The sequence below is a fragment of the Oryctolagus cuniculus genome, chromosome 11 (genome assembly GCF_051225735.1).
Source record: "Oryctolagus cuniculus isolate XC-2025 breed Fujian yellow rabbit chromosome 11, ASM5122573v1, whole genome shotgun sequence".
In the NCBI taxonomy this organism is placed as follows: domain Eukaryota; kingdom Metazoa; phylum Chordata; class Mammalia; order Lagomorpha; family Leporidae; genus Oryctolagus; species Oryctolagus cuniculus.
In genome coordinates, this window is record NC_142877.1 from 51,481,086 (window position 1) to 51,553,174 (window position 72,089).

The window sequence follows — 72,089 nt, forward strand, 5'->3', positions numbered from 1 at the left end:
ATTTAGGTAGGCTTTATGTGTCCTAGAATCTATCCATTTCCTCTAGGTTTCCCAGCTTGTTCGCACACAGCTCTTTTTAGTAATTTCTGATGATTATTTTTATTTCTGTAGTGTCTTATTGTTAAATTTTCTTTTTCATCTCTAATTTTATTGATTTGGGTTGTCTCTCCCCTTTTTATGGTTATTTTGGCCAATGGTGTATCAATTTTTCTTTTTTTTCCCAAAAAGCCAGCTCTTCTTGCTGATCTTTTTATTTCTTTTTTGTTTCAATTTTGTTGATTTCTTCTCTAATTTTAATTATTTGATTTCTTCTACTAGTTTTGGGTTTGGTTTGCTGTTATTTTTCTAGATCTTTGAGGTGCATAGGTAGTTCATTTATTTGGTGCCTTTCCAGTTTCTTGATGTAGGCACCTATTACTATAAACTTTCCTCAACACTGTTTTTTGCTATATCCCACAAATTTTGGTAATGTTGTATGTCATCTTCATTTGTTTCCAAAAACTTTTTGTTTTCTCTTTTGATTTTTTTCTATGACACACTGTTCATTAAGAAACATGTTGTTCATTCTCCATGTGTTTGTATATGAGTAGAGCTTCTTGAGTTGCTGATTTCCAGCTTTGTTACATTGTGGCCTGAGAAGATGCATGGTATGATTTTGATTTTTTTTTTAAATTTGCTAAGACTCACTTTAGGGCCTAGCACATGGTCAATCTTAGAGAAAGTTCCATGCACTGGAGAAAAAAATGTGTACTCTGTGGCTCTAGCATGGAAGTTTCGGTAGATATCTTCTAGGTCTATTTGATAAATGGTGTCAATTAACTCTGTTGTTTCCTTGTTGAATTTTTTGTCTGGTTGATCTGTCTATTGTTAAAGTGGGTTATTGAAGCCCCCCATTACTATTGTATTTTAGTCTATATCTCCCTTTAAATCCCATGGCAATTCTTTTAAATAGCCAGGTGCTCTGTAATTAGGTGCATATACTTTCATTATAGTCACAACTTCCTGTTGAATTGATCTTTAATCATTATATAGTGTCTTTCTTTGTCTCTTTTAATTAGGATTATAGATACTTGATTCTCAAACTGGGAGAATTTATTTCATCAAATTTCTAACCTACCAACCAGGCACACTCATCAGGCCAAAGAAATTAGCAGTTTGAGAAAGCAGACATGCCTCTACACCACAGACAGGAGCAAAAAGCAGAAAAAGTAGGGCATGGGGAGCTCCCAAATGATAGTCCCTTTCACCCATAATTTATTTTTCCAGGATTTATCCTTATCTAGATACTGTTTTCCAAGACCTCAAAAGTCTTGACTCCAATGCCTCAATGGCAAACCTCTTCTTAAATGGAGAACAGGATAAAAAGAAGGTGAAAACTAAAATGGTTCTGGTGTTTGCTATAAGTAAAATATGCTATTTTTCTTTTTTGATGTGTCTACTGATGTGGTACTGATCCTTTTGTATCCCCATAACTCTGCCTGCTATATATTTTCTTTTTTATTTTCATTTTTTTTCAGACAGAGGAAGAGAGAGAAATTTTCCATCCACTGGTTAACTTCCCACATGGTTGCAATGGCCGGAGCTAGGCAGATATTAAGTCAGAGCCAGGAGCCTCTTCTAGGTCCTCCACATGGTTACAGTGGCCCAAGGGCTTGGACCATTTCTGCTGCTTTCTCAGGCATCTAAGTAGGAAGCTGGATAAGAAGTTGAGCAGCGGCCAGCGCCATGGCTCACTAGGCTAATCCTCTGCCTTGCGGCGCCAGCACACCGGGTTCTAGTCCCGATCAGTGCACTGGATTCTGTCCCAGTTGCCCCTCTTCCAGGCCAGCTCTCTGCTGTGGCCAGGGAGTGCAGTGGAGGATGGCACAAGTACTTGGGCCCTGCACCCCATGGGAGACCAGGATAAGTACCTGGCTCCTGCCATCGGATCAGCACGGTGCGCCGGCTGCAGCACACCGGCCGCGGCGGCCATTGGAGGGTGAACCAATGGCAAAAGGAAGACCTTTCTCTCTGTCTCTCTCTTTCACTGTCCTCTCTGCCTGTCAAAAAAAAAAAAGAAGTGGAGCAGCAAGGTCATGAACTGGCTCCCATGTGGGATGCTAATGCCACATACCGTGACTTTACCTACTATATCACAGAGCTGTCCCTCAATATGTTACTTTTCTAAAGACAGTCCCCAGGAAAAGCAATCACAAGAAATGAACCCAGGGTCTGACATTGAGCCACAGTGGGTTGAGACACAGCCTACAGTGCCAACATCTCATGGGTACGAGTTTGTGTCCTGACTAACCCACTTCTTATTTAGCTCCCTGCTAATGTACCTGGGAAGGTAGTGGATGATCGTCTAAATATTTGAGCTCCTTCCATCCATGTGAGAAACCAATATGGAGTAACTGGCTCTTGGCTTTGACATGGCCCAGTCCCAGCTCTTGTGGCCTTTACAGGAGTGAACCAGTGGAAGAAATACTCTCTCTCTCTCTCTCCCTCTCTCTCTCTCCCTCTCCCCCCTCCACTCCCTCCCTCTCCCTCTTTCCCTCTCCATCCCCCTCACTCCTTTCTTTCTGTGTCTTTCAACTGTGTCTTTCAAATAAACAAATATAAATAAAAAAGAAAGCACTAAAAAAGAAAATGAGCCTAGTTTTCTTTGGATGGGTCTTTTCTGTGCTGTCTCTTAAGTACCCAATGCTGAGACTCTCTTGATGCCTGCCACCTTGTTTACTAAGGAAGCAGCTCCCATGGCAATAGGTTTATGCATCCTAATGGTATATCCTTGAAGGACAGTCATAGTCCTAGAGACAAACACAACCAAGGCATCCACAATACAATAACTGCCACAGCTGCCCCCAATTATCCCTCAAAGTAAACCCAAGCACTTTAGGATCATAGTGCACATAGCTCTCTGCTGCTACTGCAAGCTTCTAAGAGTACTACTATATGAGATGAAAGGTCTTTGAACACAGTTTGTCATAAAGAAAATAACCAAGCCATGAAATTTTCCTTTCCATCAACCAAAAAATCTTATTCATTGGGTTATCTAATGCTTCTCTCAAGAAATTATCCCAACTGTGGCTTTAAACATCCTTAGAGCACTAGTTGTTATTGTTCACAGATCCTATGAGTTGGGAATGTGAGAGAGGATTGAGTAGATATGTGGTGCATGGTTTTTCCTGAGGCTGAAATCAGACATCCACTGCAGCTGTAGGCATCTGAATGCTTGACTGAGGCTGATGGACTCACTTAAAACTCATTCACATGATTGACAAGTTATCACTGGATCTTGGATGTAGCCCGATTTCTACACACTTGTGCCTCTCCAAAAGGTTTCCTGAGTGTCCTTGCAGCATGGGAATTTCCCAAGAGGAAATGATCCAAGGAATGGTTTTCATAACAGCTTCAGAAGTCATACATTCATCCCTTCAATTACATGCTACTGTTTCTACAAGGCTATCTCAAATTCAGTGAGTTCCTGCACCTGCATGGGAGACCAGGAGGAAGCACCTGGCTCCTGGCTTCAGATCGGCACAGTGCGTGTGCTGGCCACAATGCGTCAACCTTAGAGGCCACTTGGAGGGAGTAAGCCAATGGAAAAAGGAAGACCTTTCTCCCTGTCTCTCTCTCACTGTCTAACTCTGTCTGTCCAAAACACACACACACACACACACACACACACACACAAAGACTGTGAATACTGAAAATGATCATTGGGGATCATCTTGGATATTGGCTGAAACAGTACTTAAAAGAACAAGAAGCATATCAGAAAGGAGATAGAAAGGAGATGGGAGAGAAGGATATGTTTTGATTCCTAAAAACTGATAGCAGAGAGAAAAAAATGCACCTAGATCTTCCCTGAGATCTCTGAGGCCAACTGTGATGTCTCCTCACTCCAGAATGTCTGAAGCCAGTTGAACTTCTAAGGCAGAGACTCTAGATGAGTCACAAAAACCAGGATGTGTTGAGAAAGATCATCTGGGTCTCAGCAGAGCTATCCTCCCTTCCTCTTTGTCTAACCCACCTTTGTGGAAGCTATGATGTGACAGCTACTGGGAATAAATCTGTGGTTTGAGCTATATGGTTTCAAAATTGAGCACTAAAAATTAGTGATACCTCTAGGGAGGGAAAGATGCTATTGTTGCTGTGGATGCATCAATGTCATGGCCACCAGCTTTGTAGTGAATATGTTGCATAAATCTGGAACACCACAGGGAGAAAATAAATGGGAATCTAGAACTTTCCTTGCTCTTTAAAATAAATACAAAGTGAAGGAGCTGCTAAAGTCTGTAAAGGTAGTAGAATTTAACACAGAGATGTATCTAAAATTTAGGGGAGGAAAGTAAAGATAAAAAAGGCTTGTCATTCCTCTACTACTGTGTCCACTGTGGCACTATTCTAAACAGACTTCAGTAATGTCCACACAACACCTGCACCTCATACGTTTTTGTCCCCCTCTTATAAACCACAATACTCATTACTAGAAGTTCAAGATCATGATTACAATGCCTGATGCATTATTACAGCTCTGTTTCCCAAATCATTTTTAAAAGAACATGCAATATTGGCCTTCACCTGTAGATTGTGCTCTGAAGTTAAAAAAAAAAAAAGAAGGTTGAAAACTTTGTGAACACTTCTTGGGTGGCTACTATTCACATTAAAGTTTAGGGCAACCAGCCAAGATTCCCCTCAGCCCTATTACTAACCACTTGTCCCTGGCTTTCTTGTCTCAGTCTGGACATCCCTGCAAGGCCCTTCTCTTCTCCTAATGTGAAAATATTGTCTACCACAGTGGAGATTGCTCAATTTCTCATACCTCTAACCTAGGATGTGACACTCTGGGGGACTAAAGAGGACCTATAGAGCACAAGTGACCATAGCCTTCAGACTTTCCATTTGCTGCTTTTAGACTCAATCTCCCCAGAGGTCCTGAATGACTACAGGACTTTTTAAATAGGGAAAGAAAGAGAAAATGCAAATGTGTTAGTAATGTGAACATTGCTGAAAATGTTGAAAAGTTTTCTGAACATGTGAAAAAATTATTTTCTCTTGACATTTTTCTTCAAAATGTGCATGGTGTCTTTTCTTAGAGCTCTAACTAAATATAAAAACCAAGGCCTAAGTTTTACTTACAAATAACTCATATATGTAAAATAGGAAAAATAAAAGCATAAGTTTTGAGCCTTTTCCCTTTTAAATTCAACACTTAAAGTTCTCACTACTTTAACCTTCAAACAAGAAATCTCAATGTTCAGTATAAAAATGGTCTCATTACAATAAACCCAAAGGCTCATCTCTGAGTTGTTCCAGGTGTGCACTTGGCTGCTTACACCCAGGGTAGAGGGAATAGTGCCCATTGAAGTCCACAACATGTTCAAAGGGAAAGAACCCATTACTACCTTCATTAAATGGACGATGCCAAGTATCATGTCTCTCTTCAGCTCTCTCCTGCCTCACTGAATTAGCCACATGCACTCACATGCACACTGGCTATGTGCTATGAGCTAATATGAATCCTCAAAGTACCTTAGAGCTCATGGGGATTCAGTGGTGCTATGGCTAAAAATGATGCTAAATTCTTCCTGGCTGCTGTCAAAGCACCATACTTGTTTTCCCCATTGCTTTACAGTCTCTCAAAAAATGTAGCCTAAATACCTCTGGATGGAAAGAAAAAGGCTGCCTTGTGTTTCAGTATGGAATCCCTAGGAGAGGCAAATCCCTTTGAAAGACAGAATGTAAAATAACTCAGTACATCAGTCACTCCTGAACATTCTCTAAGATAAGACACCAGTATCCTCAGATTTCTCATTCAAGGTGGATTATAAAGTCACTTGGGGCCTCAGATTCTCTTTAGGTCATGTATAAGGACTTTAAAAAGTATTAACTTATTTAGTGTGTAGAGAGGATAAATAGTATTACAGTCAGCCAGACTGACAAATCCAACCAAAAATTAAGTATCATCATTAAGGAACGCTTCCAGGTTTGAATGCTGGCATTGTCAATTCTTAGCAATAGCATGTTGGGCATTCTCTGTACTTCCTCACCTATAAAATAATGTAAATGATGGTACCTACTACTTAAGTAAGAATGAAATGAGACAAAACACTTAAAATGTTAAGTGCTGTTTCTGGAATGTAATTACTCACATCCAGCTTACAATTATTACTACTACTGTTATCAAGCTATATCCAATGGCCCACAGTTGAGTTATCATACTCTGAGCCTAAAACCCCAATCAACATATGATGCAGCTGCAGGGAAAATACTGTCTCTTTTATCCTCAGAGTGCTCTAAGCCTGACATAGGGCAAACTATATCCAAAGAGACTTAAGGCAAGTTAATTTTGGTATAATTTTTAAAAATAACTTCCTAGTTTTTTCCCTGGTACATATTTTAATATAATTTTTAAAGATTCATCATGAACCCTAGTCTCTACTAGGGTTAATATATTGATGACCAGAGTTCTCTTGTTTGTACACTATCCTTTCACACCTGATTTCACTCACATAGAAAAGCTATAGGGAAGTAGCCATTAGGAGGTAAGGCCTCCAAATATTAACAGTCAGTGGATGCCACACTCCCCTTACTTCCCACAACTAAGTTCTTATAAATCAAGAAAAAAGGGTAGATCTTTATCTTCTCTTCCAGAAAACGTCACTCCCAAGACATTTAATTGCAGTCCTCTAGAAATTTCAAGTAGGATAGAGAACACTTAGCCAAAGCCTATGGTCTAGATAGCTGATTATTTTCATCTTCTTGGAGCAGAATTTGTTAATGAGCTTTTAATTTGATGGGCTTAAATCACCAAAGTGCTCCAAGCTTTAGGGAAGAACCACAGAATTCACAAAGGAAACCTCATCAATCCCTTTCCAGCAGCTCTCTTCCTGACACCTATTTCCAAATAAAAGCAGCCCAGAGGATTTCTAAGATCACATACACACATTAGTACAGCCACTTTCCAAGTCCTTTTTTATAAATTGGCTTTTAAATGGTAAGGGATTGAAGTGGTATCTCCTAAGGAAAGCCCACAAAACAAGACATGCTATGTCTCAGGAACAAAGAGAAAGATTGAAACCACACCCAGACCAGGTTTATTCAGAATAAAGCCTGGGAGGAGATCAATCCCAGGTAAATGCATTTGAGAGCATTGCCAGTGAACACATAGCAGAGATATAATCACTTTCCTGATAGACTAGTGGTTTATATAGTATGAAGTGGCTGGAAAGGGCTTGGATGTCTGAGTTAAAGCTGGGATGCTGAAACAGAGGGAAAGTTTGGGTTAGATTTAAATGTCCTTTGACATAACAGTGTGAGCTGGGAGGGGTAAGGGCTAAGGTTGGCCTCAGGCTGAGATGCTAAGATAGGAGGAGACAGCTGGAGAGGAGTAAGAGAAGTCTCAGTCTGATAGCAAGAGACTTCAGGTAGTGCTGTGTCCAACAGTCTAGGCAGGGCAGAGCTGCTCAAGGTAGGGTTGGGCTGTATTAGCAAGGCAGAGAAATAGGGGCTGCTTGTTGTTATGTAGGTGAGAGGCCAACATGGATTTAAGGCTTTTTGATGGAACAAGGGTTCCATCTCTGTGTATGGTAAAGTCAGAATAAAAGCAGATTCTTATGAAGGCAACTTCTGGTAGAAATTCTATAATAAGAATTGAGCCAATCACAATTCATAGTAGTTCAAATAGATTTCACTTTTTAGTTAAAGGGATTCATGCTTGATGTCTTTCAATAGGAATCTGAGGGAAAGTCTAACAAGAGTAAATGTCATAGGAGTGTCCAGAACTCTAGTAGAGATATTGATGTGCACCACCAGTGACAAAATTTGGCCCTAATGACAGAACTCCAAATCCCCAATGAGGACCCACACATGTAGCATCTTTCAAGTCAGCAAGTAGTACTTATATTTTGGAAGAATTCTTAGTCAAGCAGAAGCTATGCACATGCCTATTTTTGTTTTAATGAAATATTATGTGCTGCCCTTTTTGAGAAAAGAGAAGCAGTTAGCAAGCCACATTAGGCCCTTCACTCACAACTTCTAACATGATTACTACCACCAATTCATATCTTAGAAGAAGTCAACTGCTAGCTTTGGGTGTGCATATTGGAGAAGGGGCAAAGGAGATGTACTATCTGCTATCTCTTTGCTTCTTTTCTAGCCTGCAAACTTCTCTTCCCCTTCTCTACTTGTCCCAGATAAGAAGTCACTATGCTTTAGTCACTCACAAGTCTGTCTAGCAAATCCCAGACTCTGATTCAGATCGTGGATGTTGATGAGCACATTGGCCAGCATCAAGCACTACATATACCATTTGCACTATTACCCACAACCTGCACACCACAGTTCTCATCTGCTGGTCTCAGCACACCTGCCCAGGTTGTTGTGCTCATCCCAAGCTCACCGAAGTACAGAGAAACATAAAGGGAAGGACATGGGGTCAGAAGACCAGTCCACTTTCCCAGGGCTGTACCTGTCACATCACTTCCAAAAATGCTATTGCTATGGAATCTCTCTCCAAACTGGAGGCCAGTGCATTAGACTTCTTCAGTCTGTAGGTCCCTATGTATCCCTTGGCCTCAATAGGCACTTCAGGTGCAGACTTGTCCCACACATACTGAGGTACTTACCAGGCAGGCCAGGCTGTCTCAAATTGCTGCCTTCCACATGGTTCTGATGTGTAAATCTGCAGCCAGAACCACAAGGCCACAATCCACAACACACATTTGTCTTCTGTGCCTGGCCTACTATGTTAGCAAATGTGTAGTTAGGCCAGCCTCTGAGGTATCTGCTGTATCCTTTGACCAATGGGTTCTAATTGGGTGGGACTTTTTCTCCCTAAATGCTTTCTATGGTGTCAAGATGGTACCTGCCCACTTCTAGTCTTAGAGAATTTGTCATTTTCTGGGAGCATGTACTCAAGAGGTTGGCAGATGGGCACTTCTGAGCTATGAAAGATTTTTTTTTTTTTTGCTTTTTAAGGAGGACTCTAAGGTTGAGTGTAACCAAAGTCCCCTGCTTCAGTTTTCTTAATTTGCAGTACATTCATAAGGTGAATATTGATTCATAAGATGAGTCTTCTGTTTAAATATCTCAAGATTCTGTCAATTCAACAAGTCATTGTCATCCATCTTCTGATGTGAGCCTGTGGGAAATCTGCTAGCAGGAGCAGTTTACACTAAGAAGAAAACACTAGAAAAAAACCTACCAATGAAAGAAGAAATCTCAGAGTAAAAACATTCTGGTCTTAAAAGTGGGGAGCTCCCACAGGCCCTACAGTCAGCCAAAGAAAGAGATGAGTTTCTGTTGCTTGGTTATGCCTCTTTACAAAGAGAGAGGCCCCAGGATAGAAGCTGGGAGAGCTCAGCCTTGTCCAGGTTAATGATGGTTTTGACAGCCTCTCAGTCAGTCAGGATCCATGTTCTGGCTCCAGCTTCAGTTGCCAAATCTCTGCCTATCATCTTTCTATTTTCATTTTAGACAATGGTGTCATTTCTGGGCTCTGCTACCTCTGAGATCTGGTCTTAACCCAATGATTCCTTCCTTACATGAGCAGGGTATCCACAAATTATGTGGATGATTCTATTGTGCAACTTGTTTTTTTCACATGGTTTTGTAATTATTTATGTCCCCCAGGACTGTAAATGCCATTAGGGCAAGCATTATATTCACTTCATTCATGTTGTATCAGTTATACCCAAGAGAGTACCAGGCATAATGCAGACAAGTCACCCTCCCTCCTCTACTCCTTACTCCCACAGTGTAAGGGGCTCTTGCTCTTCTCCTCCACTCCTCCCTCAGCACAACTACCACAACCATGAGACCCCCACACACTATACCCTGGCACCCTCTCTGGCCCCATGTGCTCTCCAGTTCATGTGTCTCTAAGCAGAATGATGTGGCAAGTTAATGGGGCTTCCTTGTGCCCATGAAGCCTAGTTACTGTGCTTCATTTTCACTAAGTGAGTTGTGGATATTGTCCTTGAATGCTCTGATTGTGCTCAGTTCTTATTGACTCATAATAACTGAGAGGTGACAGTCTTCCAGAAATCAAGAAGACGCTTGCTTGCATATTACACTCAGGGGCCACAGAGTTCTGTAGAACTGGTGTTGGAGCCCTTTCCACTTATTCAATGTTCACACCTACTGCATTTTTCCCTTTGTGCTCATCCATTCCCCACCCCCCAGAATAGCCAAGACAGAATGAGATTATTTAAGAGCCATGATGATGAGCCAGTGGCAAGACAACTCACTTTATAATGCATATTTTGGCTATTCCACAATTTTTTTTTACTTATTTCCTTCTTTGTTGTGCTTTGATATTGGAGGTTGGTGGATACATGAACTGTGAATTAGTGAGGCATTCCAAATATAGCTATGAATTATATAATTTTGTGGATTATTCAATTAAAATTGTTCTAGCTGCTGATTATGTCTTCCAGTTTCTAAATAACTGCATCATAATGAGGACCACTGTATGTGGTAGCAGTTAAAAATATTTGTCTTGCTGATTAATATAAGGCTTATAGATAGCAGCCACATATGAGACTGTGTCCTGGATTTATGGGAACTTTATAAGTTGATTGGAGATAGCCTTTTATTACTGATGAACATTAATATATTGAGAACACCTTGTCTTTTAACTAATACAATCCAAATAAAGATTTATACATGATTTTTATTCTGCCTTCATCTACTAAATTAAAGTATTGAACACCTGTTGACTCTACCTTTTAGATCTCACTGTAATGTGTTGCATCTTCTTCATTCCCAACTGCCACAGTACCTTGGTTTGAGTCCTATTAAATTATATTTAATAGACTTTTTAAGTGACTTGCCTACCTTTTGTCTTCCTTACCTTTGTGTCAAAAGCCTTTTGTGCTTCTGCCCATCCTCCTGCCTACATCTCACTGCTCGGTATCTCTTACTCCAATTTCTAGGAAAATCAAGTGGCTAGCAGTTTTTTAACATGCCATGCAAAATAATGCTCAATAAATGCTTATTAAATAAATGAATGGGATGCCTTACATCTTTAAGCTAAAACTTTATCATGCTTGCCCCTGGATGGTTCCTGTTCATACACTTCATCCACATGTAGTTATTAATATGCTCCTTTTATGATCAGACTTGTCTCAGAACAGCAATTTATATATTCACCTAATTGTGGCAGCCATCAAATAGATTTCTATTTCCTTGTCTACTCTACTACGCAGTTCTTGGGGGTCAGGAATCTTGTTTATTTTTTTGTGCCCTCACTTATTAATTGAATTAAGATACTGAATCTGTCAAGATGCCAAGTTTTAATGTCAAAGCAAACATGTTTCTTGCCCTCATGAAGTTTTCAATCTGGCAAGAAAGAACAATCTACCCAAAGAATATTTCATGACCATAAATAAATATTGCTTGACACACTAAATATTAGTGTGAAATCAATGAATAATGATTTAAACATTCCTAATCCAGCAACAACTCTAATCCCATGAACTAAAATTGACTGAAGTAATAATAATAGAACTCTGTCACTCAGTTATCCATTTGCATTCCTACTTAAAAAATAAAAAAATCAACATACATATACCTAAGAATGTATACTATTCATATGCTATCTTATTCAGCTTAAGAAAACATGACTATGGGATAATAGTAATTTTGAATTTCCTTCCTCTTTTAGACAAAGTATAATCCTATGTGGTTCTCTACAGCATAAATTATTGTTGTAGGTACTCTTCCTCTTTTGAACATTTTGTCCCAGATGAGAAATCTTGGGTTTTAGAAACTGAGCACAAAGATAAAGATTTTTTAAATCAGCATTAAATTTTTGTTGTCCATTAACTTAGACTTTTTAATAATATTACCGTGGGCAAATTCTGAACTCTTTCCATCACATTTTCCACTTTGTAAATTCTTGATGATACTATCTCCAGAAATAATCTAAGGTGTCTATGATTTGATGTAAGGCATTTAGTCCCTTAACCTTTCTTCTAGAAGATACTCAGCAATATTAGACCTGTTTCAAATTCCCCTGTTTGTTTCTGTACTTTGTGAATTAAAAGATAGTGTAAAAGTGACTTGAAAATAAATATAAACGTCAATTAAACTCAAATAAAACTGTATTCTCAAAACTGGATGTTAAATTTTGCCATCCACACCTCTGCTAAAAGTTATATTGCATTCATAGTCATTTATTATTTGAGAGAAGTTTCCAGGACCAATGCAACAAGTAAGATTTTTTTTTTTCTAAAAGAAGACAGAGATTATGAAGGAGCCAGGATTTGGAGTGAGTCAGCAGCATTAGGAGTCACTCTTAAGATTAGATTCAGGAAAGGAGGAATACCAACGGATCCTTGATGTTTGGAGTTGGGAAGGAAGGGAAGGAGGATGTAAACAAAAGTAAATGCCCTCTGGATTCTAGTATGTCTCCACCCACCCCAGACTGAAGCCCTTGAGGAGGGCCAGCTGGTCTCCCTAGACATACTCCCACCTGAACTCCATTTCCCAGAGTCGCTAGGTCCCCTGACGTAATCCTTGATTGGAATCCCTGGGCGTGTGACAGTAGGAGAACCTGCGCATGCGCCCGCCTGCTCCAGTGGCTCGGAGTTGAGAAGAGGAAGTTCATTCACTGATTAGAGTCAGCGCTGTGAGGGCGCGCTGCTCCTCCCGCATTCACTGGGTCTCTTGCTCTGCACGTGGTATCCCAATCAGTTTGGGAACACACAGGCCGAGCCTTTCCCCTGCTGCTTCTGTGCCTCTTCATCTGCCGCCTGTGAGTCCAACGTGCAAGGGACTTTTTCTGCCCCACGCTCTCTGCTTTACTTTCCGTGTGTCCTGAAGAAAGGTGGCGTGCTCCCGGGACTTTCCGCGGCAGGTATGGAGAACAGGAAGGGGTGAGATGCGTGTGTGGGAGGGGGTGCGTGCGAGTGTGGCTGGTAGCTTCTCTGTAATCCTGGCAGCTTTCTGCATGAAGGTCAGGGTTGGGACCGGGCTTTCTGGTCTTCCCACTGCCACTTCCCTAACCTCCCAGTGCCCTCCCAGTCTGCATGCGACCTCTCTCAAACTTTCCTTAATGCGCTTTATTTAGTGGTTACAAGAGATAGCACAACGGTCAGGGAAACGGCACAAGCATGGCACGCTAGAGGACAGAGGGGTAAAGTAGAGAGACTCGGTTCTCTGTTTAAGTAAGTCTGCTTGCCACTTTGGGTGGGTCACAGAATGGCGTCTGGCGGGCTTCCCGCCATATCCTGCGGTGGTTCCAGTGGGGCGGGGCTCAGGGGCCTTCAGCAGAGTGCCTGAGGCAGCTGGGGGTAGGGAAAAAGGATCTGATCAGGAACTGCTCCAAAGCCCCCATCCTGCTTCAGCCTGATGGGGTCCCCGCGGACACACCTGGCCTCTGTGGCCCTGTGTGTTCGGCTTTTTCCCAGAGGGAACATCGTGAAAGGCATGCAGTAGCTTTGTGGATTGGTCACTCTCCCGTGTTTAGTTAACAGACTTTTCAATCTGGAGTTTGAGGGCATAGACTCTTAGCTGATGATTTCTTTGGCTGCTTTTCGGTTTCTATCTTAAGCTCTTCTTTCTTCTATCAACAAGGATGTCAACAGTTATTATCTGCCATTGATCCTTTGAAAAGTGAGGAGTGAACTGAAGTTAATGCAAGTCTACGGTGTGGGTCAATAACTGGAGCTATTTCAATCTGGATTTGCATGAAGTGGAGCACTATAAAAACGTACATACAGGTCGGCGCCGCGGCTCACTAGGTTAATCCTCCGCCTAGCGGCGCCGGCACACCGGGTTCTAGTCCCGGTCGGGGCGCCGGATTCTGTCCCGGTTGCCCCTCTTCCAGGCCAGCTCTCTGCTGTGGCCAGGGAGTGCAGTGGAGGATGGCCCAGGTGCTTGGGCCCTGCACCCCATGGGAGACCAGGAAAAGCACCTGGCTCCTGGCTCCTGCCATCGGATCAGCGCGGTGCGCCAGCCGCAGCGCGCCGGCCACGGCGGCCATTGGAGGGTGAACCAACGGCAAAAGGAAGACCTTTCTCTCTGTCTCTCTCTCTCACTGTCCACTCTGCCTGTCAAAAAAAAAAAAAGTACATACAGAGGCTGGTGCCACGGCTCAATAGGCTAATCCTCCGCCTATGGCGCTGGCACACCAGGTTCTAGTCCCAGTCGGGGTGCCGGATTCTGTCCCTGTTGCCCCTCTTCCAGGCCAGCTCTCTGCTGTGGCCCGGGAGTGCAGTGGAGGATGGCCCAAGTCCTTGGGCCCTGCACCCGAAGGGAGACGGGGAGAAGCACCTGGCTTCTGCCTTCAGATCAGCGTGGTGGGCCAGCCAGCTGCAGCCGCCACTGTGGGGGTAAACCCACTGTGGGGGTAAACCAATGGAAAAAAGGAAGACCTTTCTCCCTATCTCTCTCTCTCTCTCTCACTGTCCACTCTACCTATCAAAAAAAAAAAGTACATACAGAAAAGTAACTTTTTTTGGCCTAGTTCTTTACAGTCACCCATTGATCCATCAAACTTATTATCTTACATTCCATGCTGTTTTAATTATGAAGAGCAGTTAAGCACATGGTGTTTTGATGTTTTTGACATGGGAAGATATTCTATATTTTTATAAGGACTGTGACCTGTGGAAGCATCTATACAAGTTGTTAATGTGAGGAGGGCTAAGAAAGAAGAGTAGGGGCCGGCGCTGTGGCTCACTAGGTTAACCCTCCACCTGCAGTGCTGGCATCCCATATGGTTGCTGGGTTCCAGTCCCGGTTGCTCCTCTTCCAGTTCACTCTCTACTGTGGCCTGGGAGGGCAGTGGAGGATGGCCCAAGTGCTTGGGCCCCTGCACCTGCATGGGAGACCAGGAAGAAGCACCTGGCTCCTGGCTCTGGATTGGCATAGCTCTGACCATAGCGGCCATTTGGGGGGTGAACCAATGGAAGGAAGACCTTTCTCTCTGTCTCTCTCTCACTGTCTAACTCTGTCAAATAAAAAAAAAAAGAAGAAAGAGGAGTAAAGAAAAAATTGCACCTCTCCCCCTACAGATGCCCACATAGTGGAGCAGATGATATGACCTTGAAAATTGTTGCTGATTGACTTTCATTTTAATGATTTTCACATGAATAACTGTGCTTCAGTTATTCATGTGTTCTGATAGAATGAGGTTGTCATGATTATTAATTTATTAAACTTATTTAGCATGATGAGGACATCTAGAAAGTAAAAAAGTGAATCCTGGATAGAGGGTGTTAGGGTCACAGCATTTTTTCCCCTTAATCCCAGTGTGTTCTTCTCCAGTGTACTTCCTATCACAGTGCTTGTGAATGGAAAAACAGTTATGTGTTTCTGCTGGGAAGAACTCCTTCACGCCATGGAAAAACAACTGTAGGACCACTTTCTGAGCAACTATGATATGTGCCTGTTAATATGACTTGGAAATAGCTGAGAACAGGAATCCTAGACTCATAAGACTAACCGGCTGTCCTTGGCACATTATTGCCTGCACTGCTACAAGTTTCTGGCAAGTTATTTACAGTTTGTAAGAAAGAAATATTTCATGTGACATACATAATCTGGTAATATAGCCGTGATGTCTTTCAAGAAATATGCCATTTGAGAAAGCAAGTCTCATAGTGTTCATTTATCTTATCATTAATGACAGTCATTGATATCTACCACAGGTTGAAAGAAGGGAATCTGCTCTCTAAATTTTTTTTAAGATTAATTTATTTACTTGAATGGCAGAGTTACAGAGAAAGAGGGTTAGACAGAGAGAAATCTTCCATCCATTCTTTTACTTTCCAAATGGCTGCAATGGCTGGGGTTGGGCCAGGTTGAAGCCAGGAGCTAAGAACTTCTTCTAAATCTCCCACTTGGGTGCAGGGACCCAAGCACTTGGACCATCCTCTGCTTCTTTCCCAGGTGTGTTAGCAGGGAGCTGGATTGGAAATGGAGCAAGCAAGTTTTGAACCATTCCCATATTGGATGCAGGCACCTGCTTAGCCTACTAAGCTCACACCAGGTGGGGGGATAAAGTTTTTTCTGATATGAGTCAATATGAAGACTACTACTTTTAGTAGATAATGACTTTTGGTTATAATTTGAGTTTCATTACATTTTCTTTAATGTATATTTTTGAGGTTACTGAGTCCCAGTATTCATCTGATGTTATCCTTGCTCTGATAAACATTCTCTTATTTCTCATTTAAAACCCTTTTTAAAAAAGACTTATTTTGTGTATTTGAAAGGCAGAGTGACAGAGAGAGAAAGAGATCAAGATCTATTTTATTCTCTCAACCTCCACATGGTGGCAGTGGCCAGGACAGGGCCAGACTGAAACCAGAAGTCTGGATCTGTGGGACTCTCATGTGAGTGACAGGGGCCTAAGTGCTGGGCCATCTTCTAATCCTTTCCCTGTCATATTAATAGGGAACCAGACTGGAAGTGAAGCAGCGGGAACTTGAACTGGTATTCATTGCTAGTGGTAGCTTAACACATGCCACAATGCTAGCCCATCAATAGATATTTTGAAGTAGAATCAATGGCTATAAAAATGTACAATCTAGATTTAGAGGAAAATGAAAAAAGTTTCCTCTAACTTCAGTTGGTTCCAGAGGACTTAGAAGTTTATTAATATTGTTAATATTATTTAACTTTATTAATATTTTTAATTAACTTTATTAATTATTTGTTAATTTCTTATTTATTTAACTTATTTATATTATATTATTTATTAGTTCACATCCAGCAGACTGCATGTGATTCTATTTTTACAACTCTCAAAACTTGTCCACATTAGTCTAGTTTTAGAGGACAAGGGTGTTATCAGTTACCATAAGGCATTTTAAGTAGCTATGCTTTCTTTCTGACTGTTAGGCTACAACTCTGACTTCCCTTGGGGCCTAAGAGGTTTTTGTGTGCATATCCTGGATCTCACTTTGTTTATTTTTTTTTCAGTTTTTTATTTATTTTTTTTTAACCTTTATTTAATGAATATAAATTTCCAAAGTACGGCTTATGGATTACAATGGCTTCCCCCCCATAACGTCCCTCCCACCCACAAACCTCCCCTCTCCCACTCCCTCTCCCCTTCCATTCACATCAAGATTCATTTTCGATTCTCTTTCTATACAGAAGATCAGTTTAGCCAGTTTAGCATACATGAGTAAAGATTTCAACAATTTGCTCCCACACAGAAACATAAGGTGAAAAATAATAGATGATTTTTTAAATGATGATGAAATCAGATCAGACCTATTGTCATGTTTAATCCCAGTGAGAGTCAAGTTGGGAATTGATAATTTCTTCTTCTTTTTTTTTTTTTTTTTAACAGAAGATCAGTTTAGGATACATTAAGTAAAGTTTTCAACAGTTTGCACGCCCATAGAAACACAAAGTGAAATATACTATTTGAGTACTCGTTATAGCATTAAGTCTCAATGTACAGCACATTAAGGACAGAGATCCCACATGAGGAGTAAGTGCACAGTGACTCCTGTTGTTGACTTTACCAATTGACACTCCTGTCTATGGCATCAGTAATCTCCCTATGTTCCAGTCATGAGTTTCCAAGGCTATGGAAGCCCCTTGAGTTCTCTGACTCTTATCTTGTTTAGAGATGGTCATAGTTGAAGTGGAGGTTCTCTCCTCCCTTCAGAGAAAGGTACCTCCTTCTTTGAAGACCTGTTCTTTCCACTGGGATCTCACTCACAGAGATCTTTCATTTAGGTTTTTTTTTTTTTTTTTTTTTTTTTTTTTTTTTTTGCAAGAGTGTCTTGGCTTTCCATGCCTGAAATGCTCTCATGGGCTTTTCAGCCAGATCCGAATGCCTTTAGGGCTGATTCTGAGGCCAGAGTGCTGTTTAGGACATCTGCCATTCTATGAGTCTGCTGAGTATCTCACTTCCCATGTTGGATCACTCTCCCCTTTATTTATTCTATTGGTTAGTATTAGCAGGTACTAGACTTGTTTATGTGCTCCCTTTGACTCTTAGTCCTTTCATTATGATCAATTGTGAACTGAAATTGATCACTTGGACTAGTGAGATGGCATTGGTACATGCCACCTTGATGGGATTGAATTGGAGTCCCCTGGTATGTTTCTAACTCTACCATTTGGGGCAAGTCAGCCTGAGCATGTCCCAAATTGTACATCTCCTCCCTCTCTTATTCCCACTCTTATGTTTAACAGAGATCACATTTCAGTTAAATTTCCACACTTAAGAATAACTCTGTATTAGTTACAGAATTAAACCAGTCATATTAAGTAGAACAGACAAAAAAACTACTAAGAGGGATAATGTATTAAGTTGTTCATTAACAGTCAGGGCTATGCTGATCAAGTCACCGTTTCTCATTTCACTTCAGGAGGTTTCCTTTTTGGAGTTCAGTCAGTTGTCACCGATCAGGGAGAACATATGGTATTTGTCCCTTTGGGACTGGCTTATTTCACTCAGCATGATGTGTTCCAGATTCCTCCATTTTGTTGCAAATGACTGGATTTTGTTGTTTCTTACTGCAGTATAGTATTCTAAAGAGTACATGTCCCATAATTACTTTATCCAGTCTACCGTTGATGGGCATTTAGGTTGGTTCCAGGTCTTGGCTATTGTGAATTGTGCTGCAATAAACATTAGAGGGGAGACCGCTTTTTTGTTTGCCAATTTAAATTCCTTTGGGTAAATTCCAAGGAGTGGGATGGCTGGGTCGAATGATAGGGCTATATTCAGGTTTCTGAGGAATCTCCAGACTGACTTCCATAGTGGCTTGACCAGTTTGCATTCCCACCAACAGTGGGTTAGTGTCCCTTTTTCCCCACATGCTCGCCAGCATCTGTTGTTGGTAGATTTCTGCATGTGAGCCATTCTAACTGGGGTGAGGTGAAACCTCATTGTGGTTTTGATTTGCATTTCCCTGATTGCTAGTGACCTTGAACATTTTTTCATGTGCCTGTTGGCCATTTGGATTTCCTCTTTTGAAAAATGTCTATTGAGGTCCTTGGCCCATCTCTTAAGTGGGTTGTTGGTTTTGTTTTTGTGAGTTTCTTGATCTCTTTGTAGATTCTGGTTATTAACCCTTTATCTGTTACATAGTTTGCAAATATTTTTTCCCATTCTGTCGGTTGTCTCTTCACTCTCCTGACTGTTTCTTTTGCAGTACAGAAACTTCTTAATTTATGCAATCACAAATGTTAATTTTGGCTTTGACTGACTGTGCCTCCTGGGTCTTTTCCAGAAATTTTTTGCCTGTGCCAATATCTTGAAGTGTTTCTCCAATGTTCTCTAGTAACTTGATGGTGTCAGGTCATAGATTTAGGTCTTTAATCCATGTTGAGTGGATTTTTGTGTAAGGTGTAATGTAGGGGTCTTGCTTCATGTTTCTGCATGTGAAAATCCAGTTTTCCTAGTATCATTTATTGAATAGACTGTCCTTGCTCCAGGAATTGGTTTTAGATCCTTGATCAAATATAAGTTGGCTGTAGATGTTTGGGTTGATTTCTGGTGTTTCAATTCTGTTCCATTGGTCTATCCATCTGTTTCTGTACCAGTACCATGCTGTTTTGATTACAACTGCCCTGTAGTATGTCCTGAAATCTGGTATTGTGATGCCTCTGGCTTTGTTTTTGTTGTACAAGATTGCTTTAGCTATTCGAGGTCTCCTGTGTCTCCACATGCATTTCAGCATCATTTTTTCTAGATCCTAGAAGAAGGTCTTTGGTATCTTGATTGGGATTGCATTGAATCTATAAATTGCTTTTGGGAGAATGGACATTTTGATGATGTTGATTCTTCCAATCCATGAGCATTGAAGATTTTTCCATTTTTTGGTATCCTCTTCTATTTCTTTAAGATTTTGTAATTCTCATCGTAGAGATCTTTAACGTCCTTGGTTATGTTTATTCCAAGGTATTTGATTGTTTTTGTAGTTATTGTGAATGGGATTGATCTTAGCAGTTCTTTCTCAGCCATGGCATTGCCTGTGTATACAAAGGCTGTTGATTTTTGTGCATTGATTTTATATCCTGCCACTTTGCCAAACTCCTCTATGAGTTCCAATAGTCTCTTAGTAGAGTTCTTTGGATCCTCTAAGTAAAGAATCATATCGCCTGCAAAGAGGGATAGTTTGACTTCTTCCTTTTCAATTTGTATTCCTTTAATTTCTTTTTCTTGTCTGATGGCTCTGGCTAGAACCTCCAGAACTATATTGAATAGCAGTGGTGAGAGTGGGCATCCCTGTCTGGTACCAGATGTCAGTGGAAATGCTTCCAACTTTTCCCCATTCAATAGGATGCTGGCCATGGGTTTTTCATAAATTGCTTTGATTGTATTGAGGAATGTTCCTTCCATACCCAGTTTGCTTAGAGTTTTCATCATGAAAGGGTGTTGCATTTTATCGAATGCTTTCTCTGCATCTATTGAGATAATCATATGGTTTTTCTTCTGCAGTCTGTTAATGTGGTGAACTGGATCTCACTTTGAGCACTAGACATCGTTGTTCTGTGTGACTGCCTCATATTTCTGCTTGTGGTTGTGTTACACTTGCCCATAGTGGGAACTAAATCTTTCTTTGGCACTTGGAGACTCAGAAATCTGAATCCTGCAATCTTCTGCATGAATGTAATCAGAAAACGTGTTTTGAAATATTTGGCCTGTGGATAGTTGGGGCAGTTTCTCCGGACCCTGATGAGAATTGGTAAACTGATGGTGTTTTTCCACTCCACAATGTGTTCTGAAATTTACTTAATTTTATATTTATCTGAACTTTGCTACCCCCTCTTTTGGAACTTTTGTGCTTCCATTGTCCTTATAACTGCAGACATTAGTAACCTTTTTCCCTTCTCTTTATGATATTGAGAAGAGCAGTGGAGACATTGTGACTTTCTCCCTTGTCAGCCCATCTTCCTCAGTCATTTTTGAATTAGACACCAGGTTAGCTTTCCTACTGTAAAAGGCAACTGCCTAAACTCAATGTAACTTTTCAATAAAAGTCATTATAAAATTAACTTGCCTTGTAAATATCTTACCTTTTGTTTTGAAATATGTTTTGAGTGACTTTATGTCAGTGTCTGTAAGCTGGAGACTTCCCTCCTAAGGCAGAAGGCTACTAAGAGACACTACAGCTGTAGCCTTGCTCTGTTATTTGGATATGGCTCCTCTTTCACCCTTTCCATTTTTTTGGTAAGATTTAAACATTTTATTTTAAAGGTGGGTTTAAAAGTAGGGTTTCCCCTACTGGGAAAGAGGGAGAGACAGAAGAATGAGGATCTTGCATTTACTGGTTCACTCCTCAAATGGCCATAATGCACAAGCTGTGGTAGTTGAAAGCCTAGAGTTTGGAACTCCATCCAGTCCTCCCTTGTGGGAGCAGGGGCTGAAGTACTGGGACCATTTTTTGCTGCTTCCCCAGGTGCATTAACAGGGAGGCAGATCAGAAGTAGAACAGCTGACTCAAACAGGCACACTCATGGGGCTGACATTTTGGCATTATGGGTTACATACACTGTCTGCAGTACTGGTACTGACGTCTCAAATGGATGGTTCATGTCCTAGTTGCTCTGCTTAAGATCTAGCTCCCTATTAATTGCCTTGAAAAAGCAGTGAAGGATGGCTCAAATATCTGGTTCTCTGCCACTCATGTGGGAGACCTGGAAAAAGCTTCTGACTCGATTTCCACCTCAGTATCGGCTGTTGTGACCATCTGGTGTGTGTATGTGAACTAACAGATGGAAGATTCTCTCTCTCTCTCTCTCTCTCTCTCTCACACACACACACACACACACACGTACACATACTTTTAGGATATATTGATTTATTTGAAAGGCAGAGTTACAGAGAGAGAGAGAGAATCTTCCATCCACTGGCTTACTCCCCAGATGGCTGCAATAGTGACAGCTGGTCCTGGGCCTGACCTGCCCCACACCAGGAGCCAGAGCTTCATCTATGTCTCCCACATGAATTACAAGGGCCCAAAAACTTGGATCCATATTCTGCTGCTATTCCTAGGCCATTAGCAGAAAACTGGATCAGAAGTGGAGCAGCTGGTACATGAACTGGTATCTGTGTGGGATGCCAGCATTGCTGGCAGTGGCTTTACTTTCTGCGCCACAATGCTCTTTCTTCTCTGCCTTTCTCTCTTTCTGTAACTCCAAATTTCAAATAAATAAATAAATATTAAAATAAACTGGCTCTCATCGGTATGCCAGCATTTGAGGTGTTGGTACCTTAACCCATCATGCCAAATACCAGCCCCACCATTCCCCTTTTGTTGACTTGTGTGTCAAGATCTTAAAGATACCTGTGAATAGATGTCAGTATTGCACGGGATTATCCCATTTTAGTTTGTTTTTCATGTTTTGAGTGGGGATAAGTGATCAAGGCTAGAGGTAATGTGATCCATGTTTAAGCTGCCATGTGTTAGGGTGAAGTTGATTCAAACTTTTTATTTTTTCAAATATATATCAAAAGTGAAATCCAGCTCGTTGCTGTAACCTGGGAAAGCAGTAGAAGATGGCCCATGTCCTTGGGCCCCTGAACCTATATGAGAGACCTGGAAGAAACTCCTGGCTCCTTGCTTCTGATTGGCCCAGTTCCAGCCATTGTGGCCAGTTGGGAGTGAACCAGCAGATGGAAAACTTCTCTCTCTGCCTCTGTCTCTTTGTAACTCTGCCTTTCAAATAAAAAAGCCCCCAAAACAAACAAAAAACCTGAGGACTTATGGACTGGAGTTCTTTGTTTCAGTTTGCATTTTTTGTATAATGAGATACAACAATTTGGCTAAAGAATCCTATCTCCTAGTAGATGACTGCAATTGACTTGCTTGTCTAACCACATGGCATCAAGGTGATTCCTAAGGCAGGTGTTGGGCTCTATGGAAAAAGAAGCCTCTTCAGGGATGACTTATTTCCCCTGCAAAAATGACAAAAATCTTAATAAAATTGTAATAAAAATCATAAGATATCGATTTAAAGACTGTGATCCTATCCAGCATGGAATATAGAAAAAAAATCATAAAACAAAAAAAAATCCAGATCCATTGTTTTTAAATGGAAAATGGGAGAAATGGTTTGCAAGAAGAGTTTCACGTAAGATTCATAATTCCCTAAGGACACTGAAATAATTCTCTTTAATTGTCCCTCCCTGAGGTAGTTCCTGATGCTCATTCCTCAGGAAATAATGCCCATATTTTCAATTATGAATAGTCATGTGTGTTTTACAAATGGAGTATCTACAGATATGTTTCCCAAGGTCTTTAAAGTACGAAAACATTACAATAAAATACAGGGTTGGCCATTGTCTGCTGTCTTAGGCTAGAATCTATACATCTGTTACCCTCTTAGAAGTCTGGCTCCTATTACATACATCTTGTGATCATTTCTTTTAGGTCACTCCTGTGTCCAGATTCTTGAACTGGTAACACAATCTTTGGCAAGTCTTCTCATCTGTAAACTCAGTCTAAATTGAAGTTGTCTAGTTTTTGTGCCTACTCCAGGATCAGGGGGACCCAGAATTGTAGATGACTGGCTCTGCCTTCTTGCTCATTCAAGAGATGAACTCTCAGCACAGGTCCCAAGTGGCTTTGTTTGGCTTTCTTTCATTGGTCCCCTTGGTGACCAAGCTGATTCTTAGGTAGTCAGGAAACCTATTGTCTCACAGAAGCCTCTGGATTTCTGTTTTGCTCTTCTCTGTGATGTATTTGAAAGTTTTCTCTCAGGTCCCAGAAGCCCTGAGTAGGAAGTCCTGTTTTGTACTGAGATGTGTCTTTATACAGGCAGGTATCACTGAGAACTGTGTCCTCAGGATCATCTGAATTTGCCCAGGCCTCGAGTTCCAGGATCCTTGCTTCAGTTTTGTGTATTTGTGGATGTACCAGCAAATGGAAGAAATCTCTCTCCCTCTCCCATTACCCTTGCCTTTCAAATGAAATGAAAAACAAATAGATAAAAATTGAAAAAAAGAACAACAAAGAATGTTTTGTCTTGTGTCCCAAGAAAAAATTACTCTCATAATACTCCTGTAAGTCTCAACTCACGGACTTGTTGGGCACTGCTTTCTAGATGCCTATTATAGATCCCATTCTGGGATCCACCCCTTCCATCATCTGCAGTTTACTGGGGGTGCTCATAAACCACCAAACTGCCTCCCAACTTTGCATTTTTTTAATACATAGCTTAGCCATAATATCACTATTTCTTTTTTTTGAAAAATTTTATTTAATAAATATAAATTTTGAATTTACAACTTTTGAATTATAGTGGTTTTTTCCTAATCTCACTTTCTTTAGCAGCCTCCTAATTTCTAAGATGCTTTGTGGGCAAAGAGATAGTGGGGTCTTTGATTTTCATTGAGCCTTTGCCCAAACTGATTCTGTGTGGTAGGTAGAATTTTGCTTGATCAAAAGGGCACAAAGATTTCTGTTAGAGAAATAGGGCTATCATTGCCTCTTCCACCATGCTCCACCCTACAACAATGCCTGCCCTTGGATTCTGTTTTCAAAGTGCTGGAGTGAGACAGTTGTGATGCAATAAAGGAATGAGCTTTTCATTTTTAAACATTTTTATTTTTATCAATATATAGAGAAAAGGTACCATGTATTTCATGTATAAAATCTTAAGAACATAACCATACTTTCCTATGTAACACCCCTTTCTCCTTCCTTTTATTTATTTATTTTTTGAGAATTTATGAAGTTGGCTTTTTTTCCTCACCTAATCTTTACCCCTTACCTTCAGCCTTCCTGCCCTTTTATTCTTACTTTACAATATGGTATTTTTAGGGTTTTTCCCCCACTTTCTTTCATCCACATTTTTGCTACTCTCACCCCAGTTCCAAAGAAGGGGTAATGATTAAAAATAATGAGCTAGTGATTCAAAGACAGTAATCCTATCCAGTATGGAATTTGGAAAAAAACAATTCCATTGTTTTTAAAGTTACCTATATTTTATTTTTTAAAGATTTGTTTATTAGAAATGTAAAGTTTCAGAGATGGAGAGGCAAACACAGAGAAAGATCTTACATCTGCTGGTTCACTCCTCAAATGACCACAATATCCAGGTCTGGGCAAGACTGAAGCCAGGAGCCAGGAACTTCATCCATGGCTTTCATGGGGGTGCAGTGTCATAAGTACTAGAGTAATCAATCTTCTGCTGCTCTTAGGCTCATTAACAGGGAGCTGGATCAGAAGTGGAGCAGCAAGGATTCAGACAGGTGTTTATATATATGGATGCCAGCACTGCACATAGCCACTTTATTTACTATGCCAGCCCAAGATTTCATTTTAACAAATGACAGTACATAATTCTTCTAGAAGAATTTCCTCATGGCTACAATAGGAATGTATTTCTTATAATGTGACCTAGATTAAATATTTCCATGTTTTCTGATTAACATTCTCTGTTGGTTCTGGAGACTGGCAAGTTGGGAGGCCAAGGGTAGAGCCCCTGTTTTGTGTTCAGTTGTGCTGAGCTGCAAGGAAGCTGTAAAGGAAGTTTGAGACCAGGAAAATGAGGTGTGAGGGAAGGCAGTGTAGAGGGGTAAGTATAGATGAAATAAGTGTAGGACCATATTCAGAGATAAGTTTAGTAATAAAACCAAAGGCAATCAGAGAGATGAAAAGAAGGAAAAAAATTTGAAGATAGAGGTCATAAGAAATGGGAAATTGGAAGCATCTGAAGCAATTCTGAATCTGATCACACACACTTGTTTGAGATGGGGGGGCAGGCTCTTGCACTCAAATTGGTAGTAGTATGATACAGTAGAGATTTTTGTAGTATAATTTGGCACATCTCTACAAAATACTTAACATGCAAATGTCCCTTGGTAGGATTCAACTGAAGGGTTTTATATTCCATATTTTTGTTCAAATACATAAGGACTATGTAAGTTCTCTGCAATATTGTGCATGATGAGAATAAAACAGAAAAAAACCTAAGTTGTTATTATATTGATAGGGAATGGGTAAAATATAGTGTTTTTGCACAATCAAATACTAAATATGCTGTGATCTGAAAAATGACTTAGACAGTGTTTTTATGTAAAACAAGGTACAGAAAAAATGCTCCTTTGTAAAGAAAAAAAAGACACATACATATGTATCTTTTTAAAATTTCATTCCTGAGGCAGAGAGATTGGCAGGGAGAGATTTTTCCATCTGCTGATTCACTCCCCAGGTGGATGCAATGGCTGGGGCTGGGCCAGGCTGAAGCCAGGAGCCAGGAGCTTCATCTGGGTCTCCCATGTGGGTGTAAGAGTCAAGGACTTTGGTCATCTTTCACTGCTTTCCTAGGCACATTAGTAGGGAGTTGGAGCAAAAGTGGAACTTCCAGGACATGAAGTACTCCCCATAAGGGATACCAGCATCAAAGGCAGTGTCTTAACCCATGATGCCACAATGCCAGCCCCATGCATATATATTCTTATGAAGGTATTTCAAGAGGTTCATGGAAAATTAATTAAAAGTGAAATTATTTTGGTGCAAAAATAAAATTCATTTAATTTTTTTCATAATACACAACCACAAATGTTTTTTAAATCTTCTTGTATTTGTGGACTTCAAAATTTATTATAACAGCCGGCGCCGCGGCTCACTAGGCTAATCCTCCGCCTAGCGGCGCCGGCACACCGGGTTCTAGTCCCGGTCGGGGCGCCGGATTCTGTCCCGGTTGCCCCTCTTCCAGGCCAGCCCTCTGCTGTGGCCAGAGAGTGCAGTGGAGGATGGCCCAGGTGCTTGGGTCCTGCACCCCATGGGAGACCAGGAAAAGCACCTGGCTCCTGGCTCCTGCCATCGGATCAGCGCGGTGCGCCGGCCGCAGCGCGCGGGCCACGGCGGCCATTGGAGGGTGAACCAACGGCAAAGGAAGACCTTTCTCTCTGTCTCTCTCTCTCTCACTGTCCACTCTGCCTGTCAAAAAAAAAAAAATTTATTATAACAAAAAGATCATTTAATACCATTTTTTATGATGCTTTAAGGTTTGCTTGTATATATACATATAGAAGTCTCAGAAGATAAGGTAAGAAACTTTTAAGAGTATTCTGGGAAGTATGACTAGTATAGAAAGATGGGGATTATCTTAGACATGTTCCAAATAAATGCACTTTTGTCCTCATACAACATCAGGGCCGATTATAGCCACTGACTGATTTCTTTGCAGGATTAGGGTTAAGGAATAGAGATTTGTCATTGATTCCATATGATATGTGCTTATCTCTCTTTCTGCCTTTGGTTAACACCAAATATAAGAAATTTCCCCTTTGAATCAATTTGTATTCTCACTAGAGAAAGACACCTTGATATTACCCTTCTGTATATGTGGAGTGGGGTCTCTAGACCTGTTACCAATTGGCATTGGCAACCAGTTTAAGTAGGGAGAGCCCTTGATAGCATAGAGTACAATCATTTCATCCTAGAAATCTCCCCTTCCTTGGCTTCTAGGACATTTTACTGCCATTGTCTACTTCTTCAAGACTCAAACACAGGTAATCTATACATGATGAGTAATCTGTTACCCACTCTTCTAAATATCTGTATCTCTTCATTTTAATAGGATTTCACTTTATCTTCTCTAGTAAGATATCACAGATAAATGTTTTCTAAATTTTTCTTTTGATGATTTTCCTAGACCTTGAGATATACACTTACAATTCACTTAAACTCACTTTCAAATAGCAGTACACTATTTATTGGGCACTAGTTTTTTATATTTCTAAAATTTATTTAAAAATTTTATATGAAAGAGAGAGAGAGAGAGTATCTTCCATCAGCCATTTTACTTTCCAGATGGCAACATCAGTTGGGGGTAGCATAGGCTGAAATCAGAAGCTTTCTCTGAGTCTACCATGGGAGTGGCAGGGGCCCAAAAATTAGGACATTTTTGATGTTTTTCTCAGAAATTATCAGGGTGCTGGATTGGAAGGGGAGCAGTTGGTGCACAAATCAGCACCTATATGGGATGCTACTATGGCATATTGTGGCTTTATCCACTACACCATGATACTTGCCCTTCTATAATTTCTTTTACCTATCAGAAGCTACAACTATGCAGTACATTTTTATATTATCATTTTGAATAAACATCTATCCATTCAATCAGGTGGAAATAGAGTAAATTTTTTATTATACTTTCATTTAACTCTTATCACACTCTTTTTGTGATGAAATTTGTATCTTTTTCTTTGAGGAATCCCTTTCCTGTTTATTTATCTAAGAGACTTAGAGGATTCCTGTCCACTGGTTTAATACTCAAGTTCCCACAACTGCCATGGTGAGTACCATGGCAAAAGGTGGTTGCTGAGAACTCAATCTTGGTTTTCCATGTGAGCTTCATGAACCAAATCATTTGAGCTATCACCACTGCTTCCTGGGGTCCTCATTAACAGAAATCTGGAGTCAGGAGGCATACACATATCCAGGAATTGAACTCAGATACTCAATAAAGGACACACACTTTTTTACTCTTAGAATATCCACCCCCAGTCTATATTTTAACTGTGATGCAGACACAAGGTTGATGAGTCTATGTATAACTTGATAACAGTATTAATAATGAATGGCCCAGGATCCTTCTATCTGAGTTCAAGTTTAGTTTCCCAACAGTAGTATTTTCAGAATACCAGTTTAATATTTTAAAGAGGGATCTCCCAGTTTTCTTTTCCCATTTCCTCTCTAGCTTTTATTACTTTTTATCATTTTAGAATAAGATGGTATAATATTGTGGGTTTTTTTCCTATTGGTTTATTTATTTCTTTATTAAATATTTATTTGTTTATTTGAAATGCCAAGTTATATAGAGAGAGGGAAAGACAGAGATCTCTCATTTGCTGGCTCACTCCAAAAAGAGTTGTAAATCATGTAATTGCTCATCAGAAAGTTCAAGTGGAAAGGCTACCTTAATGTGTTGATTATTGGGCTGAGTATCTCATTAATCACTAACAGTAATGGGGGATATTATTTTCCAACTGCTGTTGAATGTGGAACTGTTTTCCTAATTTCATTTTCAAATAGTTCATTGTGAGTATATAATGATTTTTAAATTTTTTTTTTTTTTGCTTTCAAACTTTTATTTAATGAATATAAATTTCCAAAGTACAGCTTATGGATTACAATGGCTTCCCCCCCATAACGTCCCTCCCACCCACAAACCTCCCCTTTCACACTCCCTCTCCCCTTCAATTCACATCATGATTCATTTTCGAGTCTCTTTATATATAGAAGATCAGTTTAGCATACATTAAGTAAAGATTTCAACAGTTTGTGCCCACACAGAAACATAAAGTGAAAAATACTGTTTGAGTACTAGTTATAGCATTAAATCTCAATGTACAGCACACTAAGGACAAAGATCCTACATGAGGAGTAAGTACACAGTGACTCCTGTTGTTGACTTAACAAATTGACATTCTTGTTTATGGCATCAGTAATCACCCTAGGCTCTTGTCATGAGCTGCCAAGGCTATGGAAGCCCCCTGAGTTCACCAACTCTGATCATATTTAGACAAGGCCATGGTCAAAGTGGAAGTTCAATTCTCCCTTCAGAGAAAGGTACCTCCTTCTTTGATGACCCATTCTTTCCACTGGGATCTCACTCACGGAGATCTTTCATTTAGGTTTTTTTTTCCCCCAGAGTGTCTTGGCTTTCCATGCCTGAAATGCTCTCATGGGCTTTTCAGCTGCATCCACATGCCTTAAGGGCTGATTCTGGGGCCAGAGTGCTGTTTAGGACATCTGCCATTCTATGGGTCTGCTGTGTATCTCACTTCCCACGTTGGATCATTCTCTCCCTTTTTTATTCTATCAGCTAGTATTTGCAGACACTATTCTTGTTTCTGTGATCCCTTTGGTTTTTAGTCCTATCATTATGATCAATTGTGAACAGAAATTGATCACTGGGACTAGTGAGATGGCATTGGTACATGCCACCTTGATGGGATTGAATTGGAATCCCCTGGTATGTTTCTAACTCTACTGTTTGAGGTAAGTCAGCTTGAGCATGTCCCGAATTGCACATCTCTTCCCTCTCTTATTCCCACTCTTACATTTAACAGCGATTTTTTGATTAATGTGTACTAGTCATACACTGTTATAGGGTATAGTGCAATATTTGAACACATATGCACAGTAGAAATGGATCAAGCTTGGTAACTAAGTTCCTATTCATGATTTGAACCTACCAGCTCCTCTTCTTCAGTTTTTTACACAGTACCTATATTGAGTACTGTAGTCATCAAACTATTATGAAATACTAGAACTTAGTACTTATTTCTGCCTCACTGTATTGTGGGATCTGTTATCCAGCCCCCCTCTTTCCCTAGCCTCCACCTTTCTCAGCCTCTTATAACCATAATTCTATGTTCAGATCCATTTTTTCACTTCCATATATGACAAGGAATATGTAACATTTGTGTTTCTGTTCTTGGCTTATTTCAGTTAATTTAATTGTATATTTCTATATATTTTGCAGGGTGGAACAGTATTTTATTCTTTTATGTGTCTTAAATGTTCCCTTGTCCACTTTTTATTGATTGACAGTTAAATTGAATCCAAATAATGACTGTTGTGAAGTGTTGTAGTGACTATAGGAAAAGTGCTCTCTTTGATATGTTATTTTCATTCCCTTCTACTGTATAGCCAGGAGTAAGATAACTATGTCATATAATAGATTACTTTATCTTTTTTGAAGAATAACCATGTTGCTCTCTATAGCACCTGTATTAATTTACATTTTCAGCCATAATGTATTGGGGGGGGGGTGTTTGTTGGCTTCCTGGTTGTTAGCAACTGGCCAGGAAGTCAACTACGGGTTCAACAAAGGAGACTGAGAAGACTCAGGTACACACCTTAAAGCTCTTTATTACAGCATCTAGAGGGAGAGACTACTCAGCCAAACTCCTGCAGGCACAAGGCACTATGGACCAGGAGAGTCCCCATGGGCACAAGGCACTACCGACTGGGGAGAGAGGCTGAGCAACCTCTGCTTACAGAGTCTGAGGGTCCACTTATATACAGTTTCAGAAGTTTCTAATGCTTGAGAATTTCACTGGGGATGTTTTTTGTATTGAACCCTTTTGACTTTCCAGTCCAGTTATTTTTTACTTTTAGTAGAGAGTCAGAGAATTTCCAGACTGGAGAATTACAAAGAATTTGCTGACCATGCACTGTGTTTAGAGACCCTATCCTGCCACAGTGCCAGTGCTTCTCAGACACTTGCTCTTCATCATCATTCCAGAGCAGGAGGGAGGAGAAAGACAAAGCTGTTTCCTCCCTTCTACTAAAAAATTCAGGCAGCTTAAAACCTTAGTGCTTTCTTTCTTAACGTATTCAAATTTCAACACTTCCCATTGGGTAGGACACTTGCTTTGTATTAAACCTGTTTGTGTACGTGTAAAACTGATCTTTGTTACTGACCAGTATATCTCTTTCAGATAGTTTGATGATTCACGCAAGTTTGAGGATGAGGACACTGGGAGAGGGTAGGGGGAGCTGTGGTGGTTTTTTGTTGGTGACAAGAAAGCTATGCCATTTAAAGTTGATACCAGAGACCTGATAGGGACTTATTAACTGCATTGAACATTTTCTCCTTTGCTTTTGACTCTATTTATAGTTACAAAGCCAGATTAGATTTATAGAGCTTCGAGTTGTATTAAATGATATTTTGCTTTCCGTAATACTGTTATAAAATAGTTTGTTTATTCTCCAAAAAAAAAAGGTCAGCCCTGCCCAAATGCTGCCCTCCCAGGTCCCGTAGCTATGGTGTTGCGGTTTGGCGATTTCCTCTTGCAGGGCCGCTTAGAGTACAGCTTCTTCATCTTCATAATAACCCTCTTCTAGGTACAGAATACTGGCCCTTTTTCTCTTAGGGGTTAATATGACAACATGCTAATAAGAAAATATAAAATGTAACTTCATTAAGAATAAATTAGGCTGGTGCCATGGCTCACTTGGCTAATCCTCCGCCTGCGGCGCTGGCACCCCTGGTTCTAGTCTCGGTTGAGGCGCTGTATTCTGTCCTGGTTGCTGTTCTTCCAGTCCAGCACTCTGTTGTGGCCCAGGAAGGCAGTGGAGGATGGCCCAAGTGCTTGGGCCCTGTACCCGTGTGGGAGACCAGTTAGAAGCACCTGGCTGCTGGCTTCGGATTGGCACAGTGCACCAGCCGTGGCAGCCATTTGGGGGGTGAACCAATGGAAGGAAGACCTTTCTCTCTGTCTCTCTCTCTCACTAACTCTGCCTGTCAAAAAAAAAAAAATTAGTTACATTATGCAAGTGAAATTTAGTAATGGAGTAGAGAACTAATGAGAGCAAACAAGTCAAATAAGGCAGCATCTGACACATTTTCTAGCTCCCTTCTCAAATACTGCTTCCTCAGCATAGATCATATCCCATCTCCTTGACTTTCCTCTGCATTCTGATTTCACCTTTTCAGCTCATTTGCAGTCATTTTGCCTATGATTAAATATTGATATTGCTCAGATGTTTACTATTGCCGTAGTTGTCTTTACACTTTACAAACATGTGTAGTGCTTGGGCAATCTCACCTATTCCTCATGACTTCATACTTTATATTATATTAATTTACTTTTCTCATGAACATAGAGCTTCCAGATCTTCCCATGCAAGTGCAGGGGCCCAAAGACTTCAGCCATCTTCTACTGCTTTCCTAGGCCATAGCAGAAAGCTGGATTGGAAGTTTAGCAGCCGAGACTTGAACCAGTGCTCATATGGGATGCTGGCACTACATGCAGTGGCTTTACCCATTATGTCAAACTCCAGCCTTGGCATTAATTTCAATACTATCTCATTCACAAGTTGTGCATGCATGTATAATACAGACACAAAAATAGCTGTAACACATAAAGACATACTATATTGGAAATGCCTGATGGTGTTGTACAGGTAGCCACAATACAATTATCCTTAAGGTGGCATATTAGCAGAAATTAAAAAGAGAATTAGAAAGAATCAGAACAAAATCTATAGCTACTATATATATATGAATATATATATATGATATTCAATATTTATAGTTGATAAAAGATAAATACTGATATGTGGGAAATAAAACCTATATCTTACCTTACAATATTACAGACTAGTCTACATGAACAATGTCTTCCTAAAACCTTTCACTGTGCCAACTCTATGGCATAGTAGTAAGCCTTCGCCTGCAGCACTGGCATCCCATATGGGCACTGATTTGAGTCCCTGCTGCTATACTTCTGATCCAGCTCTTTGCTAATGGCCTGGGCATGCAGTGGAAGATGGCCCAAGTGCTTGGGCCTCTGAATGCATGTGGGAGATGTAGAGGAATCCCCTGGCCCTGGCTTCAGATAAGCTCAGCTCCAGCTGTTGCAGCCATTTGGGGAGTGAACCAGTGGATAGAAGACCTCTTTTTCTGTCTCTCCATCTCTATTTCTGTAACTTTGCTTCCTAAATGAAAAGATAAATATTTAAAAAACAGAGGGAAAGATTTTCACATTTTACATTTCTGTTACTCAAAACTAGCAGAGGACTACATTATACATAGAAAGATAAAATCTGAAAATCATAAGTTTAATGCACTGTAGAAAAAATTTTAACAAATATTTCTGATTTTGTAAGCATTATATACTAAATTAATGATATAATGAGTCACTGGGCTTTGTCAACCACTTATATTACTTAATAGCTTTCCAAAATTTATCATTATGTGTGGTTTTCAACACATGCACAGGATTTTATCAGTGTAGTGAACAAGGAGTTAACTATTAAAGGATTTTTTTTAAGATTTATTTATTTATTTAAAGTCAGTTACACAGAGAGGAGAGGCAGAGAGAGAGAGAGAGAGGTCATCCACTGGTTCACTTCCCAACTGACCACAAAGGCCAGAGCTGAGCTGATATGAAGTCAGGAGCCAGAAGCTTCTTCCAGGTTTTCCATATAGGTGCAGGGGCCCAAGGATTTGGACCACCTTCTGCTTTTCCTGGCTGTAGCAGAGCTGGATCAGAAGTGGAGCACCCAGGACTTTAACCAGCATCCATATGGGAGGTCAGTACTGCACGCAGTGGCTTTATCTGCTATGCCACAGTGCCTGCCCCTGTAAGATTTTTTAAAATTGCATTGTCATCAACATCTGCAAAGCCTCTAAAACACATACATAATATCATGAATCAGTTCTGAGACTGACATTTGATTGAGTTTAATTCTTTTTAGCTAATTTGTCATTAGTATGTGATAGCTGCAACTATAATTAATAGTTAACTAATCATGTTAGCATTAAAATTGAATGATTTATAGAATTTGGGCATGACGGTGAATAGCAGTAGGGGCACTTTTTTATTTAAATTGATGAGAATTGCTTAAAAATCTATATAATAAGCTGTTATAATAAAGTCCAAATATTTATAGGAAGTAGAGAAATACCCCAGAAAGTTTAGGATTCACCTTTTAAAGTATTAATTTTTTACAGTTACTTATTATATGACAAAATTTGTAGATAATGCTTTCATGAAACAAATGGTAACTTCTGTTTAATCTCTGCCATTTAGTAGAACTGGGTGAGCATTCTTATGTATTTCCTTGTTTAAAGGTTTATTCTTCCATCAGTGAACATCAGTGAAGCTAATGTTTTCTCTGTTAATGTATTATTCTTTATTCATTTCATAGTAATTTTTTTTCACAGTTCAATGTTGTTTTAAACCATATAAGTTTCTTTTAATTATTTCCATTCACCTTCTCTTCCAAGTATGATACTGGACACCTCCACATTTGTAACTGTTTATCAATTAAAATGGAAAATAAACATAAAACTTATTCTCAGGGTATATGCACAAGTTTGAATGATGAATTTGGCATGATTATGAAAGATTATAGCCATCTTACATAAGGCAATTTGTCTCTAATCTTTCTGTTGCTATAGGAAAATATATATTTGTTACATGTTTTGAGTTGAAATTTAGAGTACAATATGCTAAATTTTTTAGTCATGATGTCTGAAACATTCTTTATTGTCATATAGATGATATAGTGGGCAGTGTTTTAGTGCTACACTGGAAGTAGACACTTAGCATTCTGCAAGGGTAAGAGTTAACTGGTACTAATACACAAATCAGTTAAGTGTGTTTTTGAATTGTTAGAGTCATGCAATCTTTTATAGTTTTGAGGCACATAACTGGATTTAAGGATAGGATCAGGAATGTGGGGAAAGAATCTCATGCAGTTTCTTTTATTTTTTTAAGATTTATTTATTTATTTGAAAGGTAGATTTACAGAGATTGGGAGAGACAGAAAGAGATAAAGATATCTTCCCCATCTACCAATTTATTGCTCAAGTGACCACAGTTGCTGAGACTGGGCCAGGCCATACCGTGAGCCTGGGACTCCATCTTTGTTTCCAATATAGGGGGAAGGGACACAAATACTCAGGCCATCTTTCATTGCTCTTGCAGGCACATAAGCAAGGGGATAAGATTGCAAGTGGAGTAGCAGGGACCTAAATTCTTTGTTCACATGGCATGCCAGCATTGCAGATAGAGGCCAAACATGCTGCACCACAATGCTGCTACCTCCTGCAGGTTCCTAAAGAAAACTTTATGCATTTCTCTCAGTTATTTACAAATGTAGATTGTACTGCAGACAGTCCAAAGTTCTGTCTTTGGGCAAATAATCCCATTGTTTTCACTTTTATTTGGTGTAATGTTATTTTAGTTCTTCAAAGGTTTGTCAATAGAATAATCATACACAAAGCCAGAAGCTATTTTCTCTTCTGTGTCTTACTTGAATCTTCTTATTTAAAAATACTTATGAGCTTGAGAGAGAAAGAAGTTGATGGAACAAGAGAGAGAGCTCCTGTGCCTTGTTCACTCCCTAAATAACCATAGCAAGCATGGGTGGAAAAGGTCTGAAGTCTGGAGTCAGGAATGGAGTCTAGGCCTTCCTAGTTGGTGGTGTCACCACTGCTTCCCCAGGTCTGCAGTAGCTGGGAGCTGGAAACTGGAGCTGGCACTGGAAATCCAAATTGGGCGCTCTGAGGTAGAAGTATGATATCTTAGCTGGTATCATAAACACTAAGCTACGTGTCAACCCTTTCTTTCTCTCTCTCTCTCTTTTAAGATTCATTTATTTATTTGAAAGGCAGAGTTACAGAGAGGCAGTAAAGAGAGAGAGAGGTCTTCCAGCTACTGATTTACTCCACAAATGGCCACAGTGGTAGGAGATGTGGTTGATCCAAAGCCAGGAGCCAGGAACTTCTGGTTCTCCCATGTGGGTGCATAGGCCCAAGCACTTGGGCCGTCTTCTGCTTTTCCAGGCCATAACAGAGAGCTGGATTAGAAATGGAGCTGCCAAGATTCAAATTTATGCCCATATAGGATGCTTTACCCCCTATGCTACAATGCCATCCCCATTACCTTCTCTATTAAAATATTATTTCTCAGCCATATTTGAAATGACTATGCATGATGTTTCCCTAGAAATTCTTCTTTGTTCTTCCCCATCATAGTTTCACTGATGTGTTCTTGCCTTTTCCCCTGAATACTAATACATTCTCCTTAGCATTGCTCACTCAAGAGTCAATATTGTCCCCCTTCAGCCTGTTGTGTAATTCCCCTTGACAGATGTGGCCCTTTGTGATTTGAAACTGTTTTCCTCCAGCTATGGCATTTTTCATATCCTTTAGGCCATAGGTTTGTTTCCCTGTTGAATGTCCAAATGCTCAACAAGTCTAAAATAAAAGCACATCCTTCCTTCTTCATTCATACCCATATAAAAGAAATACAACTGACAGTGTTTTGTGACAGAACTGATATGTTCACCAGAAGTGTTTTATTACAGGTGATGATAGTATTTGGAGACTTGGCTGTGTATTTCACCTGGGAGGAATGGCAGAACATGAACAATGCTCAGAAAATCCTATACAGGGATGTGATGCTGGAGACCTATGAAACCCTGTTTTCCTTGGGTGAGTAACACCCATCATATGCCCAATGGTAACATTTATTGCCATTTGACCAATAAGTGAATGCTTTAAAAGTTTAATAATTAGCAGGTATAGAATTTGAGGACATGAATAATCTGAATGTCTACCATCTAAGAAAGGATTCAAATTGAAACATTTGTTGCATAGCATCTGAACCAAGCTGTAGTCCTTTAATTAACCCAAGATAGTGAGTTCACAAAGACTTACATTGATTCTATTAATAGGGCACTGTATGACCAAACCTGACTTGATCTTCAAGTTGGAGCAAGGAGCAGAGCCATGGATGGCAGAAGAATGCCTAAATCAGAGCCTTCCAGGTCAGTCTACACATATGGACAAGGAGGCCAAGGCAGAAAGAGTGCAGCAGATGTTGTCTGGTGCTCTTTTCCTGAATTCTTCCCAAGTCTTACTCCTGATAACACCTGGTTTTGTATAAAAGCTTAGTAGCCATAGCTCAAACTTGCATTGCTTTGGGATTCTGGCACTTAGCCATGTTTTAACATATTTTACCACAAAAGCCATTCTGCCTTTCCTGAAAAAAATTCAGGTAATAAGCAAGATTTTGATTGAACATTGGGAAATCTATAGGTACACTTTAATATATTTTAATGTATATTATTTAATGTATATTAATGTATTAAAGAGAACAGCCATATAATAGTCATAAATAAGTATCTTGTACTGATTTTGTTAAAATCTTATGCCATTTGGATAACAACTAAATTCCATTTATATGAGTATGCCAAGAGTAAGTCATATGTGATTCAGTGACATGGTTATTTTTACTCATTTCAGTTGCCATGAAAGAGGATGACCTGCTTAGGAACAACCAGGAAAGTCAAGACAAAAATCTGAATCAGGATGTTATGAAAACTAACAAATCACCAGTTCTCAAGATAGTTGAATTAAGAAAAACACTTAATGCAAGTTCAAGATATATTCCAAAACTGATTATCAAAACAGGAACTTATTCAAGAATGAAACCTAAGGAGGGCAATCTATGTCACAATGTGTATCCTCTCAGTTGGCTTGATCAATTACAAGTTGAAGAGAAATTTGATGCCACTAAGTTATCTAGAAACTCTCTCCAATTCTGTCAGCCTCTTAGTCAGTATCACAAGATTCAAACTGTGAAGCAGCCATTTGAACATATAGTACAAGGGAAAGGCTTCACAAAGAAGAAATTCTGTAAATCTGATAGGATTCATGTTGTAGAAGCCTGTAATAAGTCAACCATCACTGTTGGAAAGACAACACATAGAGAAAAAGTTTTCCATGAAAATTCTAACCTCAGAATGTGTCAACAAACCCACACAAGAGAGAAATTTTATGAATATATTAGGTATGTGGAACCTGCCATTTACCAATCATATCTTGCAACCAATTGGAGACCACATATAGAGAAAAAACTCTATGTATGTAAACCTTGTGGAAAATCATTCACTTTTAAGTCCTGCCATAACATCCATTACAGTACTCAAATGCAGGAAAACCCCAATATATGCAATGAATATAAAGAAACCAGTGACCAGAAGTCAGATCTCAGTAGAAGTCAGAAAATTCACACACAGAAGAAAATTCATGAATGTAATAATTGTGGAAAAGCCTTTTTGTGCAAGTCATCCCTCAGCAAACATAAGAGACTCCACACAGAGGAGAAGGCTTATGAATGTAATGGCTGTGGAAAAGTTTTTCACCAGAGGTCAAACCTTATAATGCATCAGAGAATTCACACAGGGGAGAAACCTTATGAATGTAATGACTGTGGAAAAGCCTTTAGTCAGAAGTCAAGCCTCATAACGCATCAGAGAATTCACACAGGGCAGAAACCTCATGAATGTAACTACTGTGGAAAAGCCTTTGGCCAGAAGTCAAGCCTCATAATGCATCAGAGAACTCACACAAGGGAGAAACCTTATGAATGTAATCACTGTGGAAAAGCTTTTGGCTGGAAGTCAAACCTCATAATGCATCAGAGAACTCATACAGGGGAGAAACCTTATGAATGTAATGACTGTGGTAAAGCCTTTGGCCAGAAGTCAAACCTCATAACGCACCAGAGAACTCACACAAGAGAGAAAATTCATGAATGTAATGGCTGTGGAAAAGCCTTTGGCCAAAAATCAGACCTCATCAAACATCGGAGAATTCACATAGGGGAGAAGTGTCATAAATGTAATGACTGTGGAAAAGCCTTTGTCCTGAAGTCAAGTGTCATACGACATCAAAGAATTCACACAGGGCATAAACCTTATGAATGCAATGACTGTGGAAATGCCTTTAGCCAAAAGTCAGACCTCATCAAACATCAAAGAATTCACACAGGGGAGAAACCTTATAAATGTAATGACTGTGGGAAAGCCTTTGGTCAGAAATCAGACCTCATTAAACATCAGAAAATTCACACAGGGGAGAAATCTCATGAATGTAACGACTGTGGAAAAGCTTTTAGCCAGAAGTCAAACCTCATCAAACATCAGAGAATCCACACAGGGGAGAAACCTCATGAATGTAATGAATGTGGAAAAGCCTTTATCCAGAAGTCAAACCTCATCAAACATCAGAGAATCCACAGAAGGTAGAAACTTGATAACTGTCATGACTGGAAAAGCAAGAGATTTCACACGGGAGAAGTCTTATGAATGTAATGACTGGAAACCTTTGGCAATAAATCATAACTCAGTGCATCAGAATTCACACAAGAAATCTCATGAATGTGATAACTAAAAAAGGCTTTTGCTGTTAAGTCTTGATTAATAACATACCAGAGAATTCACAGAGGAGAAACCCCATGTGGGTAATGACTATGGAAAAGGCTTTGGCCAGTAATCAGACCTGATTGAACATCAGAGAAATAAACATAGGGAAGAAATATGAATGTAATGACTTCAAAATCCATTTGCTATAAATCTCAACTCATAACAGATGAGCAAATTCACACAGGAGAGAAAAGTTATTAATGTAATGGGTGTGGAAGAGCTTTGGGAATAATGCATCAGAGAACTCATATAGAGGGGAAACTTCCAAATCCAATGACTGGAGAAGCCTTTCACCATTAATCAAACATCAGAACATTCACACAGGGAAGAAACCTTATGAATGCAATGGCTCAGAATGCTTTTTACCATAATTCAACCCTCATTGAACATCATCTAATTCATAATGGGGAAAAGCCCTTTGAATATAATGCATGTAGAAAAATCTTTCCCAGAGAACTCACACGGGGAGAAAGCTTGTGAGTGTAATGAGTGTGGGAAAGCTCTTTGCCAGAATCACACCTTATAACATCAGAAAATTTGTAATGTGGAAATTATTAATGACTGTAATATGGAAATCCCAAATGACAGTTGTCCCACACATCACCATCATTGTATAATGGGGCCACCTCTAATTCTATGAATTGCAAAACTCATCTACTGAATTTCCCTGTACTACTGAGTGTACAATTTTAAAATGTTTCATTCATGATTCCCCTTTTCTCCTTTTCTTCCTTCAATTTCTATTCTTTCTTGCCCAGAGAAAAGAACATTGAATAAAGTCTGAATGGACTTTGTTTTTGCAAAAGAGAATCAGTAATACACTTTTCCATTACTATAACTTTACAATGATTTTGTTATGATCATTTTGGTTGTATTATCTCCCCTCTCCCAAAGATGACCCTCAATTTTATTGAAAATGTATACTTTCATTCCTTCATGATTTATAGTCCTTTCTGGATTTTAATCAGATTTACATTCAACTCAGGATTTTCCAAGGTTTTCCAAGGTCACATGGCCATTCCTTGGTGAACTCAACAGTGGAATGTGAGAAACAGTACAAAAGCACATTTTACATCAATACAAGACAGTCTACCTGAGAGATGTTTTCTTTTTTTTTTTTTTTTTTTTTTTTTGTTTGACAGAGTGGACAGTGAGAGAGAGAGACAGAGAGAAAGGTCTTCTTTTGCCATTGGTTCACCCTCCAATGGCTGCTGCGGCTGGCGCACCACACTGATCCAATGCCAGGAGCCAGGTGCTTCCTCCTGGTCTCCCATGGGGTGCAGGGCCCAAGGACCATCCTCCACTGCACTCCCTGGCCACAGCAGAGAGCTGGCCTGGAAGAGGGGCAACCGGGACAGAATCCAGTGCCCTGACCGGGACTAGAACCCTGTGTGCCGGCGCCTCAAGGCGGAGGATTAGCCTGCTGAGCCGTGGCGCCGGCCGAGAGATGTTTTCTTAAAGATCTTTCAAATTTTAATTTGTTGCCCTAAAGTAGCAATTAGGATTATAAGACACATGAGAAAGACCCAGAAAGCATAATCTATTGCTGCAACTAAAATTTGATTTACTTTAATTTATTTTTCATTACTACCTACTACTTTAATGCATACTGGGTTATTCCAATTTTCAATCCTTTGAAAATTTTACATGATATCTAAGATTCTTAAAGTTATTTTCAAAGGAGTTTTAAACACTTGAACTGATTTTACTAATTCAAACAACTAGGGGTTATAATTACATAAATTTTAATTGTTGAATTTTATTATCATATATGACATATTGGCTTGCTAAAAGCTTCCAAAGGATGTCAATAATAATGTGACTTATGATAGTGACAACAGATTGAGGTTGTTTCTCATAGTAAAATGTGTATTATTGTGTGACAATTACAAGTAATTCATGAATTACTGCACATGTATTCATTACAACTGAATGATCCTTACAAAGATTTCTGATAGGACTATTAATAGTTACATAGATATAGATCCTTATTCTCCTAAAATTGGTGAAAATTCATTAAATACAATACAGAAACCCAACCATCTAACTATGTAAATGGTCATTAAGAGATAACAGTGAATGAAAAAATGATTACTAAAAAATCTAGTAAGATTAAGAACATGGAAGTTCAATAGTATTTGAATTTAGAACTTCTTTTTTCTTCTCCTTTCTTGAATCTTTATCAGGAAACTGCAGTCCAATTGTGTGCAGCAAAGAACATGGAGCTTCTTTTCCTGCCAGTTAACTGAATATCTTTCATCTGATAAGTCATCACTATTTCTCCTCCTTTCCTAGGAATCTATTGCTGTTCCTATTAGGTATGGAAGAGCTTGGGGTTTTGGCCTTTTGTACCCTCAAGGATGAGACAGAAAGGAGAACCAATCTCAACAGAGACAGGTTACTCTATTAAAAGCTAAAACAGTGGCAGCCTGTTCTCACAAAAAGATGCAGAAAAGATGTGTTTAGATCTGAGTTTTTATGTGGTTAAGGAGAGAATTTACCACTAGTAGGGGAGGTAGAAGACAACTGGTGGAAGAGTAAGGAGCTCTTTGAAGCCTCTGGAATCTTTCCTCTTTTCTGTTTCACAAGATGTCTTGTGCAGCTTATCTGCTTTGGCATTTGCTTGGCAAGGAATCTGGAAGGGTTTGGTTTGGCACCAAGGGTCTCAGTAAAAGGAAAGAAATGGAGTGGGGTGGGGAGAGGAATAGGAAAGAGATGAGGAGAAAGGTATGACATGTCCTTTCATTCCTATGTGCTGGGTGAGTATAGATGAAAGTGCAGGTGATCTCTTATGGATCTAGGCTCCTCATCAGGCAAGAGAACTTTTGTAATGCTTCATCCATAATGTGATGTTCACAGTCATAAATCTATGAAAAAAACTGAGTAGATTTGTGTTTACTTAGCTTGCAGGGATGAGGCTATATTTAAGAAGTAGTTACAGAGCACTGAGTTTCTAGTTGAAGTGGTAAATGTGTTCTAATTGGCAGTCATTGCTGCAAGCATCTGTTAAAACAATTGAAGGGTACACTCTCAATTGAAAAAAATGCATGGTAACTATAAAATAATATCTGACTAAGAAAGCTATAATTTCTGATAATTTTAAAATGTGCATATATAATTATTCTGAATTTTATGTAAATCTTTATACACTAAAATTCCAAAATTAAGATTACAGAAAATGTGACTTTCTGTCTTTGGGATGCATTCTATATGTAGACATGGCTAAAAATGCTTGAAAATATGCAGCATATAAACTGAAGTAATAGAATAATTAACTCAGGGAGCAGTGAGGGAGTGATTAATTCATGGGTGGTGAGGCAAAATCTATATCTGTTACTAAAGGATAGAATCATGAATCCATATAGAACTAAATATTGATCAAACTCCAGAAGTATGTGACTGCATATTTTTGTTAGTGATTAGTAGATTGACTTTAGATCTTAATTCTGTAAGATCCTCAGTAAATTCTATTCTATAATCATGATGCTTTTTATTTTTACTGTGTTATTACAAGTTAAGTATCAGTACTCCTGTTCTTGAATTCATATACCAAGATTCTTGAAGGTCATATTGTGTACTGTTCTTGAAAATTAGTGCTAAGGTTCTTGAAATCATGAACTCCAATCACTATGTGGGAGGTATAACATTGATCCAGAGAGAGGAAGTGAGTGGCCAAGGGAAAGTCACCAACAATTGTGTCTTTCCACTCTACTCAAACATTCTCCATGGAATCTATATGTCCAATTGCAAAATGAACAACTCCTCCTGGCAGAGGTATGTGACCACCATTACAATAATAATTCTTGGAAAAGGATATGAGTATTCATAACTCCTTGATGTTATTCTAGTTATTTGATCACTACAATTTCATTTACTTTTAAATTAATAGGACCTTGAGACCAAAGAGTTAGGAGTACAATTGCTTCTGTGGTTCTTAAGTAAAAGTACTTAGACTGGGAATCCCAAAACTGAAGTCTCTTGAATAAACTCACTGATGGGCAATTACAGGATCTAAAAAATTAAAGGAAGAGGACAATTCATACCTAATACATAGAGTAAATGTGTGATTACTTGTGACCCAAGAATCAGCTTCCCCATCAGATTACCAAATAAATCTGCATCAAGCTGATAACAGAATCTTTGTCCATAATAATTTGGTAGGAACAAGAGTAACAGCAGCAGCTTTGTGAAACCCTTCAATTCATCTCTACCTAGTTCATGACAGAAATAAGCAAAGGGAAAATAAAGTTCAAATCAAGCTCTTATAAATGTAATTAGAGTTTTATTAGATTGATAAAAGGACAAAGGGATGAGTGGAAAAATGGTCTCATGGATTTCAAAGATTTCTAGATAAGCAAATATCAGACAGTGGAATTTTAAAATTGCAGAGTGATTTTGGAACACATACCAGATTACCCAGCTATATTATGTTAATAATAACTACACACCCTGCCTATATGTAGAATATTGATGGCTCAAAGTTATTTTAGTTAATGGAATCAAGCAACATTTTAAGGTATCAGACAGGAGCTGCCAAACAAATATTAGTTTTTAAATATTTTGAAATGGAATAGAGTCCTTTTGGTTTATACCCTACTAAAGTATCTAATAAATAAATATCAGTTCTATAACTGCAATGCATTCATAGAAATTAAAAAATCCAAATATTCTTACATTTCATTTATCCATTTCCAGCACATTTGAACACGAACTGTTCAAACCAGCAATTAATAAGAATTTCCCATGGATGTCATATGTGTAGAGTTGAGTTCTGATGCAATCATTCTGTTCTCCCAGGAGACTGATTATCCAGGAAATATGTAGATCACCATTTTTAGTACCTGATGGAGATGTGTAGCATCTTGTGGAATGAAGTCAAATCTTCGCATAATAGCAGCAGTGCAGGTCAGTGGCAAGGTTCTTATAGGTTAATGTGACCATGAGTCTCTCCAACCACTTATATCAGCTTCACAGAATTTCTGGACCCAGGGCTCTATTGATGCTTCATTATCACTCTGGGATATGAGTCTTTCCTTTGAAGGTTGGTGTGAGCAACCAAGAGGTGGTCTTGGCTTAAGGGTATACCACCAAGTGGGACAAATTCTCCCCTCTGCCTTGGTGGGAGCATAAACTTTCATAGATTTTGAGTTTCAGGATCAGATATGCAGGTGTACCCTGTGGGCCTGGATGGGTCCAGAGGGTACCATAGTTCAAATCCACAGTATATGTCTATGGATGGGGTTCTCAAGCTTGCTTTTAAAGATTGCTTCATCAACAGGTGTTGCCCTTCCATAAGGTCATACTGTGCCTCCAGATGTACAAAAACTGGTTTGAGAAGATATCTATATAGTGCAGCTGATTCAAGATCAGGAGTGTATATCATGTGAGATGGAAAGTGTGTGTGGGGAGCAACCCGGACTAGACTAACTTACTGGAATTAGGACTTATTCTATGCATCTGCTCTCCCACAATATGGCGCTGAGAAGGGAGTAAGAACTTCTATACAGCTGCCTCCAGTTCAACCAATAAACAGCAGGACCTGCTCCTGATTGGAGGAGAGCAGCATACTCGGCGTGTGGGTAACAGAGTTGGGATTGGCGGAAGAGGACTATAAAGGAGGAGAGAGACAGCATGCACCAGGAACATCTAAGGGGAACATCTACCTGAAGGAACACCTGTGTAGCCCCCGAGAGAGCCAGCCGGCAGTGTGCCGCTCCCCCATGGAAGTGGGGAAAGTGGCCAGGGGGAACCACCCTTCCACGGAGGTGGAAGGGACAGTAGCCAACCCGGGAAGAACCAGCAGCAAACCCGGGGAGGGCCGAGCAGACAAAAGAACAACGCAGGGTCCTGTGTCGTTCCTCCACGAAGACGGGGAGCGACAGAAAGTTTGCAATGGGAGTTCACAAAAGTCAGTTTCAAATCCTGTGTAATGTTTTGGAATAAAAAATGGCTGCAAGATGTGGTTGCATATGTAGACCATGTGAGATGGAAGGTGTATAGGTGAATTCATGTTGTAGTTTCAACAGAGCTTATTCATTTCTTGTTTGTGTGTGTGTGTGTGTGTGTTCCTTTTTAAAACAATTTACTTAAGGAATACAAGATTCATGCATTTCATATATACAAACTTAGGAACAAAGTGATTCTTCCCTCCCTCCCTCCTTCCCTTCCACCTATCTTCCTTCTTCTCACATTCCCATTTTTATTATTTACAAATTATCTATTTTCAATTAATTTAATACTTTTAAAATTAACTCTACCGGTGCTGGCTCTGTGGCACAGTGGGTTAATGCCCTGGCCTGAAGTGCCGGCATCTCGTATGGGCACTGGTTCTAGTCCCAGCTGCTCCTCTTCCAGTCCAGCTCTCTGCTATGGCCTGGGGATTGCAGTAGAAGATGGGCCAAGTCTGTGTGTCACTGCACCCACGTGGGAGACCTGGAAGAAGCTCCTGGCTCCTGCCTTCGGATCAGCACAGCTCCGGCCATCGCATCCATCTGGGGAGTGAACCAGTGGATGGAAGACCTCTCTCTTTGTCTCTACCTCTCTCTGTAACTCTGTCTTTCAAATAAATGAAATAAACCTTTAAAAAAATAACTCTACAGTATGTAGATAGTTCAACAAATAATATGAAGAAAAACAAACAAACAAAAAATTGTTCATCAACAGTCAAGAAAAGGGCTGTTCAAATTCATTGCATCACAAAGTGACTAAGACAAATATATTAACAATACTGGTGAGGGGGAGTGCTGTGGCATAGAAAGTAAAGCCTCTCCCTGCAGTTCCAGCATCCCATATGAGCACTGGTTTGAGTTCAAGATGCTCCACTTTCAATCCAGCTCTCTGGGAAAGAGTAGAAGATTGTCCACATGGCAGACCAGGAAGAAGCTCCTGGCTTTGGATCAGACCAGCTCTAGCCATTGTGGCCATTTGGGGAGTGAAGCAACCAATGGATGACCTCTCTCTCTCTCTCTCTCTCTCTCTCTCTCTCTCTTTCTCTGTCTCTGCTTCTCTGTAACTGCCTTTCAAGTAATTAAATAAATCTTTTAAAAAAACAATACTGATGAAATGTTTTGAAATTCCTAGACAAATTGTATTTTGTGTTCAGGCTGATTATGCTCTGTGGAAATTGTATTTGTGGAGTGTCCTGATGTCTTTTTAAGAAATTTGTGATCCCCTCCTGAAATGTGTCCCCTGTCTGTCTCCTTTCAAGAGCCAGGAAGTTCTACAAGCTTAGAAACAGAGAATCAGTTTATGAAACTACTGCAGTCAGATAACTGACAGTTTATGATGGTTTGTGGAAGAACTATGATAATCACCCTGGTAAGGACTATTTCAATATTAGATATATTTAGAGAGTACAGCCACTATGATGCTCATGTTTCCTGTGGGTTTACAAAACAAGGTATGTTAAAACATTTTTAACTTGTTAGATATGCTAGGTGAAGCAAAATATTTAAGTATAATTTGTGTTAATTATTTCAGCCACAGTTTGACCATCTTTCCATATTTTAAAAATCTTAGCTTTCTTAAGAACAAAGAAGTGCCATCTTTTACTTATTTTTGTATTGGGATAACAATTCTTTCCATATTATTATATGAATGAACAACAATTCTTACTAGTTAGGTAAATTTTCTGTTTTATGACTTGCTATTATCTTTGCTGGTTTTTTTTTAAAGATTCATTTATTTATTTGAAAGGCAGAGTTGCAGAGAGGCAGATGCAGAGAGGTCTTCCATTTGCTGGTTCACTCCCCAGATGGCCGTAAGGGCAGGAGTTGTGCCAATCCAAAGACAGGAGTTAGGAGTATATTCTGGTCTTCCACTTGGGTACAGAGGCTCATGGACTTGGGCCATTTTCTACTACCTTCCCAGGCTATAGCAGAAAACTGGACTGGAAGTGGAGCAGCTGGGTCTTGAACCAGTGCCCATAGGGCATGCCAGCACCGCAGGCAACGGCTTTACCAGCTAAACCACAGTGCTGGCTCCTGTTTTCTTTAAACTCTGTTTTTGCATAATTTAAATTATAACAAGAAGCATTGATAATTATGTATTCATGCTCTCAAATTTTACTTATATAGCTTCTTGGTATTGAGCTGCAGATAGAATAGACTTTCTAAGCCAAAATTATAAACCAAACAGTGCATATAGTTTTGTGCATTTGGTGTAACTATCTTTAACTTTTTCTTTATATCTGTTCAATATAATTTTTTGAGAAGTCCATAGGGCTACCTTGTAAACCTCCTATGACAGCTGACTTTGAAGGTAATCTTTAATTATTGCTTTTTTCTGGAGTTCTCAGGATATCAGGGATGCACATTGAGCTCAGTTGTGATTTGATAACCAATGACCTCAAACTCTATACGGCTTCTATTTTCAAGGTGTGCATCAAATCTTTTGGGCTCAGCATGATAGAATCACCTGTACTTGAAATTTTCTGGTCATTTTCACTGCAATAAAAAGATGGCAGTGAACCAAACAAGAGCTCTTCTGAGAACTGGAGAAAATTGCTTTTAAACAGTCTGAGCTTTATTTCACAGTGAGAGAAAGGATAGGATATTTTCCTCTCACCTAAAACAACACTAGAGATGAGTTGGCAGAGGTCATCATATACTGGAATCCCTCTTTCCCCTAATGTATCCTTATTTTATCCTATTCCCAGAAAAACAATCCTAAGATCCCATCTATTCAGCTATTTACACTCAAAGCCCAGGATTTCCTAAAGATATTGAATGTGTCTTTGTTGATTTATAGACTTTTGATTTAAGCAAACAAGTTATTTGCTTCCCTGTACCCAATGTACACTAAACATAGCAGTCTCCAATTACATACATTCTGTTGCAATAGACAAGATTTCATTCTTTTTTGGGATCAGGCTTTGAAGATATGTCTTTTTCTCTACCTTTTAAAGGTCTGATTTTTTTTTAAGGTGAAGAGTTTATTGGGGGAAACCCAACAGACTGGAGGGAAGGGATGAAGAAGGAAAAGAGGAAGGAGGGCATAAGAGAGAGAGAGACAGAGGTCAGGAGATGGAGAGAGAGAGAGAGAGAGGAGCCATCTGTTCAGGAGCAGGGTGAGAATAGCAACCAATGATCCTAAGAGTGGCATTAACCAGGTAATGAGAGGATTTCATAGAGGAGAGGAAATGAGGAGAGTCTCTGGACCCTTGTGAAGACTGATGGACGTGGTTTAAAGCTGATCACAACCAAGACTGGGAGAAAAGCCACTCAATTTTTGCAGGTGGAGGAGTTTGTAGAGAAATTCTGAACAATCATATAACATTAAGTGGGGGAGAGGACCATCAATACACATAGGTTGGGAGTAGAGCCATTAATGTTAGAGAAGAGGCTATGATTACAAAGAAATGAGGCTAGATGGGGTCTAGGACAAAGTTCAGAGTCATTATTAGAGGACCTAAGAAAGGTGCTATCTAAGTCACAACAAAATTTTCTGATTGAGAGGCACATAGAAACTGATGGAGGGGCTTGATAATAATCTGGTGGGCTTTGAAGCCTTGTGAGTTAGAAGGCCCAGATTTATCTATCTCTTCATATGGGGTACATTGTAAGGGAGGTGTGAACCTCTTGGGAAAGGCACCCAGTTGATGCCCATTATCTAGCTAGCCTGGAAGGAGAGCTGGCCAGTTAAATGCAGGTGGAACTCTAACAAGAAATTTATAGTTCTGCCTGCAATGTCACTGACCCTACTTGTCTGTCTCCTCTGCAGCAGTGGTCACTTTGGGAGCTGGGCTGAGTGAAGGGCTTTTCAGCTTGGAACAAGCAAGATCTGTGGCCCTGACCTGTCCTTTGACTCCAGGGCAGTTCCATTTCCAGTGATCCAACTCTTGGCTGGCAGAGCTTCCAGGGCTCTTCATAAGCTGAATTCTGCTGAAGCCCAGGCTTACCATATTGAAAGCCACTGCAGTGGACTGGTCTGTTGGATCTCCTTGATGTCATATCACTGTACAAAGCAGCCTTTAATAGGCCTGCCACCTATCTTCACATTTCTTCTGATGCCTACCTTTTTTTTTCCTCCTTGTTTTTGTTAAAGCTGACCAGAGGATGCAAGTCAAGGGAGTGTTCAAGTCCCATCTCTAATGATTTAATGAAACTCCAAAGTTTCCCTAGAGGTCAAGAGCCTGAGCCAAAACCTCTGCCTCCTATGTTTGTGGCCCCAACTTTTCACTATCTTGGCTCACTGTGCTTCCCCTTCCCACCCAGGAATTCCTACTTTATCTTAGAACCAGGCCTGGTTCAAAGTCTACTCTCCCTTTATCAGTGATCCTCCAGCAAGTTTGGGATTGGAAGCAGAGCAGCTGGGTCTTGAACCATTGCCCATATGGGATGCTGGCACTTCAGGCCAGGGCATTAACCTGCTGTGCCACAGTGCCAGCCCCTACAATAAAATTCTAAGAATACATAGTTTCCCAGAGAGCTGGGTCAGACTAGTGCTTTGTTTGGTATTGAATGGGATAGAACAATGAAGGGTGTTCCAAAGAAAGTAGATGCCCAGTTGCAGGGGTTGAGGAAGAGAGCTCCATAGATGCCTTTTAGGAGAAGGAATCTGCATAAATGCTGTCAATACTCTTAGTTAAATGTGTGGTAAAATAAAATAGCCAAGGCAGAAAGGAAAACTGAGTAGTATGAGTGAGAGTGCACAGCTTATTGGTGCTCCTGGAGCCTCTCACCTGAAGCATGGCAGGGGTTTCTAATCAGAGTCATCATCTATTTATGGGTCCATTAAAAACTGCTGAAAAGCCTGACAAAGTTAGTGCTAAGTTGGTTCATAAAACTTGTGGATGACTTCATATTGTACAACCATTTCCAGATTTAAATTCACCTCACTGGGTTCTTGAAACTCCTTGGAAGTTATATTGTTTCTCTGCTTATGCAAGAAGGAGATGTCTCTTTCAATGTTTCTCTCTCTAGCCTGCTGGGAGGGTATGGCTGGTGTGGATTGATACTTGCACAGGTGCCACTTGAGCAACTTAGAGTTTAGCCCATAGCTTGAAGATCCTGGTTCATTAGCTGAATAATGCAGGCTGAGAAACAGATCAGCGGATTTCTTGATGGGCTGTAGGTGTGAGAATAGTAGCTCACCCAGAAGAGGAAAGTGTGGAGTGAAGTGTTACCATTTTTGCTTATTAATAATTTTGTAATATTAATAAGCCTTGTGGGTTCTTGTTACGAAATCAGAGAATTCTGAATACTGGCACAAATAAATGAAGCAGCATGTTAAGTTTTAAGCTTTTTATTTAGTGAGAGAAATGCATAGGAATGTGAGGGCTCTATTTAAAAGAGAAAAGAAAATCTGGATTCATACCAAGCACCAGGAGCCAGCCATGTGGAGGAGCAAGCAGGCCAGAAAGCATGGAGTGGGTGGCCTGAAGGCCATGCGTCCTGGAGGTGCAGGGAAGCAAGGGTCCCTAGTGGCAAATAGAGCAAAAGGGGTGAAAGGACTGGGACCACTGTGTCCCAGGCCTTTAATCAACTTCCAAGTGGGATAGTGAATTAACCTGATTGGCAGGTGGGCACACAGGTGTGGCCAGGTAGGGGCATGAGGTCATACAAGGGACATGGTTCAGACATGGTCTTCCAGCTCACAAACTTCATCAATTTTATCCTGTATGCCTACCTACAAGAGAAGGGCTTGCCTGAGGGTGTCTCTATCCATGGTACATTCTAGAAAGTTGCTCATTGGAAGGGCTTAAGGATAACCAGATTCTACACTGTAAAGGATAAAGGGCATAAAGGTGTAGCCACTTTTACATGCAATGGCAGGTTGAATCTATTGACCCAATTTGCAAGCTACTGGTTATGAGTGGGCCTGAGACTGTGGTTCTTTGCTGATCCTCATATGGTCAAGGGCAATTGGAGTTACTCTGTGACCATGCTACAGCTAAGAGTCAGCTAAATCCCATAAAGGAAATGGCCAGGTAGGCATCCGACTGGTTTCCATTGGAGGCACCTCTCTCTTGTTTTCCTTACATCTCTGATTATAGGGTGGGTACATAAAGGGTGGGTCCACTTCTAAGACCATGATATTGGACATCATGCTCAAAAAGGATACAATAATTGTTTACAACCCTCATCTCAACTGTTGAGGAAAAGCATTTTGTTTTTCTTCATAATATTTGCTGAACTCTTTACTTAGTGTAGGGTTAATCTTAAAAGTATAAAGTTAACTGAAAATAGATTTTTGTGAAACATAAGAATAGAGAGGGAGAAGGAGGAGGAAGAAAGGTGGGAGTGTGCATGAGAGGGAGGAAAGGGTAGAAAGTATCACTATGTTCCTGAATCTACATAAGAAATATATGAAATTTGTATGTCTCAAATAAAATTTTAAAATAAATTTAAAAAGTTTCGGTGAAGATTACTTAATCTGGCTGACCTGCGGTACACTTAGGTCATTGTGTTGGTTTGAATGGCCTATTTTCAAGGTTGGCTGGCCCTCAGAAGGAATGACAGATGTCACTATAGCTCAAGTAGTCTGACAAGTGTTTATGGAGCAGCCTGGACACCCATATCAGTTTCTCTACATTGATTCATGGCTCTCTATCCTTCAGAAAAAGCCACCATGAATTCAGCATCTTTTAGCTTGGGATGCAAAAATTCTCTGATTCTGTGAAAACCCTCACCAAAGATTTTCCAGGTAGCAGAGGACCAAATTCTGCTACCACTTTACCAGATTTTATTACCTATTGCCCCACCAGCAAGGCTTCTGGACATCACAATACCCTCTGAGGTACCCCCAGAAGTTCTAACTTCTCTGGCTCCATGCCCCTCAACTCCAGTTGTGATCATCCAGTGACTCCTCCAATAGCTCAATATCTCCTGTCATCTCAGAATAACCCTCTGCCAGCACTCTAGATGCCATTGAGAGAGATTAGAGCACTCTCTGTCACTGAGGCAGAAGGCACTGTTTACATTGGGGCTTCATGATCTACTAACAGCCTTTCAACACTGCTCATCTTTTAAACTGGAAGCATAATACACCCTTCTACTTGGAGAAGCTGTAGGCATTTGTAGATCTGTTTGATTCCATTTTCCAAACTCAGCTTTTGATGAAGGGATGACTGCCACTAACTACTCCTTTTTTTGTTTCCAACTATTCCTGACTCTTTTCAATATGGAAGAGAGACAGAGAATTCTTCTCAGGGCTTGCAAATGGGCTCCAGAGCATATCCCATCTGTAACAATACATACCACCCCATGGGTGGCCCAGGTTTCTCCTTACCAGGCTTCAGACTGGAATGTTTATCAGATAGAAGGAAGAGCCCACCTGGACTGTTATAAGTACTCTTTATGGGTCTTTCAGTGGGATCCAGAAGGCCCACTAACATGGCTAAAGCCATGACCATCATCCAGAACTATAAGATGCCAGGAGATTTTTATGAGGGGTTATGTGAGGAATTCAGAGTTTACAAACTTTTGATCCTGAAGCCCCAGAAAACCAATGGATAATCAACAGCATTTTTGTAGCACAAAGCACTCCTGACATTCATTGAAAGCTCCAGAAACTCAAGTGCCTTTCAGGCAGCAACACTACTCTGCTCGTATGTTAACCAAGACCACACAGAGAAAATAGAGACATATCACCAATACAAATGCCATGCAACTTTGCTGGCATCCACCTTTGCTCAGGTGCCTTCTTCTTAGCAGTACATGGAACCTACTCTAGGATTGACCACATACTAGGCCATAAAGCAAGTCTCAGCAAATTCAAAAGAATTAGAATCATATGATGCACCTTCTCAGACCACAGGGGAATGAAGTTGGAAATTAGTAACTCAGGAATCCCTAGAGCATATCCAAACACATGCAGACTGAACAACATGCTCCTGAATGAACACTGGGTCATAGAAGAAATCAAAAGAGAAATCAAAAACTTTCTGGAAGTAAATGAGGATAACAACACAACATACCAAAACTTATGGGATACAGCAAAAGCAGTGTTAACAGGAAAGTTTATCACAATAGGTGCCTACATCAAGAAATTGGAAAGGCACCAAATAGATAAGCTTTCAATGTATCTCAAGGATCTAGAAAAACTGCAGCAAACCAGACCCAAATCTAATAGGAGAAGAGAAATAAAATTAGAGAAGAAATCAATAGGATTGAATAAAAAAAAATTACAAAAATCAGCCAAACAAGCAGCTGGGTTTTTTTGAAAACATAAACAAAATTGACACCCTATTGGCCCAACTAACTAAAAAAAGAAGAGAAAAAAAGAGTTCAACAAATAGTAATAAATAAACAAACAAAACAAATAAACTTCCTCAACAGCCAAGACATGGGCTGTTCAAAATAATTGCTGGCAAAGTATTAATTTCATTTTTATAGATTGAATTTTAGGTGCTATCTTTGTTATCACAGGTCAGGTAGAACATATGGTTTCTGTTTTTTGGCAGAATGGCTTCTTTGCTAAGTATATTGTTTCCCAGTTTCATCTATTTTATTGCAGGTGACCAGATTTTTTTTTCTTTTTTTTTACTACTGTGTAGTATTCCATAGTTTACATATCCCAAATTTCTTTATCTAGTCTTCAGTTGACAGGAATTTGGGTGGATTCCATATCTTAGCTATTGTGAATTGAGCTGCAATAAACATGGGGGTAGGGATAACTTTCATATGCTGATTTTATTTCCCTTGGATAAAATCCTAGGAGTGTGGTGGCTGGGTCATATGATATAGTTCTATATTCAAATTTCTGAGATACCTCCATATTGTCTTCCACAGTGACCATACTCATTTACATTCCCAACAACAGTGGATTAGGGTACTTATTTCCACACATCCTTGCTAGCATTTGTTTTTTGTTGATTCCTGTACGAAAGCCATTCTAACAGGGGTGAGGAGAAACCTCATAGTGGTTTTGATTTGAATTTCCCCAATGGCTAGTGATCCTGAATATTTTTTTCATGAGCCTAAGGGCCAATTGGATTTCCGCTTTTGAAAAACACCTGTTTAAGGCTGTTGCCCATTTCATAACTGTGTTGTTATTTTTAATTGAGTTTCTTGATCTCTTTATATATTCTGGTTATTTTTAATGAGGATGATAAAGGCATTTATTTGATATTTTGGTAACATACTTGATACACAATATATTTTAATATTAGACATTGTTCAGCTTTGATATTCCATATGGAACAAATATCTGTTTGCCTACAATCTTTTTTTTAACTTTTATTTAATAAATATAAATTTCCAAAGTAGAGCTTATGGATTACAATGGCTTTTCCCCCCTATAACTTCCCTCCCACCTGCACCCCTCCCATCTCCCACTCCCTCTCCCATTCCATTCATATCAAGATTCATTTTCAATTCTCTTTATATACAGAAGATCAATTTAGTATATATTAAGTAAAGATTTCAACAGTTTACACCCACACAGAAACACAAAGTTTAAAGTACTGTTTGAGTACTAGTTATAGCATTAATTCACATTGAACAACACATTAAGGACAGAGATTCTACATGTGGAGTAAGTGCACAGTGACTCCTGTTGTTGACTTTACAAATTGACACTCTTGTTTATGGCCTCAGCAATCACCCTAGGCTCTTGTCATGAGCTGCCAAGGCTATGGAAGCATTTGGAGTTCGCCAACAACAATCTTATTTATACAAGGTCATAGTCTAAGTGGAAGTTCAATCCTCCCTTCAGAGAAAGGTGCCTCCTTCTTGGATGGCCTGTTATTTCCACTGAGATCTCACTGTAGGTCTTTTTTTTGCCAGAGTGTCTTGGCTTTCCATGCCTGAAATACTCTCATGGGCTCTTCAGCCAGATCCGAATGCCTTAAGGGCTGATTCTGAGGCCAGAGTGCTGTTTAGGACATCTGCCATTTTATGAGTCTGCTGTGTATTCCGCTTACCATGTTGGATCGTTCTCTCCCTTTTTTATTCTATCAGTTAATATTAGGGACACTAGTCTTGTTTGTGTGATCTCTTTGAGTCTTAGTCCTATCATTATAATCAATTGTGAACAGAAATTGATCACTGGGACTAGTGAGATGGCATTGGTACATGCCACCTTGATGGGATTGTATTGGAATCCCCTGGCACATTTCTAACTCCACCATTTCGCACAAGTCCGATTGAGCATGTCCCAAATTCTACATCTCCTCCCTCTCTTATTTCCACTCTTATATTTAACAGAGATCACTTTTCAGTTAAATTTAAAAACCTAAGAATAATTGTGTGTTAATTACAGAGTTAAACCAATAGTATTAACTAGAACAAAAAATACTAAAAAGGATAAAGTATTACATTGTACATGAACATTCAGGACAATGGCTGATCAAATCACTGTTTCTCATAGTGTCCATTTCACTTCAACAGGTTTCCTTTTTTGTGCTTGGTTAGATGTCACTGATCAGATAGAACATATCATATTTGTCCCTTTGGGACTGGCTTAGTTCACTCAACATGATGTGTTCCAGATTCCTACATTTTGCTGCAAATGACTGGATTTCATTGTTTTTGACTGCTGTATGGTATTCTATAGAGTACATGTCCCATAATTTCTTTATCCAGTCTACTGTTGATGGGCACTCAGGTTGGTTCCAGGTCTTAGCTATTGTGAATTGAGCTGCAATAAACATTGAGCTGCAGACAGCTCTTTTGTTTGTAAATTTAATTTCCTTTGGGTAAATTCCAAGAAGTGGGATGGCTGGGTCGAACGGTAGGGTTATCTTCAGGTTTCTGAGGAATCTCCAGACTGACTTCCATAGTGGCTTGACCAGTTTGCATTCCCACCAACAGTGGGTTAGTGTCCCTTTTTCCCCACATCCTCGCCAGCATCTGTTGTTGGTAGATTTCTGCATGTGAGCCATTCTAACTGGGGTGAGGTGAAACCTCATTGTGGTTTTGATTTGCATTTCCCTGATTGCTAATGACCTTGAACATTTTTTCATGTGCCTGTTGGCCATTTGGATTTCCTCTTTTGAAAAATGTCTATTGAGGTCCTTGGCCCATCTCTTAAGTGGGTTGTTGGTTTTGGTTTTGTGGAGTTTCTTGATCTCTTTGTAGATTCTGGTTATCAACCCTTTATCTGTTGCATAGTTTGCAAATATTTTTTTCCATTCTGTCGGTTGCCTCTTCACTTTCCTGTTTCTTTTGAAGTACAGAAACTTATCAATTTGATGCAATCACAAATGTTAATTTTGGCTTTCACTGCCTGTGCTTCCTGGGTCTTTTCCAAGAAGTCTTTGCCAGTACCTATATCTTGCAGAGTTTCTCCAATTCTCTCTAATATTTTGATGGTGTTGGGTTGCAGATTTAAGTCTTTAATCCATTGAGTGGATTTTTGTGTAAGGTGAAAGATGGGGGTCTTGCTTCATGGTTCTGCACGTGGAAATCCAATTTTACCAGCACCATTTATTGAAATGACTGTCCTTACTCCAGGGATTGGTTTTGGATCCTTTGGCTGTAGATGTTTGGATTGATTTCTGGTGTTTCTATTCTGTTCCATTGGTCTATCCATCTGTTTCTGTACCAGTACCATGCTGTTTTGATAGCAACTGCCATGTAGTATGTCCTGAAATCTGGCATTGTGATGCCTCCATCTTTGTATTTGTTGTACAAGATTGCTTTTGGTATTCGAGTTCTCCTGTGTCTCCATATAAATTTCAGCACCATTTTTTCTAGATCTGAGAATAATGTCTTGTGTATTTTGGTTGCACTGAATCTATAAATTGCTTTTGGGAGAATGGACATTTTGATGATGTTGATTCTTCCAATCCATGAGCGTGGGAGATTTTTCCATTTTTTGGTATCCTCTATTTCTTTGTTTAAGGTTTTGTAATTTTCATTGTGGAGATCTTTAACGTCCTTGGTTAAGTTTATTCCAAGGTATTTGACTGTTTTTGTAGCTATTGTGAATGGGATTGATCTTAGAAGTTCTTCCTCAGCCATGGCATTGCCTGTGTATACAAAGGCTGTTGATTTTTGTGCATTGATTTTATATCCTATTACTTTTCCAAACTCTTCTATGAGTTCCAATAGTCTCTTAGTAGACTTCTTTGGATCCTCTAAATAAAGTATCATATCTTCTGTGAAGAGGGATAGTTTAACTTCGTCCTTCCCAATTTGTATCCCTTTATTTTTCTTGCCTAATAGCTCTGGCTAGAACTTCCAGAACTATGTTGAATCGCAGTGGTGAGAGTGGACATCCCTGTCTGGTACCAGATCTCAGTGGAAATGCTTCCGACTTTTCCCTATTCAATGGGATGCTGGCCGTGGGTTTTTCATAAATTGCTTTGATTGTATTGAGGTATGTTCCTCCCATACCCAGTTTGCTTAGAATTTTCATCATGAAAGGGTGTTGTATTTTATCAAATGCTTTCTCGGTGTCTATTGAGATAATTATATGTTTTTTCTTCTGCTGTTAATGTGGTGTCTCACATTGATTGTTTTGTGCACATTGAACCATCCTTGCATACCAGGGTTAAATCCCACTTGGTCTGGGTGGATGATCTTTCTGATGTGTTGTTGCATTCTATTGGCCAGAATTTTATTGAGGATTTTTGCGTCTATGTTCATCAGGGATTTTCGTTCAATGCTGCATCGTTTTCCAGCTTAGGAATTAAGGTGATGAAAGAATTTGGGAGGATTCCCTCTTTTTTGATTGTTCTGAATAGTTTGAGAAGAATTTGAGTTAGTTCTTCTTTAAATGTCTTGTAGAATTCAGCTGTGAATCCATCTGGTCCTGGGCTTTTCTTTGTTGGGAGGGCCTTTATTACTGTTTCAATTTCTGTCTCAGTTATGGGTCTGTTTAGGTTTTCGAAGTCTTCCTGGTTCAATTTAGGTAGGTTGCATGTGTCCAGGAATCTATCCATTTCTGATAGGTTTCCCTGTTTGCTGGCATACAAGTCCTTGTAGTAATTTCGGATGATTCTTTTTATTTCTGTGGTGTCTGTTGTTATGTTTCCTTTTTCATCTCTGATTTTATTGATTTGAGTCTTTTCTCTTCTTTTTTTAGTTAGTTGTGCCGATGGGGTGTAAATTTTGTTTATTTTTTTTTTTTCAAAAAACCAGCTCCTCATTTGGCTGATTTTTTGTAATTTTTTTTGGATTCAATTGTACTGATTTCTTCTCTATCACCAGGAAATCAGGAAGCCTGGAGCATGTGGAGTCACCCACAGAGACTGCCCAAAATTCTAGCCACATCCTGTGCCCCTCCCATTTTGCCACAATGTTTTCACAGTCCTGGCACACAATCCTCCCACAGTCACTAGCACCCAGTCCCTTGTCAATTCTTCAGACTCAGGCATCTCCACTTGGCTGGTTGCTGGTAATGTGTACACAAGCTTGTTCAACTGTTACATATCCAAAATGCCATCCACCCTCATTTGGCTTGTTACAGGATGCTGGTGCAGGGTGGTCAGAGAGATAGAAGTATGTCATCTTTTTTCTCTCCTCTAGGTTGATATGTATACTGTCTCCCACAGGGCTCCAAGCCAGACATGTGGCAGTCTCTCCTTGCAGTTGCCAAAGGCTTGGGCTACTGCAATCTGGACTGACTTCACTCTACAAAGTTGGTGCTGAGGCTCTTGGCTACTGGGGTCCTGAGTTGTGCATGTCCACCCCTGCCATGTTATTCAACCATGTCCCTCTAATTTGCATGGCCTTTACTCTGCCATTTTCTTCCTGATTCTTCCCTGAGACTGCCCTCTTTCCACTTTTTTAAAACTATCATCTCCTAGATCAGAGCAGTAAGCTCCCTCGGTATTCCACTATCTTGGCTTTCTCCTTCTTCTGTTGTACTCTCTATTCCCACTTGTTTTAAGATTTCAGGTTTGGCCTCTTGGATTCATCACACCCAGGTTATGCCATCCCAATGACACTCCCTGGACATCTAACCATAGTCCTGGAGAGCTTCTAAAGTCCTCCTGTCCACAAACTCTGACAGCCCATTACAAAGCCCTCCTCCCCCCCTCCAGAAGACTCATCCACCAATACCCTGCTCTGATCACACACCAGAGGCTGATCAGTCTACACACAAATAAAGGCAAATATCAAAGAGATAGCATCACAGCTATCTGTGAGAACAAATTTACTCTCTAGTTGCAATTGCCCTCCAAAAATAGAAGGGGCCTTAATGTTTTAATTGCAGAAAAAGGTGGGCTTTGGGTTATTCTCCAGGAAAAGCACTGTTTCTCCTCTAATAAATCAGGTCTTTTCTGTGACTGTGCTAATTGACTAAGAAAGATTGTAAATCAGATATTTCCTTACAATTCATGGCTGTCCTGGCTAACCCTATCCTTCAACTGGTTCATTTACCTTACTTGACCACCTAGTGTTCACTTATTGAATCATTGCCATAGCCCACTCTGTGACAGGAGATCACACTAAAATTGTGTTTTTACCCAATCACCACAAAACTTCCACAGAAATCATCACCTCTGTTCAGCAGGAAGCAGCCAGTGAATGGAACATATCAACTCCTCTTCCCATACCAAACAGATTCCAAAATAGTGGGAAAGGGCAAAAGTACAGAATGTATTTAGCCACAGATTCATTCCCAGAAGCCTAGAAAGAAGGGATGAAGTCTGCCCCACTTCCCACCTGAAAAATATCTGAATAATGCCAGCCTCTACTGATCCAAATACAAAGTTCAGCCACCCTCCTCTCTCCCATCTGCACCTTACAGCAACTGTGAAAATAGTAGAGCTGGAAAGTCCCTCCTGACATTACTCTATAACATTCAGCTTGTGAGGGAGTCTTTGGTCTCTATGTCTAAGGACCCCTCTCAAGTTCTTTTCTCTAATAAACTTGCCCCAGATGTTGATTTGTCATTTTCTGTTTCTGATTATTTCACTGCTGCATTTTTCTAACAAATCCTCCCACAATATTTTTTTAAACTTAAAAAAGCTTTTTTAAGATTTTTTAATAGTTAGAAATAGTAAAACAGGTCCTGGAAGGTTTTATAACCAAATGCGCGAGGGACTGGGATGCTGAGGAGCAGGATCATAGATGAGAATAAGAAACAGGAAAGGATCCTCCTCTCAGTCATTTTGGCCTCATTGATAACTGAGGAGAGAGAGAATTCTTTTTGACAAAAATAGAGGAAAGAGGAAGAAGAGGAGAAGTGAGAGCTAGGGGGAAAGCAGCAAATAAAGGATCATCATTGCCCAATTGAATCCAAAGAAAATGCCCGGCCTTGTGTGGGGCAAGAAGCCCCTCAAAGGAAAGTAATCCTGAAATGAACATAGGCACTCACCACCATAGGTGTAGGTAGGGATTCCAAGGCATGTGCTGATGGAGGAAGCTGGTGGGGGCCACTGGAAGACTCTTGGACAGCTGGCTACTATGTACTTGTGCCACCCTGTGTCCTCCTGGAGTAGCTCCCAACATCATAGTTCCATTGTTCTTGGTTATGATAGTATGCATTTCACTACTGGGTACACTACAGGTACTGCTTATAGCAGGGCTGAGGATGGCTGTGTGCAGTAGCAGGCAGTGACAGGGTATAAGAGGCTGGATTGTAGCTGCTCAACTCCCATTGTGGTAGTCAAATGGTGGCAGATAGAGGTGAAGGAACTGTATAGCCCTGGCTATAACCTCCCTGGATGTAAGTTGGATGGCTGTAATGGCTGTGGAAGGCTGTGGCTGCCTCCAGTATGGGAGCTGGTATTGCTGATAGAGCCAGGGATTCTTCTCTTCTTTCTGTTTCTGTTGCTTCCATGGGCTTTGAAGCAGGGTTGTAACTTGGTGGTAGTGGTGGATGCCATGACAGTGGTTGTTCCCAGGGGAACCAATTGTAGCTGCCTCATTTGTTAGAGTTTCTGTTACCCTTGCTATTTTTACCCCAGTGTGCCTGATTGCAGCCACTACCTGCACTGCAGTGGAAACCCCCTTGGAGTCACCTCCTCTACCACTGCCTCCACCTCAGTTCTGGAAGACTCCTTGGTTACCTCCAGGAAGACCTCTGTAATCATAGCTATGGATGCCTCCACCACCCTCTTGTCCTTAGAAACATTTCAAAGTACTTCTGAGATGTGGTCCAGCCTGTGGCCTTCCTCATTGTATGGGTTCACCAGCTTATAGGCTTCCTCCTATTGTAGCTCAATGAACAGATCTTCATCCAAGAAGTCCTCAATGTCTGGCAATATGAAGGTGGCTTTTGTTTCTAAGGCCACATAATCTGAGACATCTTTCTCTTCCTCATTGGTTTGCATTATTATTTGTCCTTTTAGGTCCTTGGCAGTGGAACAAATTATAATGCTGTTGCACTGGAAGCCTTAAAATGGTCTCATTTTTCATCTCTGAACTGACCCATAACCTTTGAGACAGTGGGAAAAGAGCAGAGGTGACAGCACAGGAACACATAAAAAATCTCTTCTTACATCTTCCTTTCATCCATGTTTACCTATGATTTCTTGGTTAGGGCCTATTGGGCAGCAATACAATATTGCTGTCTTCACTTGTATAGTATCAAGTTATGATGCTTTGATTTCCTAAACAATCTTGTCTTATTTATGAGAGGTTTTTTTTGGTGTCCACTTAATTGTCAGTTGATTTTTTCAACTGAGATCATATTATTAGGTCTCTATGACAAAATTAGGCAAACAACATATAACTTGTAAGTTTGTGTTACAGACACAAGCAGATATCACAATTTATTTAGTTAATGAGTTATATTAACCAAAATTGATCACTTGTGGGCCACATCATTTGCCACTTTTAAAGTATGCATTTCTGCATTACAAATCAATGCATGCATATGGACCAATAATAGGATCAAATTCAGCAGAATAGTGTGCAGCTTCATTTCAATAGTTTTTTCTTAATATTTTCATATTTATTTGGAAAGTAAAGCTAAGGAGAAATAAAGAGAGAGAGAAAGAGAGAGGGAGAGAGAGGGAGAAGAAGAGGGAGAGGGTGGGAGAGGGAGAGGGAGAGCAAGAGGGAGAGGAAGAGGGAAAGCAAGACAGAGAGAGAGAGATCTTCCATTTGCTGCTTCACTGTCCAAATGGCCACAATGGCTGGCTCTGAGTACTTTGGAGAGCATTTGTACAAGAGAATATGGTCTGCTTTGGACTCCTGGGTAGAGAATGGTATAAGGAGGCACAAAAGTTCTGCTGGACCCCATTATAGAATTCCAGCTGTGAGAAGGTCCTGGGGATGAGGGCTATAGAGATTAAGAGATATGGCTATATTGGAAGTGTATAGGATGATAGTTGGCAGATGATGAAAGAAATCCTAAATTTTTGGTGTAAACATCTGGCAAATGGAAGTGATTTTTACTAAGATGAGGACACTTGTGTAGAGTGAATTTGATTGTATGTATTCAGGTTTGGTCAGTGAAAATGAATAATTGAGTTTCAGGACATATTAATTTTGATATATGTATTAGACACCTAAATGGAGATGAGATCTTCACCATGCAAGTCTTAAGCTGCTCATAGATGTGAGCATGGTCAGTATATTGGTGATCAGAGAAGGGTACCAGCTATGATCCCTGGTGGAGTGAGCATAGGTCTGGAAGGGGACAGGGCCTAGATGGATTCCTAGAACAATTTAGCATATAGAGATTATGATGACAGTGAGAAGCACAGAGAACTTGCAATAGTGACTGGAGTATTACAGAACCAACAGGTTGTGCTATACCAACATAAGTGAAAGACAGCAAGATAGATTGTTTAATGTCCATTGAAGGTTTGATAAGAATAATATGGAATCTAGGGCCAGCACCATGGAACACTAGGTTAATCCTCTGCCTGTGGTGCCGGCATCCCATGTGAGTGCCAGTTCTAGACCCGGTTGGTCCTCTTCCAATCCAGCTCTCTGCTGTGGCCTAGAATAGCAGTGGAGTATGGCCCAAGTGCTTGAGTCCCTGTACCCACATGGGAGACCAGGAGAAAGCACCTAGCTCCTGGTTTCAGATCGGCACAGCCATTTGGAGAGTGAACCAATGGAAGGAAGACCTTTCTTTCTCTCTCTCTCTCTCTCTCTCTCTCTCTCTCTCTCTCTGCCTTAACTCTACCTGCCAAATAAATAAGTCTTAAAAAAAGAAGAATATGGGATCCGACAACATAGAAACAGGTGCAATTTAGTGCTGCAGCAAAGTTTTCAGCTACAAGTGAGTCAATGGGATTTTTGGCAGAGAGGAAGCACAGACCGGGAGCATTTTGTTATAAAGAGCAAATAAGTGGATCATTTGCTGGAGAGGGTATTAGATGAACTTATGGTTTTTAATATTGTAACTATTACAGAATATTTGTACAATGCAGAAAGAAAACAATAATTACTGGAGAAATACCACATCAGGCAATAGACAATTACAGGATTAAAGTCCTTGAAAATTCTAATAGAGGAGATATGGAAGGCCAAAGCGGAATGACTGGACTTAGGAGCACAGAGTCCATCTGTACTGGGGTTAATTACATCTTCTTAAAACTCATATCCATCTGGAAGATTGGAACATGGCCATATTTGCAGATATAGTTAGTTGAGCTCATTTAAGATTATAGTGGACCTTAATCTAATACAAGTACTCATATAAAGAAGAGAAAACAGAGACACACAGAGATAATGACATGTAGAGAATTCAGAGACTGGAGTTATGCATCTACAAGCAAAGGAATGCTGAGGATTTCCAACAACCACTAGAACCTAGGAAGAGGCAGTGAACTCTTTCCCAGAACTTTTTGGGGGAGAACAGCCTTGATAACACCTTGATATCAAACGCACAGTTTCTGGAATTATAATAGAATAAATTTTACTGCTGTAATGCACCAATTTTGCAGTGATTTTTAAGACAAACATGGGAAACTAAAATGCCATCCGTTAGAAAGCCAAGGGAAGCTGAATACATGACTGTAGATGAAGTTCGTTGACAGAGTGGAGCTGTCTTCTATTATTTCAATATTCTGCATTAAATAAGCATGAAATCCTCATACTAAAGTGAGGAAAAAGAAAAGGTTATAAGTTAAGGAATGTTATTTTCCTGGAGTTATACTAATTTGCCCTTTCCCCAAATATAATACTATTTTCTTTCTCTCCCAAAAGTATCCAGATTCAGATCATGATCATGAAATTTCTGTTGTATAATATTTGAGAACATATTAAAAGATGTGAAAAGTTCAGACACACATATAATATATAATATATATAAATTTATTTATAATTATAACTATATTATATATTTATGTGTGTGTATGTGTGTTTAACATGCTATAAGATGCTCAAGATCCACTTGATATTAAAGTCAGACCAGTAAGCACAGTTGCATTTATCCAATCACTTTCAATTATTCAGATAGTCTGTTACAGGTGGGACATTGAGTTTAACCAAGTTTGGGATTTGCTATGTGTTCAGTAGAGGGAAGAATAGTTAAGTGTATATGTAGGGTCCAGTAATTGGCATGGTGGGTAAAAGCACAGCTTGCAATGGTTCAAGTCAGTCCCAGACATGAACTTAAAATATCATTCCCCTCTTAGAGATTTCTGGCCTTTAATCTTAAGAAGATGCTGAAAGATGTAGACTCATCATATCTGTGATATCTACTTCCTGATCATGGACACAGGCCCTGCTTGTCTTGGGTCTGGATGTCTCTCCCTATCTCATCTAATGACTCTATTCCATGAGCTGGAGTATTTTCAGTCACTGCCAATGGCTGTGTAACTCTGAATAATCACCATCACTTTAAAAAGTTGTTAAATTCTGAAACATATAAGTTTATCATTCAGTATTAGCAAAACTGGAATAAAAAAATTGCAAGTGGAGTGCCCCTAAAATGAGAAGAATATATTTTATTGCTCCCTTATAGTGCGTGGTGATAGGGTATTCTTGTACAGATTATAAAACCATTTAACCTTAGTGTAGATATTTTTAATGTCTCTTTTAGTAACATACTACTGTTAGAAAAGAGGTGATACATTCCACTAACCACTGCACATGCTCCTCTGTATTCTATAAGTATATATTCCAAGGTCTGTTGGTTGTCTATCACTATTGACTGGCCACAGATCAATATTTAAGTACTTGCTGTTTGCAAATGAGGATCACTCTGGAGTGACTGTGGAAGTTCAAAGCATGGCACTGTGTTCTTCAGCAAGCGTGGGATACCTCTTGTGCCTTTTCTGTTTGGGTTGGAAAGATCTACTCATCCTGTAAAAGTATCAATAAAAACTAAAGATATTTGTAATTATTTGCAGGGGCATGTTAGTAATGCCAATATTCTAATAGTCACTGGGTATGTTCCTGTCCTTTGCATAAGAGTCAACAAATGAGATAGTTTTATATGGTCACCAGGATTATTTTGTACACAAAGGGGACAAAAACAAATTATTTCACATATGACAGCATGTAGTCCTTTCCCTCCAAACACTCAGGAGACAATTTGCATTAAAGCTCATCTTCCCAGATAGGCAGATTTCATCATACATTTCCTTCATGATTTTCCATTGAGAGGTTATTGCAAGCATAATCTCATAATCTCCACTTGGACTTTAGATTAGTAACATCCATAGTGTGATCATGTTGTTGGCCCCAACTGATCTCAGACTCAGTTTAGTGAGGCTCTTTAGTCATTACTACAGGCTGATGTATTAGAATCATTTCCAGAGCTTCCTGTGCAACAGCTCTTTTTGCTGCCTTAGCTGCTGTACATTTCCCTTACTAACATGTTTTCTTCCTTCTGATGTCCCTTACATTGAATGACAGCCAATTTTCATGGTTTCAGTATTGCCTTAAGTATGGTAATATCTCCTTTCCAAACATAACAGGAAAATTTCTTGCAGTAAATAAGCCTCTTTCTCTCCAAATTGCTGCATATACATGTAATGCAAGGAAAGGACATTTAGAATCTGCATTTCTTACCTCACCGAACTTTTCCTAATTGCAAAGGTCTAGTTAATGCGATAAGTTCAGCGTTTTGAACTGAAGTATTACTTGGAAACACCTGAACTTCTATTTCTTGGGTAAGATCTACAATGGCATTGAAAACCACCCTAAAACCACCGAATCTGGCTGCTTAGAAAACTAGGCCACTGGTCATAGGAGTGGACTCAATTTCTGAGTCAGGGAACCTAGCGTAACCCTCTGTTTTTCTGTTATAAACTAGGTGAATGGCTTACTTAGGTTAGGGATTCTTAATGCTGGAACTTCTGTTAAAAGCTCACTAATTCTTAAGAACACCTTTTGTGTCTCCCTTGTCCAGCAAAGCATGTCTGTGTCAGGGCCTTTTAAAGCTTCATACAAAGGATTGCCTGCATATTAAACCAAATCCTGGAATCCATATGCTACAGAACCCTGCTATATACAGGAATGTTATTAGTTGCTTTTTAATCTGTTATGGCCCTATACATAGAATTGCTTCCTTTCTCTTCACTGAAAGAGCATGTGTTCCTGGGTATATATCCCAGGTAACCTACCTATTATTTAGAAACCTGAGCTTCTGTTAGGAAACTCATATATCCTTGCTTTGCTAGATTCTGGATTTAATAGGATGCACAAAGAAAGTATCCTTTAGATAAGTTTTTTGGCCGGCGCCGCGGCTCACTAGGCTAATCCTCCGCCTAGCGGCGCCGGCACACCGGGTTCTAGTCCTGGTTGGGGCGCCAGATTCTGTCCCGGTTGCCCCTCTTCCAGGCCAGCTCTCTGCTGTGGCCAGGGAGTGCAGTGGAGGATGGCCCAGGTGCTTGGGCCCTGCACCCCATGGGAGACAAGGAAAAGCACCTGGCTCCTGGCTCCTGCCATCGGATCAGCGCAGTGCGCCGGCGGCAGCGCGCCGGCCGCGGCGGCCATTGGAGGGTGAACCAATGGCAAAGGAAGACCTTTCTCTCTGTCTCTCTCTCACTGTCCACTCTGTCTGTCAAAAAAAAAAAAAAGATAAGTTTTTTTTTTTTTGGACTGGCAGAGTTAGACAGTGAGAGAGAGAGAGACAGAGAGAAAGGTCTTCCTTTTCTGTTGGTGCTAGGGCTAGTGATAGACTTAGGGTTGAGTTAGGGTTGGTTTAGGGTTAGGGTTAAGGTTTGGGTTTGGGTTAGGGTTAGGGCCAGGATTAGGGTTAGGGCTAGGATTAGGGTTAGGGCTAGGATTAGGGTTAGGGCCAGGATTAGGGTTAGGGCTAGGATTAGGGTTAGGGCTAGGATTAGGTTAGGGTTATGCCTAGGTTGTCGGTTAGTGTTAGGCCTATGATAGGGTTAGGGTTAGCATTACAGCTAGGGTTAGGTTTAGGGTTAGGGCTAGGGTTAGGGTTAGGGTTAGGGCTAGATTAGGATTAGGGTTAGGGTTAGGCTGAGGGCTAGGGTTAGGTTTAGGGCTAGGGTTAGAGGTAGGGCTTTGTCTATGTCTAAGGCTAGGGTTATGATTAGGGCTAAGCCTAGTGCTAGGGCTAGTGATAGACTTAGGGTTGGGGTTAGGGTTGGTTTAGGGTTAGGGTTAGGGTTAGGGTTAGGGCTAGGGCTAGGGCTAGGTTTAGGTTTAGGTATAAAGCTAGGTTTAAGGTTATGTTTAGCGTTAGGGCTACGGTTAGGGTTAGTGTTAGGTCTAGGGTTAGGGTTACTGTTCGGGCTAGGGTTAGGGTTAGGGCTAGTGTTATTTTTGGGCTAGGGTTAGTGTTAGGGATAAGGTTAGTTTTAGGGTTAGGTCTAGTGTTCGGATTAGGGCTAAGGTTAGGGTTAGGGTTAGGGTAGGGTTTGTGTTAGGGTTAGGGCTAGTGTTAGTGTTAAGGCTAGGCTTAGGGTTGGGGTTAGGGCTAGTGTTAGGGTTAGGGTTTCAGCCTAGGGTTAGGGTTAGTGTTAGGGCTAGGGTTATTTTTGGAGTTAGCATTACTGCTAGGTTTAGGGTTAGTGTTAGGGTTAGGATCAGGAATAGGGTTAGGGTTAGCGTTAGGGCTAGGATGTGGTTTAGTTTTAAGGCTACGGTTAGTGTTAGGGTTAGTATTATGGCTAGGATTTAGGTTAGGGTTAGGGCTAGGGTTAGGGCTAGGATTAAGCTTAGATTTAGGGTTAGGTTTAGGGTAGGGTTAGTGCTAGTGTTATGATTAGGGCTAGATTAGGATTAGGATTAGTGTTAGGGGTAGGGCTAGTGTTAGGGTTAGGTCTAGTGTTAGTGTTAGGGCTAAGCTTAGGGTTAGGGTTATGGTTAGTGTTAGGGCTACATTTAGTGTTAGGGCTAGTGTTAGTGTTAGGGTTAGCATTATGGCTAGTGTTTGGGTTAGTGTTAGAGCTAGGGGAAGGGTTAGGGTTAAAGCCAGGGTAAGGGTTAAGGTTAGGGCTAGGGTGTGGGTTAGTGTTAGTGCTACGGTTAGGATTAGGGTTAGCGTTATGGATAGTGTTACGGTTAGGGTTAAGGCTAGGGTCAGGGTTATCATTAGGTCTAGGGTTAGTATTAGGGTTAACGTATCGGCTAGGGTTAGGGTTAGTATTAGGGCTAGGGTTAGGGTTAAGGTAAGGGCTAGGATTAGGCTTAGAGTTAGGGAGAGGGTTATGGTAGGGTTAGTGCTAGTGTTATGATTAGGTCTAGGTTAGGATTAAGGTTACGGTTAGGATTAGGGCTAGTGTTAGGGTTAGGGCTAGTGTTAGTATTAAGGCTAGCCTTAGGGTTAGGGTTAGGGCTCAGTTAGGGTTAGGGTGAGGCCTAGGGTTAGTGTTAGTGTTAGGGCTAGGGTTAGTGTTAAGGTTAACGTTATGGCTAGGGCTAGGGTTAGGGTCAGGACTAGGGTCAGGGTTAGGGTTAGGGTTAGGGCTAGCATTAGGCTTAGAGTTAGGGTTAGGGTTATGGTCAGGTTAGTGCTAGTGTTGTGATTAGGGCTAGATTAGGATTAGGGTTAGGGTTAGGGCTAGTGTTAGGGTTATGGCTAGTGTTAGTGTTAGGGCTAGTCTTAGGGTTTGGGTTAGGGCTCGGGTTAGGGTTTGGGTGAGGCCTAGGTTTAGGGGTAGTGTTAGGGCTAGGGTTAGTTTAGGGTTAGCGTCATGTCTGTGGTTAGTGTTAGTGTTAGGGCTAGTGTTAGGGTTAAGGTTAGGGCTAGGGTTAGGGTTACTGCTAGGGTTAGCGTTAGGGTTAGGGTTAGGGTTAGAGTTAGTGTTAGGGCTATGGTTAGGGTTAGGGTTAGAGTTAGGGTTAGGGTAGGGCTAGGGTGTGCATTAGTGTTAGGGCTACAATTGGGTTAGGGTTAGCATAACAGCTAGTTTAGGGTTAGGTTTAGGGCTAGAGTTAGTGTTAGGGTTAGGGCTAGTATTAGGTTTAGAGTTACAGTTAAGGTTAGCGTTAGTACTAGGGCTAGTGTTATGATTAGGGCTAGATTAGGATTAGGGTTATGGTCAGGGTGAGGGCTAGTGTTAGGGTTATGTTTATGGTTAGGGTTAGGGCCTTGTCTATGTCTAAGGCTAGGTTTATGATTAGGGCTAAGCCTAGTGCTAGGGCTAGTGATAGACTTAGGGTTGGGGTTAGGGTTGGTTTAGGGTTAGGGTTAGGGCTAGAGTTAGGGTTAGGGTTAGGGTTAGGGCTATGTTTAGGGTTAGGGCTATGGCTAGGGTTAATGTTAGGGTTAGGTCTAGTGTTAGAATTTGAGCTAGGGTTAGGTGTAGGGTTTGTATTAGTGTTAGATCTAGTGTTAGTGTTAAGACTAGGTTTAGGGTTAGGGTTATGGCTAGGCTTAGGGTTAGGGTTAGGACTAGGGTTAGGGTTAGTTTTAGAGCTAGGGTTAGGGTTAGGGTTAGTGTTAGGACTAGGGTTAGTGCTAGGCCTAGGGTTAGGGTTAGTGCTAGGATTAGACTTAGAGTTAGGGTTAGCATTATGGCTAGGTTAGGGTTAGGGTTAGTGCTAGGATTAGGGTTAGGGTTACTGCTAGGATTAGGCTTAGAGTTAGGGTTAGCATTAATGTTAGGGTTAGTGCTAGGATTAGGCTTAGAATTAGGGTTAGCATTATGGCTAGGGTTAGTTTTAGGGTTAGGGCTATGGTTAGTGTTAGGGTTTGCATTAGGGCTAGGGTTAGGATTAGGTCTAGGGTTAGGTTAGGGTTATGGCTAGGTTGTCGGTTAGTGTTAGGGCTATGATAGGGTTAGGGTTAGTATTACGGCTAGGGTTAGGTTTAGGGTTAGGGCTAGGGTTAGGGTTAGGGTTAGGGCTAGATTAGGATTAAGGTTAGGGTTAGGGTTAGGCTGAGGGCTAGTCTTAGGTTTAGGGTTAGGGTTAGGGTTAGGGCTTTGTCTATGTCTAAGGCTAGGGTTATGATTAGGGCTAAGCCTAGTGCTAGGGCTAGTGATAGACTTAGGGTTGGGGTTAGGGTTGGTTTAGTGTTAGGGTTAGGGTTAGGGTTAGGGTTAGTGCTAGGATTAGAGTTAAGGCTAGGGTTAGGTTAGGGTTATGGCTAGGTTGTGTGTTAGTGTTAGGCCTATGATAGGCTTAGGGTTAGTATTACGGCTAGCATTAGGTTTAGGGTTAGGGCTAGGGTTTGGGTAGCGTTAGGGCTAGGATTAGGGTTAGGGATAGATTAGGATTAGGGTTAGGGTTAGGCTGAGGGCTAGTGTTAGGTTTAGGGCTAGGGTTAGGGGTAGGGCTTTTCTATGTCTAAGGCTAGGGTTATGATTAGGGCTAAGCCTAGTGCTAGGGCTAGTGATAGACTTAGGGTTGGGCTAGGGTTGGTTTAGGGTTAGGGTTAGGGTTAGGGTTAGGGCTAGGTTTAGGTTTAGGTTTAGGGTTAAAGCTAGGTTTAAGGTTATGTTTAAGGTCTTCAAAGAAGGAGGTACCTTTCTCTGAAGGCAGGAGAGAACCTCCACTTTGACTATGACCTTGTCTAAACAAGATAAGAGTCGGAGAACTCAAAGGGCTTCCATAGCCTTGGAAACTCATGACTGGTGCATAAGGAGATTACTGATGCCATAAACAGGAGTGTCAATTTGTAAAGTCAACCACAGGAGTCATTGTGCACTTACTCCTCATGTAGGATCTCTGTCCTTAATGTGCTGTACATTGAGATTTAATGCTATAACGAGTACTCAAACAGTATTTTTCACTTTGTGTTTCTATGTGGATGCAAACTGTTGAAATTTTTACTTAATGTATACTAAACTAATCTTCTGTATATATAGAAAGTTGAAAATGAATCTTGATATGAATGGAAGGGGAGAGAGAGTGGGAAAGGGAAGGGTTGTGGGTGGGAGGGAAGTCATCAGGGGGGTGGGGGAAGCCAATGTAGTCCATAAGCTGTACTTTGGAAATCTATATTCATTAAATAAAAGTTTAAAAAAAGGTTATGTTTAGCCTTAGGGCTATGGTTAGGGTTAGTGTTAGGTCTAGGGTTAGGGTTACTGTTCGGGCTAGGGTTAGGGTTAGTTCTAGTGTTATTTTCGGGCTAGGGTTAGGGTTAGGGATAAGGTTAGTTTTAGGGTTAGGTCTAGTGTTCGGATTAAGGCTAGGGTTAGTGTTAGGGTTTGTGTTAGGGTTAGGGCTAGTGTTAGTGTTAAGGCTAGGCTTAGGGTCAGGG

The 72,089-nt window shown here is 40.2% G+C and overlaps 1 protein-coding gene across 5 annotated transcripts; it reads left to right on the forward strand.

The window, feature by feature from the left end:
• Nucleotides 1–12,468: 12,468 nt before the first annotated feature.
• LOC100341584 (uncharacterized) lies at nt 12,469–43,673 on the forward strand. 5 transcript variants are annotated; one of them, XM_089308245.1, is made up of 5 exons: nt 12,469–12,847; nt 33,871–33,974; nt 36,759–36,885; nt 37,128–37,220; nt 37,699–43,673. In XM_089308245.1, exons 3-5 carry the CDS (start codon nt 36,762–36,764, stop codon nt 39,483–39,485), a joined length of 2,004 nt encoding a protein of 667 aa, XP_089164371.1. In that variant the 5' UTR covers nt 12,469–12,847; nt 33,871–33,974; nt 36,759–36,761; the 3' UTR covers nt 39,486–43,673. The 5 variants fall into 5 exon arrangements, with proteins under 5 accessions (XP_089164371.1, XP_089164369.1, XP_089164370.1 ...); XM_089308243.1 differs by lacking the exon at nt 33,871–33,974 and adding an exon at nt 31,376–31,423 and having other exon boundaries at nt 12,470–12,847; XM_089308244.1 differs by lacking the exon at nt 33,871–33,974 and adding an exon at nt 31,380–31,423 and having other exon boundaries at nt 12,470–12,847.
• Nucleotides 43,674–72,089: the final 28,416 nt, after the last annotated feature.

Excerpts from the sequence above, each read along its gene's own strand:
- LOC100341584 (XM_089308245.1), top strand. The coding sequence starts at position 36,762 with ATGATAGTATTTGGAGACTTGGCTGTGTATTTCACCTGGGAGGAATGG. Across the intron at positions 36,886-37,127 it reads TGAAACCCTGTTTTCCTTGG|GGCACTGTATGACCAAACCT; the intron begins GTGAGTAACACC and ends TTCTATTAATAG. Across the intron at positions 37,221-37,698 it reads CCTAAATCAGAGCCTTCCAG|TTGCCATGAAAGAGGATGAC; the intron begins GTCAGTCTACAC and ends TACTCATTTCAG.